The 57,866-nt window shown below is 42.3% G+C and overlaps 1 protein-coding gene across 4 annotated transcripts; it reads left to right on the top strand.

Annotated features, from left to right (window-relative positions):
* The first annotated feature begins 11,326 nt into the window (after positions 1–11,326).
* On the top strand, positions 11,327–46,465 carry mrpl2 (mitochondrial ribosomal protein L2). 4 transcript variants are annotated; one of them, XM_055913402.1, is made up of 9 exons: positions 12,317–13,611; positions 13,766–13,794; positions 15,760–15,854; positions 20,563–20,728; positions 21,083–21,224; positions 26,041–26,156; positions 35,385–35,495; positions 41,438–41,511; positions 45,955–46,465. In XM_055913402.1, exons 3-9 carry the CDS (start codon positions 15,783–15,785, stop codon positions 46,162–46,164), a joined length of 891 nt encoding a protein of 296 aa, XP_055769377.1. In that variant the 5' UTR covers positions 12,317–13,611; positions 13,766–13,794; positions 15,760–15,782; the 3' UTR covers positions 46,165–46,465. The 4 variants fall into 4 exon arrangements, with proteins under 4 accessions (XP_055769376.1, XP_055769377.1, XP_055769375.1 ...); XM_055913401.1 differs by lacking the exons at positions 12,317–13,611; positions 13,766–13,794 and adding an exon at positions 11,327–11,434; XM_055913400.1 differs by lacking the exon at positions 12,317–13,611 and having other exon boundaries at positions 13,725–13,794.
* Positions 46,466–57,866: the final 11,401 nt, after the last annotated feature.

Genomic DNA, 57,866 nt, shown 5'->3' with positions numbered 1-57,866 from the left:
CTATGTAGTACTGTGGAATAGAGTTCCATGTAGTCACGGCTCTATGTAGTACTGTGGAATAGAGTTCCATGTAGTCATGGCTCTATGTAGTACTGTGGAATAGAGTTCCATGTAGTCATGGCTCTATGTAGTACTGTGGAATAGAGTTCCATGTAGTCATGGCTCTATGTAGTACTGTGGAATAGAGTTCCACGTAGTCATGGCTCTATGTAGTACTGTGCTCCTCCCATAGTTTGTTCTGAACTTGGGGACTGTGAAGAGACCTCTGGTGACATGTCTTGTGGGGTATGCATGGGTGTCTGAGCTGTAGAAAGTGTGTGCCCTATCTTCAATCTACCCTACTAGAAAGTGTGTGCCCTCAGGCCTGGAGGGAAGCAAAAGTCATTCCACTACCCAAGAATGGTAAGGCCCACTGTGCTGGCTCCAATAGCCTACCAATCAGCCTGTTACTAACACAGGAAATGTGTTCACCAGATACAATGCTATTTTACAGTTTATTTTATTTAAAAAATATATATTTCACCTTTATTTATCCAGGTAGGCTAGTTGAGAACAAGTTCTCATTTACAACTGTGACCTGGCCAAGATAAAGCAAAGCAATGCGACACAGACAACAACACAGAGTTACACATGGGATAAACAAACATACAGTCAATAATACAGTAGAAAATGTCTATATACAGTGTGTGCAAATGAGGTGAGATAAGGGAGGTAAGGCAATAACTAGGCCATAGTGGCAAAATAATTACAATATAGCATTAACACTGGAGTGATAGATGTGCAGAAGATGAATGTGCAAGTAGAGATACTGGGGTGCAAAAGAGCAAAATAAATAAACTAAATAACAGTATGGGGATGAGGTAGTTGGATGGGCTATTTACAGATGGGCTATGTACAGGTGCAGTGATCTGTGAGCTGCTCTGACAGTGGTGCTTAAAGCTAGTGAGGGAGATATTGGTCTCCAGCTTCAGTGATTTTTGCAGTTCGTTCCAGTCATTGGAAACAGAGAACTGGAAGGAAAGGCGGCCGAAGGAGGAATTGGCTTTGGGGATGACCAGTGAAATATACCTGCTGGAGTGCGTGCTACGGGTGGGTGTTGCTATGGTGACCAGTGAGCTGAGATAAGGCAGGGCTTTACCTAGCAAAGACTTATAGATGACCCGGAGCCAGTGGGTTTGGAGACAAATATGAAGCGAGGGCCAGCCAACAAGAGCGTAAAGGTCGCAGTGGTGGGTAGCATATGGGGCTTTGGTGACAAAACGGATGACACTGTGATGGCATCCAATTTCCTGAGTAGAGTGTTGGAGGCTATTTTGTAAATGACCTCGCCGAAGTCAAGGATCGGTAGGATACTCAGTTTTACGAAGGTATGTTTGGCAGCATGAGTGAAGGAGGCTTTGATGCGAATAGGAAGCCGATCCTGGATTTCATTTTGGATTGGAAATGCTTAATGTGAGTCTGGAAGGAGAGTTTACAGTCTAACCAGACACCTAGGTATTTGTAGTTGTCCACATATTCTATAGTTGGGGGAAAAAGTATTTAGTCAGCCACCAATTGTGCAAGTTCTCCCACTTAAAAATATGAGAGGCCTGTAATTTTCATCATAGGTACACTTCAACTATGACAGAAAAAATGAGAAAAAGAAATCCAGAAAATCACATTGTAGGATTTTTAATGAATTTATTTGCAAATTATGGTGGAAAATAAGTATTTGGTCACCTACAAACAAGCAAGATCTCTGGCTCTCACAGACCTGTAACTTCTTCTTTAAGAGGCTCCTCTGTCCTCCACTCGTTACCTGTATTAATGGCACCTGTTTGAACTTGTTATCAGTATAAAAGACACCTGTCCACAACCTCAAACAGTCACAATCCAAACTCCACTATGGCCAAGACCAAAGAGCTGTCAAAGGACACCAGAAACAAAATTGTAGTCCTGCACCAGGCTGGGAAGACTGGATCTGCAATAGGTAAGCAGCTTGGTTTGAAGAAATCAACTGTGGGAGCAATTATTAGGAAATGGAAGACATACAAGACCACTGATAATCTCCCTCGATCTGGGGCTCCACGCAAGATCTCACCCCATGGGGTCAAAATGATCACAAGAACGGTGAGCAAAAATCCCAGAACCACACGGGGGGACCTAGTGAATGACCTGCAGAGACCTGGGACCAAAGTAACAAAGCCTACCATCAGTAACACACTACGCCGCCAGGGACTCAAATCCTGCAGTGCCAGATGTGTCCCCCTGCTTAAGCCAGTACATGTCCAGGCCCGTCTGAAGTTTGCTAGAGAGCATTTGGATGATCCAGAAGAAGATTGGGAGAATGTCATATGGTCAGATGAAAACTCAACTCGTCGTGTTTGGAGGACAAAGAATGGTGAGTTGCATCCAAAGAACACCATACCTACTGTGAAGCATGGGGGTGGAAACATCATGCTTTGGGGCTGTTTTTCTGCAAAGGGACCAGGACGACTGATCCGTGTAAAGGAAAGAATGAATGGGGCCATGTATCGTGAGATTTTGAGTGAAAACCTCCTTCCATCAGCAAGGGCATTGAAGATGAAACGTGGCTGGGTCTTTCAGCATGACAATGATCCCAAACACACCGCCCGGGCAACAAAGGAGTGGCTTCTTAAGAAGCATTTCAAGGTCCTGGAGTGGCCTAGCCAGTCTCCAGATCTCAACCCCATAGAAAATCTTTGGAGGGAGTTGAAAGTCCGTGTTGCCCAGCAACAGCCCCAAAACATCACTGCTCTAGAGGAGATCTGCATGGAGGAATGGGCCAAAATACCAGCAACAGTGTGTGAAAACCTTGTGAAGACTTACAGAAAACGTTTGACCTCTGTCATTGCCAACAAAGGGTATATAACAAAGTATTGAGAAACTTTTGGTTATTGACCAAATACTTATTTTCCACCATAATTTGCAAATAAATTCATAAAAAATCCTACAATGTGATTTTCTGGATTTTGTGATTTTTTTTTCTCATTTTGTCTGTCATCGTTGAAGTGTACCTATGATGAAAATTACAGGCCTCTCTCATCTTTTTAAGTGGGAGAACTTGCACAATTGGTGGCTGACTAAATACTTTTTTGCCCCACTGTAAGTCAGAACCGTCCAGAGTAGTGATGCTGGATGGGCGGGCAGGTGCGAGCAGCAAAGAATTTCACTATGAGGCCAATGGACTTTAAAACAGTTGCAGAGTTTAATAGCTGTGGTAGGAGAATACTGAGGATGGTTCAACAACATTGTAGTTACTCCACAATACCAACCCAATGACAGAGTGAAAAGAAGGCAGCCTCTACAGAATAAAAAAAATATTCCAAAACATGCATCCTGTTTGCAACAAGGCACTTAGGTAATACTGCAAAAAAATGTGGCAAAGAAATGTACTTTTTGTCCTGAATACAAAGCATTAAGTTTTGGGCAAATCCAACACATCACTGAGTCCACTATTAATATTTTCAAGCATGGTGGTGGTTGCATCATGTTTTGTTTTTTTACCCGCTTTTCTCCCCAATTTCATGTCCCATCGCTGCAACTCCCCTACGGACTCGGGAGAGGCGAAGGTGAAGAGCCATGCGTCCTCCGAAACATGACCCTGCCAAGCCCCACCGATTCTTGACATACTGCTCGCTTAACCTGGAAGCCAGCCGCACCAATGTGTTGGAGGAAACACTGTCCAGCTGGCAACCGGAGTCAGTTCTGACTGTTGCCTGGCACGCTACAAGGACTCGCTAGAGCGAGATGGGACAAGGAAATCCTGGCTGGCCAAACCCTGCCCTAACTCGGGTTGACCTGGGCCAACTGTGCGCCGCCTCACGGGTCTCCCGGTCATGGCCGGCTGTGACACAGTCTGGAATTGAACCCGGGGCTGTAGTGATGCCTCAAGCACTGCACTGCAGTGCCTTAGACCGATGCGCCACTCGGGAGGCCTGGCTGCATCATGTTATGGGTATGCTTGTCATCGGGCAAGGACTAAGGAGTTAAAAATAAATAAATAGATGAAATAAAGCAAAAGCAAAATCCAAGAGATAAACCTAGTTCAGTGTGCTTTTTGGGAGACTAATTACCCTTTCAGCAGGACAATAACCTAAAATACAAGGCCAAATCCACACTGGATGACGTTGAATGTTTCTGAATGGCCTAGTTACGTAAATCGTCTTGAAAATCTATGGCAATGCTTGAAAATGGCTGTCTAGCAATGATCAACAATCAACTTGACAGAGGTTGAAGAATTTAAAAATTATAATGGACAAATCATGTACAACCCAAAACTTTTAGCGACTTACCCCAAAAAACTCAGAGCTGCAATCACCTCCAAAGGTGCTTCTTCAAAGTATTGACTCAGAGGTGTGAATAGTTCTGCAAATTAGATATTTCTGTATTTCATTTTCAATAAATCAGTAAAAAATTCTAAAATCAGGCTTTAACTTTTTCAGTATAAATTATTTTGTGTAGATGGATACTTTTTTTTAAAAATCAGACTGTAACCCAACAAAAAGTGGAATAAGTAAAGTAGTAATACTTTCTGAAGGCACTGTATATCTGTTCTGACTGGTCGTGACGCTGGCCCGGGGGTAGGTTATCTGTTCTGACTGTTGTCGTGACGCTGGCCTGGGGGTAGGTTATCTGTTCTGACTGTTGTCGTGACGCTGGCCTGGGGGTAGGTTATCTGTTCTGACTGTTGTCGTGACGCTGGCCTGGGGGTAGGTTATCTGTTCTGACTGTTGTCGTGACGCTGGCCTGGGGGTAGGTTATCTGTTCTGACTGTTGTCATGATGCTGGCCTGGGGGTAGGTTATCTGTTCTGACTGGTCGTGACGCTGGCCCGGGGGTAGGTTATCTGTTCTGACTGTTGTCATGACGCTGGCCTGGGGGTAGGTTATCTGTTCTGACTGTTGTCGTGACGCTGGCCTGGGGGTAGGTTATCAGTTCTGACTGTTGTCATGACGCTGGCCTGGGGGTAGGTTATCTGTTCTGACTGTTGTCGTGACGCTGGCCTGGGGGTAGGTTATCTGTTCTGACTGTTGTCATGACGCTGGCCCGGGGGTAGGTTATCTGTTCTGACTGTTGTCGTGACGCTGGCCTGGGGGTAGGTTATCTGTTCTGACTGTTGTCGTGACGCTGGCCCGGGGGTAGATTATCTGTTCTGACTGTTGTCATGACGCTGGCCCAGGGGTAGGTTATCTGTTCTGACTGTTGTCGTGACGCTGGCCTGAGGGTAGGTTATCTGTTCTGACTGTTGTCATGACGCTGGCCTGGGGGTAGGTTATCTGTTCTGACTGTTGTCGTGACGCTGGCCTGGGGGTAGGTTATCTGTTCTGACTGTTGTCATGACGCTGGCCTGGGGGTAGGTTATCTGTTCTGACTGTTGTCGTGACGCTGGCCTGGGGGTAGGTTATCTGTTCTGACTGTTGTCATGACGCTGGCCTGGGGGTAGGTTATCTGTTCTGACTGTTGTCATGACGCTGGCCTCGGGGTAGGTTATCTGTTCTGATTGTTGTCGTGACGCTGGCCCGGGGGTAGGTTATCTGTTCTGACTGTTGTCATGACGCTGGCCTGAGGGTAGGTTATCTGTTCTGACTGTTGTCGTGACGCTGGCCTGGGGGTAGGTTATCTGTTCTGACTGTTGTCGTGACGCTGGCCCGGGGGTAGGTTATCTGTTCTGACTGTTGTCATGACGCTGGCCTGAGGGTAGGTTATCTGTTCTGACTGTTGTCATGACGCTGGCCTGGGGGTAGGTTATCTGTTCTGACTGTTGTCATGACGCTGGCCTGGGGGTAGGTTATCTTGTTCTGACTGTTGTCGTGACGCTGGCCTGGGGGTAGGTTATCTGTTCTGACTGTTGTCGTGACGCTGGCCTGAGGGTAGGTTATCTGTTCTGACTGTTGTCATGACGCTGGCCTGGGGGTAGGTTATCTGTTCTGACTGTTGTCATGACGCTGGCCCGGGGGTAGGTTATCTGTTCTGACTGTTGTCATGACGCTGGCCTGGGGGTAGGTTATCAGTTCTGACTGTTGTCATGACGCTGGCCTGGGGGTAGGTTATCTGTTCTGACTGTTGTCGTGACGCTGGCCTCGGGGTAGGTTATCTGTTCTGATTGTTGTCGTGACGCTGGCCCGGGGGTAGGTTATCTGTTCTGACTGTTGTCATGACGCTGGCCTGAGGGTAGGTTATCTGTTCTGACTGTTGTCGTGACGCTGGCCTGGGGGTAGGTTATCTGTTCTGACTGTTGTCGTGACGCTGGCCCGGGGGTAGGTTATCTGTTCTGACTGTTGTCATGACGCTGGCCTGAGGGTAGGTTATCTGTTCTGACTGTTGTCATGACGCTGGCCTGGGGGTAGGTTATCTGTTCTGACTGTTGTCATGACGCTGGCCTGGGGGTAGGTTATCTTGTTCTGACTGTTGTCGTGACGCTGGCCTGGGGGTAGGTTATCTGTTCTGACTGTTGTCGTGACGCTGGCCTGAGGGTAGGTTATCTGTTCTGACTGTTGTCATGACGCTGGCCTGGGGGTAGGTTATCTGTTCTGACTGTTGTCATGACGCTGGCCCGGGGGTAGGTTATCTGTTCTGACTGTTGTCATGACGCTGGCCTGGGGGTAGGTTATCAGTTCTGACTGTTGTCATGACGCTGGCCTGGGGGTAGGTTATCTGTTCTGACTGTTGTCGTGACGCTGGCCTCGGGGTAGGTTATCTGTTCTGATTGTTGTCGTGACGCTGGCCCGGGGGTAGGTTATCTGTTCTGACTGTTGTCATGACGCTGGCCTGAGGGTAGGTTATCTGTTCTGACTGTTGTCGTGACGCTGGCCTGGGGGTAGGTTATCTGTTCTGACTGTTGTCGTGACGCTGGCCCGGGGGTAGGTTATCTGTTCTGACTGTTGTCATGACGCTGGCCTGAGGGTAGGTTATCTGTTCTGACTGTTGTCATGACGCTGGCCTGGGGGTAGGTTATCTGTTCTGACTGTTGTCATGACGCTGGCCTGGGGGTAGGTTATCTTGTTCTGACTGTTGTCGTGACGCTGGCCTGGGGGTAGGTTATCTGTTCTGACTGTTGTCGTGACGCTGGCCTGAGGGTAGGTTATCTGTTCTGACTGTTGTCATGACGCTGGCCTGGGGGTAGGTTATCTGTTCTGACTGTTGTCATGACGCTGGCCTGAGGGTAGGTTATCTGTTCTGACTGTTGTCATGACGCTGGCCCGGGGGTAGGTTATCTGTTCTGACTGTTGTCATGACGCTGGCCTGGGGGTAGGTTATCAGTTCTGACTGTTGTCATGACGCTGGCCTGGGGGTAGGTTATCTGTTCTGACTGTTGTCGTGACGCTGGCCCGGGGGTAGGCTATCTGTTCTGACTGTTGTCATCAAGTTCAATCAAGTTTATTTTATATAGCCCTTCGTACATCAGTTAATATCTCAAAGTGCTGTACAGAAACCCAGCCTAAAACCCCAAACAGCTAGTAATGCAGGTGTAGAAGCACGGTGGCTGGGAAAAACTCCCTAGAAAGGCCAAAACCTAGGAAGAAACCTAGAGAGGAACCAGGCTATGAGGGGTGGCCAGTCCTCTTCTGGCTGTGCCGGGTGGAGATTATAACAGAACTATGCCAAGATGTTCAAAAATGTTCATAAGTGACAAGCATGGTCAAATAATAATCATGAATAATTTTCAGTTGGCTTTTCATAGCCGATCATTAATAGTTGAAAAACAACAGGTCTGGGACAGGTGGCGGTTCCATAACCGCAGGCAGAACAGCAGCAAGGCCAGGCGGACTGGGGACAGCAAGGAGTCACCACGCCCGGTAGTCCCGACGTATGATCCTAGGGCTCAGGTCCTCCGAGAGAAAGAAAGAGAGAAGGAGAAAATTAGAGAGAGACAAGATTTTCAAAATGTTCAAAAATGACAAGCATGGTCTAATAATAATCAAGAATAAATCTCAGTTGGCTTTTCATAGCCGATCATTAAGAGTTGAAAACAGCAGGTCTGGGACAGGTAGGGGTTCCGTAACCGCAGGCAGAACAGTTGAAACTGGAATAGCAGCAAGGCCAGGCGGACTGGGGACAGCAAAGAGTCATCATGCCCGGTAGTCCTGACGTATGGTCCTAGGGCTCAGGTTCTCAGAGAGAGAGAAAGAAAGAGAGAACGAGAGAATTAGAGAGAGCATACTTAAATTCACACAGGACACTGGATAAGACAGGAGAAGTACTCCAGGTATAACCAACTGACCCTAGCCCCCCGACACAAACTACTGCAGCATAAATACTGGAGGCTGAGACAGGAGCGGTCAGGAGACACTGTGGCCCCATCTGAAGATACCCCCGGACAGGGCCAAACAGGAAGGATATAACCCCACCCACTTTGCCAAAGCACAGCCCCCGCACCACTAGATGGATATCTTCAACCACCAACTTACAATCCTGAGACAAGGCCGAGTATAGCCAACAAAGATCTCCACCACAGCACAAACCAAGGGGGGGCGCCAACCCAGACAGGAAGATCACGTCAGTAACTCAACCCACTCAAGTGACGCACCCCTCCTAGGGACGGCATGAAAGAGCACCAGTAAGCCAGTGACTCAGCCCCTGTAATAGGGTTAGAGGCAGAGAATCCCAGTGGAGAGAGGGGAACCGGCCAGGTTGCTCCAGAGCCTTTCCGTTCACCTTCACACTCCTGGGCCAGACTACACTCAATCATATGACCTACTGAAGAGATAAGTCTTCAGTAAAGACTTAAAGGTTGAGACCGAGTCTGCGTCTCTCACATGGGTAGGCAGACTGTTCCATAAAAATGGAGATCCATAGGAGAAAGCCCTGCCTCCCGCTGTTTGCTTAGAAATTCTAGGGACAATTAGGAGGCCTGCGTCTTGTGACCGTAGCGTACGTATAGGTATGTACGGCAGGACCAACTCGGAAAGATAGGTAGGAGCAAGCCCATGTAACGCTTTATAGGTTAAAAGTAAAACCTTGAAATCAGCCCTTGCCTTAACAGGAAGCCAGTGTAGGAAAGCTAGCACTGGAGTAATATGATCAAATTTCTTGGTTCTTGTCAGGATTCTAGCAGTCGTATTTAGCACTAACTGAAGTTTATTTAGTGCTTTATCCGGGTAGCCGGAAAGTAGAGCATTGCAGTAGTCTAACCTAGAAGTAACAAATGCATGGATTAATTTTTCCGTATCATTTTTGGACAGAAAATTTCAGATTTTTGCAATGTTACGTAGAAGGTAAAAAGCTGTCCTTGAAACAGTCTTGATATGTTCGTCAAAAGAGAGATCAGGGTCAAGAGTAACGCCAAGGTCCTTCACAGTTTTATTTGAGACGACTTTACAACCATCAAGATGAATTGTCAGATTTAACAGAAGATCTCTTTGTTTCTTGGGACCTAGAACAAGCATCTCTGTTTTGTCCGAGTTTAAAAGTAGAACGTTTTCAGCCATCCACTTCCTTATGTCTGAAACACAGGCTTCTAGCGAGGGCAATTTTGGGGCTTCACCATGTTTCATTGAAATGTACAGCTGTGTGTCATCCGCATAGCAGTGAAAGTTAACATTATGGTTAGGCTGAACGGTTACTAACTACGCAGTCGTTGAGAAAGAGGCGCTGGTAGTAAAGTGGGCTCTAGAAAGCCTAAAATACTACCTGCTGGGGCGCCACTTCACCCTCATCAGTGACCATGCCCCACTCACCTGGATGCATAGGGCTAAAGAGAAGAACGCTCGGGTGATGCGGTGGTTTTTGAGTCTCCAACCGTTTCACTTTGACTTGAAACACAAAGCAGGGAAGGAAATGGGAAATGTGGATGGGTTATCCCGCATGCACGCATATTTTGCTGCGGTAGCCCGACCTAGGGGGCCGGATCTAGGGGGGGAGATGTGTGGCAAAGAAGGGGGTCGAGTGATAAATGGCAGATATGTGAGAGCAGAACTAATAAACGGGCTCTGCCCGATCACTAAAAGGGCCACCCCGATCAGAACGACAGATCACAAAATGGCTGACTGCCAAAACTACAATTCCCAGAAGCAAGGGGAACACTCAGAAGGTGGTGCCAACACACAGATAAAGGGTCAAGACAAACCAGGAAGAGAGAGAGAGGGATGGAAGGATCTGTGTACCATAGAGAAAGAGACGATATATATTGGCTGGATTTTCCGTGTATGAGCTGGACTGTTTTGGACTTACCTGTTGGCGTTTGGACCTGGACCTACCGAGAACCCGATTCGTGTACCGAACCCTGGTATCCTTGCCTGCGGCCAAGGTGGACCAGGACTGAGAAACAAACACACAGGCACTGTCCTGTTCAAAATAACTCTCATTCTCATTCTGATTTTGGTCACAGTATCTATATCCACAGTAAAACGAGTCCTATATTGACATAACCTGAAAGGCTGCTCAGCAAGGAAGAAGCCACTGCTCCAAAACCTCCATAAAAAAGCAGTTTGCAACTGCACATGGGGACAAAGATGGTACTTTTTGGAGAAATGTCCTCTGGTCTGATGAAACAAAAATAGAACTGTTTGACAATAATGCAGAGTTGCAAAGAAAAAGACATATCTCAGACTGGCCAATAAAAAGAAAATATTAAGATTGGCAAAAGAACACAGACACTGGACAGAGGAACTCTGCCTAGAAGGCCAGCATCCCGGAGTCGCCTCTTCACTGTTGACGTTGAGACTGGTGTTTTGCAGGTACTATTTAATGAAGCTGCCAGTTGAGGACTTGTGAGGCGTCTGTTTCTCAAACTAGACACTCTAATGTACTTGTCCTCTTGCTCAGTTGTGCACCGGGGCCTCCCACTCCGCTTCCTATTCTGGTTAGAGCCTGTTGGGTCTTTAAAGTGCATACTTTTATTTTATTCAGCTGCATTCACAATGATTCCAATTTTCTCCAACGTCTTCTCCGCTTGTGCTGTTGTGGTGTTCATTGTCAACCAACTTTCTCATTCATCATTATTCACAATTCATTCAGGATTATCCTTAATCGTGGTACCATCCACATTAATGTAGAAGTGTTTAGAAACATATTCTATTCTTATTTTCAATAAAAGTGACACAATACATTGGGTCTTTGTAATTTCACAGCCAAGGCTGTGCAAGAAATCCTGTCGGTGAATGTTCCGCCCTCACAAGGCCCCTGAGCCTGTGTAATGGACTGTAATTGAAGAAGTGGGATGGGTTTTATTTGTGGACATATCTATTTTGGTATTTTGAATGTTGTCGTTTTTACCCCTTTCCCGCAATATATTTTGTATTTGATCGTTCAATATGCCGTACAGCTGGTGGCGGTAATGCACCATTAACATTGAATGCCAGCCGCCGTTAAACCCCATCGATGCAGAAGACGCGACCGGAGAAGAAGAGGAATCTCCGGACGTCAGTTATGTGCGACCCGGCGTGTTAGCTGAAGGACAAGCAGAATCGAGTGGAGGCACGAAATATCTTCAGGTGGCTATGTAGCTAAAATTACTGCAACATGTAGCTCATGAAATTCACCAAGGAATGCAAAACGAGTAGTGGTATTTACATCGACGCTACGGACTATGTGGTGCTATTTCTGTCTAGTGTTGTAACGTCGTTAGCTACGAGATGCGCACACACTGAGGCAACGTTAGCTAGCTGACGTTATCACAAGCTGCCAAACCATCTGGTTCATTATTAGCTAGCTACGATAACTTATCAAATTACCTAGACATAACTTGATACATATATCGTTTAAACGTGAATAGCTTGTTTATGAGTTGAACATGTATACTGTAGGTTACTGCACAGAACGTCGTATCAGTTTGCTAGCTAGCCGTGTCTAAGCTAACTAGCCGTGTCTAAGCTAACTAGCCGTGTCTAAGCTAACTAGCCGTGTCTAAGCTAACTAGCCGTGTCTAAGCTAACTAGCCGTGTCTAAGCTAACTAGCCGTGTCTAAGCTAACTAGCCGTGTCTAAGCTAACTAGCCGTGTCTAAGCTAACTAGCCGTGTCTAAGCTAACTAGCCGTGTCTAAGCTAACTAGCCGTGTCTAAGCTAACTAGCCGTGTCTAAGCTAACTAGCCGTGTCTAAGCTAACTAGCCGTGTCTAAGCTAACTAGCCGTGTCTAAGCTAACTAGCTAGTGATTTACAGCACCGAATAAATGACTGGTATTGTTGTAGGTAGCTAACATATTAATTCAACCGAATAAACTGAGATTGTTGTAGGTAGCTAACATATTCATTCAACCGAATAAACTGAGATTGTTGTAGGTAGCTAACATATTCATTCAACCGAATAAACTGAGATTGTTGTAGGTAGCTAACATATTCATTCAACCGAATAAACTGAGATTGTTGTAGGTAGCTAACATATTCATTCAACCGAATAAACTGAGATTGTTGTAAGTAGCTAACATATTCATTCAACCGAATAAATGACTGAGATTGTTGTAGGTAGCTAACATATTCATTCAACTGAATAAATGACTGAGATTGTTGTAGGTAGCTAACATATTCATTCAACTGAATAAATGACTGAGATTGTTGTAGGTAGCTAACATATTCATTCAACTGAATAAATGACTGAGATTGTTGTAGGTAGCTAACATATTCATTCAACTGAATAAATGACTGAGATTGTTGTAGGTAGCTAACATATTCATTCAACTGAATAAATGACTGAGATTGTTGTAGGTAGCTAACATATTCATTCAACTGAATAAATGACTGAGATTGTTGTAGGTAGCTAACATATTCATTCAACTGAATAAATGACTGAGATTGTTGTAGGTAGCTAACATATTCATTCAACTGAATAAATGACTGAGATTGTTGTAGGTAGCTAACATATTCATTCAACTGAATAAATGACTGAGATTGTTGTAGGTAGCTAACATATTCATTCAACTGAATAAATGACTGAGATTGTTGTAGGTAGCTAACATATTCATTCAACTGAATAAATGACTGAGATTGTTGTAGGTAGCTAACATATTCATTCAACTGAATAAATGACTGAGATTGTTGTAGGTAGCTAACATATTCATTCAACTGAATAAATGACTGAGATTGTTGTAGGTAGCTAACATATTCATTCAACCGAATAAATGACTGAGATTGTTGTAGGTAGCTAACATATTCATTCAACCGAATAAACTGAGATTGTTGTAGTTACAGGACCGTCCATTAGGCAGGATTAGAGGGCAGTAGAGTGAGCTCGGTATTTTCTGAGCTAAACTGACCAAGACGCACCTCCAACTAGGGGTGGGCGATATATCGAATGAATTAAAACAAATGTTTTTGCGCAATATTCCAAATGGCAGTATTGCAGAATGTTTTTTTAGTATTTGTTTTTATGAGAGTTTATGTCCGCTTGTTCTCATGTCTCGTTCGCTCCTTCTGTTCTGTGCACCTTGCCATTTACATTAGATATCTGTTTATAGTCATGAGATGGTCATGTCTCCGTCGTAGCAATGGGAGTCTTTGTCTCAAATGCGGGAATGCAGCCGACAAGCTTAGATTTCAAATAGCGCATAGAATCGCATTGGGCTTATTTTGGCCAGACAAAACCCTCTCTTGCCTCTTTCTCCCAAGACCCTGCCCCTACCACTCACAATAACAAAGATGAGACATCTTCCTCTCTGACAAGCGGATTCAACTCGCTATTTTTACATTTAAGTCATTTAGCAGACGCTCTTATCCAGAGCAACTTACATGTACATACATTCATACTTTTTTTGTACTGGCCCCCTGTGGGAATCGAACCCACAACCCTGGCGTTGCATGCGCCATGCTCTACCAACTGAGCCACACGGGGCTATTTGAGGTTTGGTCCAACAGAATTGGTAATATGGATACATTATTTTGCTGTAATATAAGTTAGCCTTTTGAACCATACACTGTTTGTTTCAACTTGTGACATTTCGAGCAGACACTACTAAAACTGTTTAAATGTTTAAGTTGACATGGTGCTGGAATAGCAGAGGCAGTGCTCATGTTGTCTTTGTGCTGACTTGCGGTAACTCTGTTGTTCTAAATCAGTAGTTGTTTAGTAAACTGTTGAAAACATGAATTTGCTTGACAATGCTGCAGGTCATATAACTGTTTGTTAAATGCAATATTTGCTTTGTGGACTTCACCGGACAGATGTTGCTCTCCGGTTTTGTGATGAAAAAACATATGTGTAGTTGAATTTATTCTGCCACTGTTTGACTGTTGTCTTTTTGCTGTCAAGGCATTGTTGTATATTTGTAAGTCGCTCTGGATAAGAGCGTCTGCTAAATGACTTAAATGTAAATGTAAAACGTATGTACCAATGAACATTAATGCTCAGTTTGTCACGCGCACGTAATGTTACCATGTATCGCTAGCAGCACTTTAGTCAAATATTGTTATGCTAGCTGTTTAGTCTGATTTATAAATGTGCAATACGCATAAAGCAAGTATATAAGCAATTGGCAACTCTTGTCATTCTGAGAAATAAGGTAAGCCACTTGATTTCAACATGTGAACAAAGTGGACAGACTAGCACGCTGTTCAAACAGGTGGAGACGGACAGAAGGGTGTGTTACTGTTATGTCTTGTTCGCTGAATTCAGAGCTGGTGAAATTATACCTAGATCCAAGTTGGCTAAACTTGAAACATAAATATTAGCTGGCTACTCACTAGCACGTGGGCTTGTGCTTTAGAGATTATGAGACTGGTGTTCATTTTCTATAATGCCTGCTACATTATTAGTTCATGTGCATTATGCATGGTTCTGGTTACATTTGTTACAAAAAGGTTATATTTTGTAGATAGAGCTGAAAGCCAGATCAATGATTATTGGAGGGGGAAAAAGCAGGTACAACTATTTTGATAAAATGATGAGTGGGTCTTATGGTTGTGGAAGACTTATATTCAACCAAGCTCTGAATTCATTATATTATTACTGACTGTTTAAATGCAGTGTATTTGACCATTAATTTTACTACAACAGCTTATTTAGAGAACATTTAAGAAAAAAAAATGGAGATGTATATTGTGAATTGCCCATAAGTTTGAAAAGAATCAACATCAGTTTTAGCCCATATCGCCCATCCCTGGCTCCAACACGTCACAATTCTGCCCAAAGACAATGAAGACTTCTCTGACCTAGTGGTATTTGGGCTATTTACTTTAGCGCTGATGCCTCCCATGATAAGCAGTGCCTACTTTGTCAAAGTTGGGCACAAAATATTTATCTTATTATCTGTTATCTGTTTCCTCCCGCATGTTGTTGGACGATCAAATAAGTGAAAGTAATATAAACATTGGGACACAAGTGATACTTAATGATAATCATAAATGGTTTTAATGTGAGCATTTTCTCCAATAAACAAATGACTAGCATGAACACATTAATTTAACATTTGGAAATGTGAAATCAACCAGACCAAATGGAGAGAAAAAAATACAATATAACAGATTTTTACCTTGTCAGCTCGGGGATTTGAACTTGCAACCTTTCGGTTACTTGTCCAACGCTCTAACCACTAGGCATTGTGGGTTGACACTAGGCTACCTGCCACCCCCTCTAACCACTAGGCATTGTGGGTTGACACTAGGCTACCTGCCACCCCCTCTAACCACTAGGCATTGTGGGTTGACACTAGGCTACACTAGTTTTGTGGGGTAGTATGTTTTACTTTGACTCGCCTAGAGCGGCAGAACTGCCAGGACGAGGCCAGTGTAGCTACCTGACATTATTCATTCATTCAACCCGGTCTAGGATTCAACCTAATGATGTGACTGAGACCTTAGTGTATGTTATTTATTCATTTATCCTCCAGGGTTTCCTCTGGAGATTGTCATCATGGCGGTGGCATCTTTATCCCGAGCTCTGCGCACGCTGTCCGTCTCCTGGCCGTCTCTATTACCAACCCAGGTAGGCTCTAGTCTCCATATCTAATCAAACAGCATCATGGTAGACAGTGGGGATAGCTCTATTACCAACCCAGGTAGGCTCTAGTCTCCATATCTAATCAAACAGCATCATGGTAGACAGTGGGGATAGCTCTATTACCAACCCAGGTAGGCTCTAGTCTCCATATCTAATCAAACAGCATCATGGTAGACAGTGGGGATATCTGTAATAGCTATGTATTGTTTTGTGCTATATACACGATATGTATTGACCAGCTGACTCCTATGGATGTTTAGACATCAGGACAGAGCATGGTCAGGCAGGACTAAGGCCAGATACAGTTGAAGTCGGAAGTTTACATACACTTAGGTTGGAGTCATTAAAGCTCGTTTTTCAACCACCCCACAAAATTCTTGTTAACAAACTATAGTTTTGGCAAGTCTTGCATGACACAAGTAATTTTTCCAGACGTTGTTTATAGACAGATTATTTCACTTATAATTCACTGTTTCACAATTCCAGTGGGTTAGAAGTTTACATACACTAAGTTGACTGTGCCTTTAAACAGCTTGGAAAATTCCAGAAAATTATGTCATGGCTTTAGAAGCTTCTGATAGGCTAATTGACATCATTTGAGTCAATTGGAGGTGTACCTGTGGATGTATTTCAAGGCCTACCTTCAAACTCAGTGCCTCTTTGCTTGACATCATGGGAAAGTCAAAAGAAATCAGTCAAGACGTCAGAAATAAATTGTAGACCTCCACAAGTCTGGTTCATTCTTGGGAGCAATTTCCAATCGCCTGAATGAACCACGTTCATCTGTACAAACAATAGTACGCAAGTATAAACACCATGGGACCACGCAGCCGTCATACCGCTCAGGAAGGAGACGCATGCTGTCTCCTAGAGATGAATGTACTTTGGTGCAAAAAGTGCAAATCAAACAACAGCAAAGGACCTTGTGAAGATGCTGGAGGAAACGGGTACAAAAGTATCTATATCCACAGTAAAACGAGTCCTATATCCATAACCTGAAAGGCCGCTCAGCAAGAAAGAAGCCACTGCTATAAAACCGCAATAAAAAAGCTTTTTTGCGTTTTGCAACTGCACATGGGGACAAAGATCGTACTTATTGGAGAAATGTCCTCTGGTCTGATGAAACAAAAATAGAACTGTTTGGCCACAATGACCATTGTTATGTTTGGAGGAAAAAGAGGGATGCTTGCAAGCCGAAGAACACCATCCCAACCGTGAAGGACGGGGGTGGCAGCATCATGTTGTGGGGGTGCTTTGCTGCAGGGGGGACAGGTACACTTCACAAATTAGATGGCCTCATGAGGAGGGAAATTATGAGGATATATTGAAGCAACATCTCAAGACATCAGTCAGGAAGTTTATGCTTCAGTCAGGAAGTTAATGGTCACAAATGGGTCTTCCACTTTCAAAGTTGTGGAAAATTGGCTTAAGGACATCAAAGTCAAGGTATTGGAGTGGCCATCACAAAGACCTGACCTCATTCCTATAGAAAATTTGTGGGCAGAACGGAAAAAGCGTGTGTGAGCAAGGAGGCCTACAAACCTGACTCAGTTAAACCAGCTCTGTCAGGAGGAATGGGCCCAAATTCACCCAACTTATTGTGGGAAGATTGTGGAAGGCTAGATTGTGATAGTAGATTGTGAAACGTTTGACCCAAGTTAAACAATTTAAAGGCAACGCTACCATATGCTAATTTAGTGTATGTAAACTTCTGACGCACTGGGGATGTGATGAAAGAAATAAATCATTCTCTCATATTAGTCTGACATTTTCACATTTTAAAAGTGGTGATCCTAACTGACCTAAAACAGGGCATTTTTACTAGGATTAAATATCAGGAATTGTGAAAATAAGTTTAAATGTATTTGGCTAAGGTGTATTTAACTTCCTACTTCAACTGTAGATTTACGGTCGTGGCCAAAACTTTTGAGAATGACACGGATGGGTAGGTGTGGGCAGCGAACGGTTGAAGGGCATGCATTTAGTTTTGCTTGCATTTAAGAGCAGTTGGAGGACACAAGGAGAGTTGAATGGCATTGAAGCTGGTCTGGAGGTTAGTTAACACAGTGTCCAAAGAAGGGCCAGACGTATACAGAATGGTGTCGTCTGCGTAGAGGTGGATCAGAGAATCACCAGCAGCAAGAGCGACATCATTGATGTATACAGAGAAAAGAGTCGGCCCAAGGATTGAACCTGTGGCACCCCTAGAGACTGCCAGAGGTTCGGACAACAGGCCCTCCACCCCTAGAGACTGCCAGAGGTTCGGACAACAGGCCCTCCACCCCTAGAGACTGCCAGAGGTTCGGACAACAGGCCCTCCACCCCTAGAGACTGCCAGAGGTTCGGACAACAGGCCCTCCGATTTGACACACTGAACTCTATGATTGACAGTCAGAAACCTTGGCCAGGTCAATGAATACAGCTGCACAGTATTGTCTAGCTCGTAGCCAGTTAGCTGCTTTTGTTTGGGGTTCCGGTTCTTAAGTATAAAAAATAGTAGATCCGTACCACATTGGGTAGGGTATACACACACACACATATATATATATGTATATATATATATATATATATATATACACACACACACACATTTTAATATCACTTTCCATCTATGGACTGAATATACTCTCCTGCAACCCTTCCTCACCCAATGTGGTACAGATCTACTATTTTCAGTAGTATATATATATATATATATATATATATATATATATATATATATATATATATATATATATATATGAAAAAAAACAAGGGAAAAACTATATTTACACGGACAAGACAAAACACATGTTCGACTGCTACGCCATCTTGTTTTTTCTTCTCCAATTGGGATGAGTTGGACCGCAGAGTGAAGGTAAAGCAGCCAACAAGTGCTCAGCATATGTGGGAACTCCTTCAAGACTGTTGGTTAAGAGCTTGTAAGCGCATGTGACAAATACAATTTGATTTGAAAAGCTGAAAGTTGGTGGAGTGTACAGCTGTCATCAGGGCAAAGGTGTTTAACACTTTATTTTTGCATGATTTCATATGTGTTATTTAATAGTTTGTCTTTATTATTATTCTACAATGTAGAAAATAATAAAAATAAAGAGGAATCCTTGAATGAGTATGTCCAAACTGTTGACTGTTACTGTGTGTGAATTTGGAAAGTATTCAGACCCCTTGACCGTTTCTGTGTTTTTACGTTACAGCCTTATTCTAAAATGTGTTTCCCCCTCATCAATCTACACACAAGACCACATAATTAAAAAGCCAAAACAGGTTTAGACATTTTTGCAGATGTATTACAAATCTAAACATATCACATTACATGTTAATAAGTATTCAGACCCTTTACTCAGTAATTTGTTGAAGCACCTTTGGTTGCAATTTACAGCCTTGGGTCTTCTTGGGTATGACACTACAAGGTTGGAACACCTGTAATTGTGGAGTTTCTCCCTTTTCTGCAGATTCTCTCAGCTATTTTCAGGTCTCTCCAGATAGGTTCAATCAGGTTCAAGTCTGGTCTCTGGTTGGGCAACTCAAGGACATAGAGACTTGTCCCAAAGCCACTCCTGCGTTGTCTTGGCTGTGTGCTTAGGGTCGTTGTCTTGTTGGAAGGTGAACCGGCTCATCAGTCTGAGGTCCTGAGCGCTCTGGAGACGGTTTTCATCAAGGATCTCTTCGTACTTTGCTCCATTCATCTTTCCCTCGATCCAAACTATTCTCCCAGTCCCTGCCACTGTAAAACATCCACACAGCATGATGCTGCCACCACCATGCTTCATCATAGGGATGGTGCCAGGTTTCCTCCAGACGTGCCGCTTGGTATTCAGGCCAAGGAGTTAAATCTTGATTTCATCAGACCAGAGAATCCTGTTTCTCATGGTCTGAGAGTCCTTTAGGTGCCTTTTGACAAACTCCAAGTGGGCTGTCATTTGCCTTTAACTGAGGAGTGGCTTCTGTCTGGCCACTCTACCATAAATGCCTGATTGGTGGAGTGCTGCAGAGATAGTTGTCCTTCTGGAAGGTTCTCCCATCTCCACAGAGGAACTCTTTAGCTCTGTCGGTGACCATCGGGTTCTTGGTCACATTCCTTACGAAGGCCTTTCTCACCTCATTGGTCAGTTTGGCCGGGCGGCCAGCTCTAGGAAGAACCTTGGTGGTTCCAAACTTCCATTTTAGAATGATGGAGGCCACAGTGTTCTTGGGGACCTTCAATGCTGCAGAAATGTTTTGGTACCCTTCCTTAGATCTGTGCCTCGACACAATCCTGTCTCGGAGCTCTACGGACAATTCCTTCTACATCATGGCTTGGTTTTTGCTCTGACATGCACTGTCAAGTGTGGGATCTTGTATAAACAGGTGTGTGCCTTCCCAAATCATGTCCAATCAGTTGAAATGACCACAGGTGGACTCCAAGTTGTAGAAACATCTCAAGGTTGATCAATGGAAACAGGATGCACCTGAGCTCAATTTCCAGTCTCATAGCAAAGGATCTGAAATACTTTTATGTAAAAAGGTATTCTTTTTTTTATGCTATGTTTTTATTTTTTTTTGCAAACATTTCTAAACCAGTTTTTGTCATTATGGATTGTGTAGATTGATGAAAAACATGTTATTTTTTAAAATTAGGCTGTAACTTAACACAAAGTAGAAAAAGTCCAGGGGTCTGAATCCTTTCCAAATGCACTGTGTTTGTTGTTCATAGACCGCAGGACAGACCAGCTCCATGTTTCCCTCGCTAACCTGCTCTGGGTGGCGAGGCTTCCTGACTACAGCCTGTCTGGAGCAGAACAGAAACGCATGGAAACAGAGGGAGAAATACACCATTAGACCTATAGGCATGAAGAAGACTGGAGGCAGAGATCACTCTGGTAACCCTATCCATAGTACACCATCAGACAGACTAACCCCTACCTACATTTTACCCGTAGTACACCATCAGACAGACTAACCCCTACCTACATCCTACCCGTAGTACACCATCAGACAGACTAACCCCTACCTACATCCTACCCGTAGTACACCATCAGACAGACTAACCCCTACCTACATCCTACCCGTAGTACACCATCAGACAGACTAACCCCTACCTACATCCTACCCGTAGTACACCATCAGACAGACTAACCCCTACCTACACCCTACCCGTAGTACACCATCAGACAGTGAGACTGACTGGGACAGACATACCATTGATTGAGCTATATTTCCCTCCTAACCTACAGGGAGGGTTCGTACACATGGTATTGGAGGAGGCCATAAACAGAGATACCGTTGGATTGACTTCCAGCGTCTCCGCTATGAGCCAGGCAGAGAGGAGCAGACCTTCGAGGAGAGGGTGATGGAGGTCCGGTATGACCCCTGCAGGTATGACAATTACTCTTCACCTTACCCCTGTTGGCGGCCCCCGCCTTACCCCTGTTGGCGGCCCCCGCCTTACCCCTGTTGGCGGCCCCCGCCTTACCCCTGTTGGCGGCCCCCGCCTTACCCCTGTTGGCGGCCCCCGCCCTACCCCTGTTGGCGGCCCCCGCCCTACCCCTGTTGGCGGCCCCCGCCCTACCCCTGTTGGCGGCCCCCGCCCTACCCCTGTTGGCGGCCCCCGCCCTACCCCTGTTGGCGGCCCCCGCCCTACCCCTGTTGGCGGCCCCCGCCCTACCCCTGTTGGCGGCCCCCGCCCTACCCCTGTTGGCGGCCCCCGCCCTACCCCTGTTGGCGGCCCCCGCCCTACCCCTGTTGGCGGCCCCCGCCCTACCCCTGTTGGCGGCCCCCGCCCTACCCCTGTTGGCGGCCCCCGCCCTACCCCTGTTGGCGGCCCCCGCCCTACCCCTGTTGGCGGCCCCCGCCCTACCCCTGTTGGCGGCCCCCGCCCTACCCCTGTTGGCGGCCCCCGCCCTACCCCTGTTGGCGGCCCCCGCCCTACCCCTGTTGGCGGCCCCCGCCCTACCCCTGTTGGCGGCCCCCGCCCTACCCCTGTTGGCGGCCCCCGCCCTACCCCTGTTGGCGGCCCCCGCCCTACCCCTGTTGGCGGCCCCCGCCCTACCCCTGTTGGCGGCCCCCGCCCTACCCCTGTTGGCGGCCCCCGCCCTACCCCTGTTGGCGGCCCCCGCCCTACCCCTGTTGGCGGCCCCCGCCCTACCCCTGTTGGCGGCCCCCGCCCTACCCCTGTTGGCGGCCCCCGCCCTACCCCTGTTGGCGGCCCCCGCCTTACCCCTGTTGGCGGCCCCCGCCTTACCCCTGTTGGCGGCCCCCGACCTACCCCTGTTGGCGGCCCCCGACCTACCCCTGTAGGCGGCCCCCGACCTACCCCTGTAGGCGGCCCCCGCCCTACCCCTGTTGGCGGCCCCCGCCCTACCCCTGTTGGCGGCCCCCGCCCTACCCCTGTTGGCGGCCCCCGCCTTACCCCTGTTGGCGGCCCCCGACCTACCCCTGTTGGCGGCCCCCGCCTTACCCCTGTTGGCGGCCCCCGCCTTACCCCTGTTGGCGGCCCCCGCCCTACCCCTGTTGGCGGCCCCCGCCTTACCCCTGTTGGCGGCCCCCGCCTTACCCCTGTTGGCGGCCCCCGACCTACCCCTGTAGGCGGCCCCCGACCTACCCCTGTAGGCGGCCCCCGACCTACCCCTGTAGGCGGCCCCCGCCCTACCCCTGTTGGCGGCCCCCGCCCTACCCCTGTTGGCGGCCCCCGCCTTACCCCTGTTGGCGGCCCCCGACCTACCCCTGTTGGCGGCCCCCGCCTTACCCCTGTTGGCGGCCCCCGCCCTACCCCTGTTGGCACTATCAACAAGGCAGGTGCTACAGGTCCTACTGTTCAGTCGTGTGGTCAGGTGCCACAAATAGGGACTTAGGAAAACTGCAATTGGTTCAGAACAGGGCAACACAGCTGGCCCTTGGATGTACACAGAGAGAAAATATGAATAATATGCATGTCAATCTCTCCTGGCTCAAAGTGGAGGAGAGATTGACTTCATCACTAATTGTATATATAAACCCCAGGAAGAGCAGCTGCTGCCTTGACAGGAACTAATGGGGATCCATAATAAACCCCAGGAAGAGTAGCTGCTGCCTTGGCAGGAACTAATGGGGATCCATAATAAACCCCAGGAAGAGTAGCTGCTGCCTTGGCAGGAACTAATGGGGATCCATAATAAACCCCAGGAAGAGTAGCTGCTGCCTTGGCAGGAACTAATGGGGATCCATAATAAACCCCAGGAAGAGCAGCTGCTGCCTTGACAGGAACTAATGGGGATCCATAATAAACCCCAGGAAGAGTAGCTGCTGCCTTGGCAGGAACTAATGGGGATCCATAATAAACCCCAGGAAGAGCAGCTGCTGCCTTGACAGGAACTAATGGGGATCCATAATAAACCCCAGGAAGAGTAGCTGCTGCCTTGGCAGGAACTAATGGGGATCCATAATAAACCCCAGGAAGAGTAGCTGCTGCCTTGGCAGGAACTAATGGGGATCCATAATAAACCCCAGGAAGAGTAGCTGCTGCCTTGGCAGGAACTAAGGGGGATCCATAATAAACCCCAGGAAGAGTAGCTGCTGCCTTGGCAGGAACTAATGGGGATCCATAATAAACCCCAGGAAGAGTAGCTGCTGCCTTGGCAGGAACTAATGAGGATCCATAATAAACCCCAGGAAGAGCAGCTGCTGCCTTGGCAGGAACTAATGGGGATCCATAATAAACCCCAGGAAGAGTAGCTGCTGCCTTGGCAGGAACTAAGGGGGATCCATAATAAACCCCAGGAAGAGCAGCTGCTGCCTTGGCAGGAACTAATGAGGATCCATAATTAACCCCAGGAAGAATAGCTGCTGCCTTGGCAGGAACTAATGGGGATCCATAATAAACCCCAGGAAGAGTAGCTGCTGCCTTGGCAGGAACTAATGGGGATCCATAATAAACCCCAGGAAGAGTAGCTGCTGCCTTGGCAGGAACTAATGAGGATCCATAATAAACCCCAGGAAGAGCAGCTGCTGCCTTGGCAGGAACTAATGGGGATCCATAATAAACCCCAGGAAGAGTAGCTGCTGCCTTGGCAACAGGAACTAATGGGCATCCATAATAAACCCCAGGAAGAGTAGCTGCTGCCTTGGCAGGAACTAATGGGGATCCATAATAAACCCCAGGAAGAGTAGCTGCTGCCTTGGCAGGAACTAATGGAGATCCATAATAAACCCCAGGAAGAGTAGCTGCTGCCTTGGCAGGAACTAATGGGGATCCATAATAAACCCCAGGAAGAGTAGCTGCTGCCTTGGCAGGAACTAATGAGGATCCATAATAAACCCCAGGAAGAGCAGCTGCTGCCTTGGCAGGAACTAATGGGGATCCATAATAAACCCCAGGAAGAGTAGCTGCTGCCTTGGCAGGAACTAAGGGGGATCCATAATAAACCCCAGGAAGAGCAGCTGCTGCCTTGGCAGGAACTAATGAGGATCCATAATTAACCCCAGGAAGAATAGCTGCTGCCTTGGCAGGAACTAATGGGGATCCATAATAAACCCCAGGAAGAGTAGCTGCTGCCTTGGCAGGAACTAATGGGGATCCATAATAAACCCCAGGAAGAGTAGCTGCTGCCTTGGCAGGAACTAATGAGGATCCATAATAAACCCCAGGAAGAGCAGCTGCTGCCTTGGCAGGAACTAATGGGGATCCATAATAAACCCCAGGAAGAGTAGCTGCTGCCTTGGCAGGAACTAATGGGCATCCATAATAAACCCCAGGAAGAGTAGCTGCTGCCTTGGCAGGAACTAATGGGGATCCATAATAAACCCCAGGAAGAGTAGCTGCTGCCTTGGCAGGAACTAATGGAGATCCATAATAAACCCCAGGAAGAGTAGCTGCTGTCTTGGCAGGAACTAATGGGGATCCATAATTAACCCCAGGAAGAATAGCTGCTGCCTTGGCAGGAACTAATGGGGATCCATAATAAACCCCAGGAAGAGTAGCTGCTGCCTTGGCAGGAACTAATGGGGATCCATAATAAACCCCAGGAAGAGTAGCTGCTGCCTTGGCAGGAACTAATGGGGATCCATAATAAACCCCAGGAAGAGTAGCTGCTGCCTTGGCAGGAACTAATGGGGATCCGTAATAAACCCCAGGAAGAGTAGCTGCTGCCTTGGCAGGAACTAATGGGGATCCATAATAAACCCCAGGAAGAGTAGCTGCTGCCTTGGCAGGAACTAATGGGGATCCATAATAAACCCCAGGAAGAGTAGCTGCTGCCTTGGCAGGAACTAATGAGGATCCATAATAAACCCCAGGAAGAGTAGCTGCTGCCTTGGCAGGAACTAATGGGGATCCATAATATATACAAAAACCCTACCCTGTTTTTGCCCGTACCCTGTTTGGCCCCCACTCTACCCTTTTTTTTTTAACCTTATTTGGCCCCGCCCTACCCTGTTGTCGGCGGGGCCCCCGCCCTACCCTGTTGTCGGCGGCACCCCCGCCCTACCCTGTTGTCGGCGGCACCCCCGCCCTACCCTGTTGTCGGCGGGCCCCCCGCCCTACCCTGTTGTCGGCGGCGCCCCCGCCCTACCCTGCTGTCGGCTGGGCCCCCGCCCTACCCTGCTGTCGGCGGGGCACCCGCCCTACCGTGCTGTCGGCGGGGCCCCCGCCCTACCCTGTTGTCGGTGGGGCCCCCGCCCTACCCTGTTGTCGGCGGGGCCCCCGCCCTACCCTGCTGTCGGCGGCGCCCCCTTCTACCCTGTTGTCGGCTTCTTTAGATTTTCCTATGATGTCAAGCAAGGAGGCACTGAGTTTGAAGGTAGGCCTTGAAATACATCCACAGGTACACCTCCAATTGACAAAAATGATGTCAATTAGCCTATCAGAAGATTTTGACCCCCCCAGATCCTTTGTTCAGGGACACATGATTCCATTTCTGTTAGTCACATGTCTGTGGAACTTGTTCAGTTTGTCTCAGTTGTTGAATCTTGTTCATACAACTATGTACACATGTTAAGTTTGCTGAACAACTATGTACACATGTTAAGTTTGCTGAAAATTAACACAGTTGACAGTGAGATGTTTTGTTGAGTTTAGTAAAAATAAAGAAAAACCCTTGAATGAATAGGTGTTCTAAAACTTAAACCTTTTGCCCGGTAGTGTATCTACTGGTCTTGTTCTATGTGAATCTAGAAGACGTTCGCTGTCTAAGTGATATCTATTGGTGTTTCGTAACAGATCTGCAGAAATAGCTCTGGTGGCAGGAGGCAAGAGGAAGCGTTGGATTATTGCGACAGAGAACATGCAAGTTGGAGACCTCATTAAAACCTCTGGGACTATCGGCCGCATGGCAGGTAAGACCTCACCAACCCCTAGCTGCTGCACTGTGTGGAAGCTTCAGTCAAACCTCCTGGCTTTTTCTATTTTCATTTTATCCTTCATTTACCAGGTAAGTTGACTGAACACAATGAGAGAATAGTTACAGATTCTCTCCACAAGATAATGGAGCTGTTTCTAACCTACGTGTCCTCTCCACAAGATAATGGAGCTGTTTCTAACCTACGTGTCCTCTCCACAAGATAATGGAGCTGTTTCTAACCCACCTGTCCTCAAGATAATGGAGCTGTTTCTAACCCACCTGTCCACATAAGATAATGGAGCTGTTTCTAACCTACAGTGTCCACATAAGATAATGGAGCTGTTTCTAACCCACCTGTCCTCTCCACAAGATAATGGAGCTGTTTCTAACCCACCTCTCCACAAGATAATGGAGCTGTTTCTAACCCACCTCTCCACAAGATAATGGAGCTGTTTCTAACCCACCTGTCCACAAGATAATGGAGCTGTTTCTAACCCACCTGTCCTCTCCACAAGATAATGGAGCTGTTTCTAACCCACCTGTCCACATAAGATAATGGAGCTGTTTCTAACCCACCTGTCCTCTCCACAAGATAATGGAGCTGTTTCTAATCCACCTGTCCTCCACAAGATAATGGAGCTGTTTCTAACCCACCTGTCCTCAAGATAATGGAGCTGTTTCTAACCCACCTGTCCTCAAGATAATGGAGCTGTTTCTAACCCACGTGTCCTCTCCACAAGATAATGGAGCTCTCAAGTCTGTTATAATGTATATTGTCTCCAGTCTGTTGTAATGTATATTGTCTCCAGTCTGTTGTAATGTATATTGTCTCCAGTCTGTTGTAATGTATATTGTCTCCAGTCTGTTGTAATGTATATTGTCTCCAGTCTGTTGTAATGTATATTGTCTCCAGTCTGTTGTAATGTATATTGTCTCCAGTCTGTTGTAATGTATATTGTCTCCAGTCTGTTGTAATGTATATTGTCTCCAGTCTGTTGTAATGTATATTGTCTCCAGTCTGTTGTAATGTATATTGTCTCCAGTCTGTTGTAATGTATATTGTCTCCAGTCTGTTGTAATGTATATTGTCTCCAGTCTGTTGTAATGTATATTGTCTCCAGTCTGTTGTAATGTATATTGTCTCCAGTCTGTTGTAATGTATATTGTCTCCAGTCTGTAGTAATGTATATTGTCTCCAGTCTGTTGTAATGTATATTGTCTCCAGTCTGTTGTAATGTATATTGTCTCCAGTCTGTTGTAATGTATATTGTCTCCAGTCTGTTGTAATGTATATTGTCTCCAGTCTGTTGTAATGTATATTGTCTCCAGTCTGTTGTAATGTATATTGTCTCCAGTCTGTAGTAATGTATATTGTCTCCAGTCTGTTGTAATGTATATTGTCTCCAGTCTGTTGTAATGTATATTGTCTCCAGTCTGTTGTAATGTATATTGTCTCCAGTCTGTTGTAATGTATATTGTCTCCAGTCTGTTGTAATGTATATTGTCTCCAGTCTGTTGTAATGTATATTGTCTCCAGTCTGTTGTAATGTATATTGTCTCCAGTCTGTTGTAATGTATGTTGTCTCCAGTCTGTTGTAATGTATGTTGTCTCCAGTCTGTTGTAATGTATGTTGTCTCCAGTCTGTTGTAATGTATGTTGTCTCCAGTCTGTTGTAATGTATGTTGTCTCCAGTCTGTTGTAATGTATGTTGTCTCCAGTCTGTTGTAATGTATATTGTCTCCAGTCTGTTGTAATGTATATTGTCTCCAGTCTGTTGTAATGTATATTGTCTCCAGTCTGTTGTAATGTATATTGTCTCCAGTCTGTTGTAATGTATATTGTCTCCAGTCTGTTGTAATGTATATTGTCTCCAGTCTGTTGTAATGTATATTGTCTCCAGTCTGTTGTAATGTATATTGTCTCCAGTCTGTTGTAATGTATGTTGTCTCCAGTCTGTTGTAATGTATGTTGTCTCCAGTCTGTTGTAATGTATGTTGTCTCCAGTCTGTTGTAATGTATGTTGTCTCCAGTCTGTTGTAATGTATATTGTCTCCAGTCTGTTGTAATGTATATTGTCTCCAGTCTGTTGTAATGTATATTGTCTCCAGTCTGTTGTAATGTATATTGTCTCCAGTCTGTTGTAATGTATATTGTCTCCAGTCTGTTGTAATGTATATTGTCTCCAGTCTGTTGTAATGTATATTGTCTCCAGTCTGTTGTAATGTATATTGTCTCCAGTCTGTTGTAATGTATATTGTCTCCAGTCTGTTGTAATGTATATTGTCTCCAGTCTGTTGTAATGTATATTGTCTCCAGTCTGTTGTAATGTATATTGTCTCCAGTCTGTTGTAATGTATATTGTCTCCAGTCTGTTGTAATGTATATTGTCTCCAGTCTGTTGTAATGTATATTGTCTCCAGTCTGTTGTAATGTATATTGTCTCCAGTCTGTTGTAATGTATATTGTCTCCAGTCTGTTGTAATGTATATTGTCTCCAGTCTGTTGTAATGTATATTGTCTCCAGTCTGTTGTAATGTATATTGTCTCCAGTCTGTTGTAATGTATATTGTCTCCAGTCTGTTGTAATGTATATTGTCTCCAGTCTGTTGTAATGTATATTGTCTCCAGTCTGTTGTAATGTATATTGTCTCCAGTCTGTTGTAATGTATATTGTCTCCAGTCTGTTGTAATGTATATTGTCTCCAGTCTGTTGTAATGTATATTGTCTCCAGTCTGTTGTAATGTATATTGTCTCCAGTCTGTTGTAATGTATATTGTCTCCAGTCTGTTGTAATGTATATTGTCTCCAGTCTGTTGTAATGTATATTGTCTCCAGTCTGTTGTAATGTATATTGTCTCCAGTCTGTTGTAATGTATATTGTCTCCAGTCTGTTGTAATGTATATTGTCTCCAGTCTGTTGTAATGTATATTGTCTCCAGTCTGTTGTAATGTATATTGTCTCCAGTCTGTTGTAATGTATATTGTCTCCAGTCTGTTGTAATGTATATTGTCTCCAGTCTGTTGTAATGTATATTGTCTCCAGTCTGTTGTAATGTATATTGTCTCCAGTCTGTTGTAATGTATATTGTCTCCAGTCTGTTGTAATGTATATTGTCTCCAGTCTGTTGTAATGTATATTGTCTCCAGTCTGTTGTAATGTATATTGTCTCCAGTCTGTTGTAATGTATGTTGTCTCCAGTCTGTTGTAATGTATGTTGTCTCCAGTCTGTTGTAATGTATGTTGTCTCCAGTCTGTTGTAATGTATGTTGTCTCCAGTCTGTTGTAATGTATGTTGTCTCCAGTCTGTTGTAATGTATGTTGTCTCCAGTCTGTTGTAATGTATGTTGTCTCCAGTCTGTTGTAATGTATGTTGTCTCCAGTCTGTTGTAATGTATGTTGTCTCCAGTCTGTTGTAATGTATGTTGTCTCCAGTCTGTTGTAATGTATGTTGTCTCCAGTCTGTTGTAATGTATGTTGTCTCCAGTCTGTTGTAATGTATGTTGTCTCCAGTCTGTTGTAATGTATGTTGTCTCCAGTCTGTTGTAATGTATGTTGTCTCCAGTCTGTTGTAATGTATGTTGTCTCCAGTCTGTTGTAATGTATGTTGTCTCCAGTCTGTTGTAATGTATGTTGTCTCCAGTCTGTTGTAATGTATGTTGTCTCCAGTCTGTTGTAATGTATGTTGTCTCCAGTCTGTTGTAATGTATGTTGTCTCCAGTCTGTTGTAATGTATGTTGTCTCCAGTCTGTTGTAATGTATGTTGTCTCCAGTCTGTTGTAATGTATGTTGTCTCCAGTCTGTTGTAATGTATGTTGTCTCCAGTCTGTTGTAATGTATGTTGTCTCCAGTCTGTTGTAATGTATGTTGTCTCCAGTCTGTTGTAATGTATGTTGTCTCCAGTCTGTTGTAATGTATGTTGTCTCCAGTCTGTTGTAATGTATGTTGTCTCCAGTCTGTTGTAATGTATGTTGTCTCCAGTCTGTTGTAATGTATGTTGTCTCCAGTCTGTTGTAATGTATGTTGTCTCCAGTCTGTTGTAATGTATGTTGTCTCCAGTCTGTTGTAATGTATGTTGTCTCCAGTCTGTTGTAATGTATGTTGTCTCCAGTCTGTTGTAATGTATGTTGTCTCCAGTCTGTTGTAATGTATGTTGTCTCCAGTCTGTTGTAATGTATGTTGTCTCCAGTCTGTTGTAATGTATGTTGTCTCCAGTCTGTTGTAATGTATGTTGTCTCCAGTCTGTTGTAATGTATGTTGTCTCCAGTCTGTTGTAATGTATGTTGTCTCCAGTCTGTTGTAATGTATGTTGTCTCCAGTCTGTTGTAATGTATGTTGTCTCCAGTCTGTTGTAATGTATGTTGTCTCCAGTCTGTTGTAATGTATGTTGTCTCCAGTCTGTTGTAATGTATGTTGTCTCCAGTCTGTTGTAATGTATGTTGTCTCCAGTCTGTTGTAATGTATGTTGTCTCCAGTCTGTTGTAATGTATGTTGTCTCCAGTCTGTTGTAATGTATGTTGTCTCCAGTCTGTTGTAATGTATGTTGTCTCCAGTCTGTTGTAATGTATGTTGTCTCCAGTCTGTTGTAATGTATGTTGTCTCCAGTCTGTTGTAATGTATGTTGTCTCCAGTCTGTTGTAATGTATGTTGTCTCCAGTCTGTTGTAATGTATGTTGTCTCCAGTCTGTTGTAATGTATGTTGTCTCCAGTCTGTTGTAATGTATGTTGTCTCCAGTCTGTTGTAATGTATGTTGTCTCCAGTCTGTTGTAATGTATGTTGTCTCCAGTCTGTTGTAATGTATGTTGTCTCCAGTCTGTTGTAATGTATGTTGTCTCCAGTCTGTTGTAATGTATGTTGTCTCCAGTCTGTTGTAATGTATGTTGTCTCCAGTCTGTTGTAATGTATGTTGTCTCCAGTCTGTTGTAATGTATGTTGTCTCCAGTCTGTTGTAATGTATGTTGTCTCCAGTCTGTTGTAATGTATGTTGTCTCCAGTCTGTTGTAATGTATGTTGTCTCCAGTCTGTTGTAATGTATGTTGTCTCCAGTCTGTTGTAATGTATGTTGTCTCCAGTCTGTTGTAATGTATGTTGTCTCCAGTCTGTTGTAATGTATGTTGTCTCCAGTCTGTTGTAATGTATGTTGTCTCCAGTCTGTTGTAATGTATGTTGTCTCCAGTCTGTTGTAATGTATGTTGTCTCCAGTCTGTTGTAATGTATGTTGTCTCCAGTCTGTTGTAATGTATGTTGTCTCCAGTCTGTTGTAATGTATGTTGTCTCCAGTCTGTTGTAATGTATGTTGTCTCCAGTCTGTTGTAATGTATGTTGTCTCCAGTCTGTTGTAATGTATGTTGTCTCCAGTCTGTTGTAATGTATGTTGTCTCCAGTCTGTTGTAATGTATGTTGTCTCCAGTCTGTTGTAATGTATGTTGTCTCCAGTCTGTTGTAATGTATGTTGTCTCCAGTCTGTTGTAATGTATGTTGTCTCCAGTCTGTTGTAATGTATGTTGTCTCCAGTCTGTTGTAATGTATGTTGTCTCCAGTCTGTTGTAATGTATGTTGTCTCCAGTCTGTTGTAATGTATGTTGTCTCCAGTCTGTTGTAATGTATGTTGTCTCCAGTCTGTTGTAATGTATGTTGTCTCCAGTCTGTTGTAATGTATGTTGTCTCCAGTCTGTTGTAATGTATGTTGTCTCCAGTCTGTTGTAATGTATGTTGTCTCCAGTCTGTTGTAATGTATGTTGTCTCCAGTCTGTTGTAATGTATGTTGTCTCCAGTCTGTTGTAATGTATGTTGTCTCCAGTCTGTTGTAATGTATGTTGTCTCCAGTCTGTTGTAATGTATGTTGTCTCCAGTCTGTTGTAATGTATGTTGTCTCCAGTCTGTTGTAATGTATGTTGTCTCCAGTCTGTTGTAATGTATGTTGTCTCCAGTCTGTTGTAATGTATGTTGTCTCCAGTCTGTTGTAATGTATGTTGTCTCCAGTCTGTTGTAATGTATGTTGTCTCCAGTCTGTTGTAATGTATGTTGTCTCCAGTCTGTTGTAATGTATGTTGTCTCCAGTCTGTTGTAATGTATGTTGTCTCCAGTCTGTTGTAATGTATGTTGTCTCCAGTCTGTTGTAATGTATGTTGTCTCCAGTCTGTTGTAATGTATGTTGTCTCCAGTCTGTTGTAATGTATGTTGTCTCCAGTCTGTTGTAATGTATGTTGTCTCCAGTCTGTTGTAATGTATGTTGTCTCCAGTCTGTTGTAATGTATATTGTCTCCAGTCTGTTGTAATGTATATTGTCTCCAGTCTGTTGTAATGTATATTGTCTCCAGTCTGTTGTAATGTATATTGTCTCCAGTCTGTTGTAATGTATATTGTCTCCAGTCTGTTGTAATGTATATTGTCTCCAGTCTGTTGTAATGTATATTGTCTCCAGTCTGTTGTAATGTATATTGTCTCCAGTCTGTTGTAATGTATATTGTCTCCAGTCTGTTGTAATGTATATTGTCTCCAGTCTGTTGTAATGTATATTGTCTCCAGTCTGTTGTAATGTATATTGTCTCCAGTCTGTTGTAATGTATATTGTCTCCAGTCTGTTGTAATGTATATTGTCTCCAGTCTGTTGTAATGTATATTGTCTCCAGTCTGTTGTAATGTATATTGTCTCCAGTCTGTTGTAATGTATATTGTCTCCAGTCTGTTGTAATGTATATTGTCTCCAGTCTGTTGTAATGTATATTGTCTCCAGTCTGTTGTAATGTATATTGTCTCCAGTCTGTTGTAATGTATATTGTCTCCAGTCTGTTGTAATGTATATTGTCTCCAGTCTGTTGTAATGTATATTGTCTCCAGTCTGTTGTAATGTATATTGTCTCCAGTCTGTTGTAATGTATATTGTCTCCAGTCTGTTGTAATGTATATTGTCTCCAGTCTGTTGTAATGTATATTGTCTCCAGTCTGTTGTAATGTATATTGTCTCCAGTCTGTTGTAATGTATATTGTCTCCAGTCTGTTGTAATGTATATTGTCTCCAGTCTGTTGTAATGTATATTGTCTCCAGTCTGTTGTAATGTATATTGTCTCCAGTCTGTTGTAATGTATATTGTCTCCAGTCTGTTGTAATGTATATTGTCTCCAGTCTGTTGTAATGTATGTTGTCTCCAGTCTGTTGTAATGTATGTTGTCTCCAGTCTGTTGTAATGTATGTTGTCTCCAGTCTGTTGTAATGTATGTTGTCTCCAGTCTGTTGTAATGTATGTTGTCTCCAGTCTGTTGTAATGTATGTTGTCTCCAGTCTGTTGTAATGTATGTTGTCTCCAGTCTGTTGTAATGTATGTTGTCTCCAGTCTGTTGTAATGTATGTTGTCTCCAGTCTGTTGTAATGTATGTTGTCTCCAGTCTGTTGTAATGTATGTTGTCTCCAGTCTGTTGTAATGTATGTTGTCTCCAGTCTGTTGTAATGTATGTTGTCTCCAGTCTGTTGTAATGTATGTTGTCTCCAGTCTGTTGTAATGTATGTTGTCTCCAGTCTGTTGTAATGTATGTTGTCTCCAGTCTGTTGTAATGTATGTTGTCTCCAGTCTGTTGTAATGTATGTTGTCTCCAGTCTGTTGTAATGTATGTTGTCTCCAGTCTGTTGTAATGTATGTTGTCTCCAGTCTGTTGTAATGTATGTTGTCTCCAGTCTGTTGTAATGTATGTTGTCTCCAGTCTGTTGTAATGTATGTTGTCTCCAGTCTGTTGTAATGTATGTTGTCTCCAGTCTGTTGTAATGTATGTTGTCTCCAGTCTGTTGTAATGTATGTTGTCTCCAGTCTGTTGTAATGTATGTTGTCTCCAGTCTGTTGTAATGTATGTTGTCTCCAGTCTGTTGTAATGTATGTTGTCTCCAGTCTGTTGTAATGTATGTTGTCTCCAGTCTGTTGTAATGTATGTTGTCTCCAGTCTGTTGTAATGTATGTTGTCTCCAGTCTGTTGTAATGTATGTTGTCTCCAGTCTGTTGTAATGTATGTTGTCTCCAGTCTGTTGTAATGTATGTTGTCTCCAGTCTGTTGTAATGTATGTTGTCTCCAGTCTGTTGTAATGTATGTTGTCTCCAGTCTGTTGTAATGTATGTTGTCTCCAGTCTGTTGTAATGTATGTTGTCTCCAGTCTGTTGTAATGTATGTTGTCTCCAGTCTGTTGTAATGTATGTTGTCTCCAGTCTGTTGTAATGTATGTTGTCTCCAGTCTGTTGTAATGTATGTTGTCTCCAGTCTGTTGTAATGTATGTTGTCTCCAGTCTGTTGTAATGTATGTTGTCTCCAGTCTGTTGTAATGTATGTTGTCTCCAGTCTGTTGTAATGTATGTTGTCTCCAGTCTGTTGTAATGTATGTTGTCTCCAGTCTGTTGTAATGTATGTTGTCTCCAGTCTGTTGTAATGTATGTTGTCTCCAGTCTGTTGTAATGTATGTTGTCTCCAGTCTGTTGTAATGTATGTTGTCTCCAGTCTGTTGTAATGTATGTTGTCTCCAGTCTGTTGTAATGTATGTTGTCTCCAGTCTGTTGTAATGTATGTTGTCTCCAGTCTGTTGTAATGTATGTTGTCTCCAGTCTGTTGTAATGTATGTTGTCTCCAGTCTGTTGTAATGTATGTTGTCTCCAGTCTGTTGTAATGTATGTTGTCTCCAGTCTGTTGTAATGTATGTTGTCTCCAGTCTGTTGTAATGTATGTTGTCTCCAGTCTGTTGTAATGTATGTTGTCTCCAGTCTGTTGTAATGTATGTTGTCTCCAGTCTGTTGTAATGTATGTTGTCTCCAGTCTGTTGTAATGTATGTTGTCTCCAGTCTGTTGTAATGTATGTTGTCTCCAGTCTGTAGTAATGTATGTTGTCTCCAGTCTGTAGTAATGTATGTTGTCTCCAGTCTGTAGTAATGTATGTTGTCTCCAGTCTGTAGTAATGTATGTTGTCTCCAGTCTGTAGTAATGTATGTTGTCTCCAGTCTGTAGTAATGTATGTTGTCTCCAGTCTGTTGTAATGTATGTTGTCTCCAGTCTGTTGTAATGTATGTTGTCTCCAGTCTGTTGTAATGTATGTTGTCTCCAGTCTGTTGTAATGTATGTTGTCTCCAGTCTGTTGTAATGTATGTTGTCTCCAGTCTGTTGTAATGTATGTTGTCTCCAGTCTGTTGTAATGTATGTTGTCTCCAGTCTGTTGTAATATTCTAATGTTTCTGTCATGATATCCTCTAGTTTCGGCTAAGGAAGGAGACTCGTTCCCACTGGGAGCTCTTCCTGTTGGAACTCTGGTCAACAACCTGGAACTGTATCCTGGGAAAGGAGCCACCTACATCCGTGCTGCAGGTAACCTTTACCCATAACCACTGTCCTCTAACCCCTGATCCCTATCTGGGCTGCAGGTAACCTTTACCACTGTCCTCTAACCCCTGATCCCTATCTGGGCTGCAGGTAACCTTTACCACTGTCCTCTAACCCCTGATCCCTATCTGGGCTGCAGGTAACCTTTACCACTGTCCTCTAACCCCTGATCCCTATCTGGGCTGCAGGTAACCTTTACCACTGTCCTCTAACCCCTGATCCCTATCTGGGCTGCAGGTAACCTTTACCACTGTCCCCTAACCCTGATCCCTATCTGGGCTGCAGGTAACCTTTACCACTGTCCTCTAACCCCTGATCCCTATCTGGGCTGCAGGTAACCTTTACCACTGTCCTCTAACCCCTGATCCCTATCTGGGCTGCAGGTAACCTTTACCACTGTCCTCTAACCCCTGATCCCTATCTGGGCTGCAGGTAACCTTTACCACTGTCCTCTAACCCCTGATCCCTATCTGGGCTGCAGGTAACCTTTACCACTGTCCTCTAACCCCTGATCCCTATCTGGGCTGCAGGTAACCTTTACCTCTAACCCCTGATCCCTATCTGGGCTGCAGGTAACCTTTACCACTGTCCTCTAACCCCTGATCCCTATCTGGGCTGCAGGTAACCTTTACCACTGTCCTCTAACCCCTGATCCCTATCTGGGCTGCAGGTAACCTTTACCACTGTCCTCTAACCCCTGATCCCTATCTGGGCTGCAGGTAACCTTTACCACTGTCCCCTAACCCTGATCCCTATCTGGGCTGCAGGTAACCTTTACCACTGTCCTCTAACCCTGATCCCTATCTGGGCTGCAGGTAACCTTTACCACTGTCCTCTAACCCCTGATCCCTATCTGGGCTACAGGTAACCTTTACCACTGTCCTCTAACCCCTGATCCCTATCTGGGCTGCAGGTAACCTTTACCACTGTCCTCTAACCCCTGATCCCTATCTGGGCTGCAGGTAACCTTTACCACTGTCCTCTAACCCCTGATCCCTATCTGGGCTGCAGGTAACCTTTACCACTGTCCTCTAACCCCTGATCCCTATCTGGGCTGCAGGTAACCTTTACCACTGTCCCCTAACCCTGATCCCTATCTGGGCTGCAGGTAACCTTTACCACTGTCCTCTAACCCCTGATCCCTATCTGGGCTGCAGGTAACCTTTACCACTGTCCTCTAACCCCTGATCCCTATCTGGGCTACAGGTAACCTTTACCACTGTCCTCTAACCCCTGATCCCTATCTGGGCTGCAGGTAACCTTTACCACTGTCCTCTAACCCCTGATCCCTATCTGGGCTGCAGGTAACCTTTACCCATAACCACTGTCCTCTAACCCCTGATCCCTATCTGGGCTGCAGGTAACCTTTACCACTGTCCTCTAACCCCTGATCCCTATCTGGGCTGCAGGTAACCTTTACCACTGTCCTCTAACCCCTGATCCCTATCTGGGCTGCAGGTAACCTTTACCCATAACCACTGTCCTCTAACCCCCGATCCCTATCTGGGCTGCAGGTAACCTTTACCACTGTCCTCTAACCCCGGATCCCTATCTGGGCTGCAGGTAACCTTTACCACTGTCCTCTAACCCCTGATCCCTATCTGGGCTGCAGGTAACCTTTACCACTGTCCCCTGATCCCTATCTGGGCTGCAGGTAACCTTTACCACTGTCCTCTAACCCCTGATCCCTATCTGGGCTGCAGGTAACCTTTACCACTGTCCCCTGATCCCTATCTGGGCTGCAGGTAACCTTTACCACTGTCCTCTAACCCCTGATCCCTATCTGGGCTACAGGTAACCTTTACCACTGTCCTCTAACCCCTGATCCCTATCTGGGCTGCAGGTAACCTTTACCACTGTCCTCTAACCCCTGATCCCTATCTGGGCTACAGGTAACCTTTACCACTGTCCTCTAACCCCTGATCCCTATCTGGGCTGCAGGTAACCTTTACCACTGTCCCCTGATCCCTATCTGGGCTGCAGGTAACCTTTACCACTGTCCTCTAACCCCTGATCCCTATCTGGGCTGCAGGTAACCTTTACCACTGTCCTCTAACCCCTGATCCCTATCTGGGCTGCAGGTAACCTTTACCCATAACCACTGTGCTCTAACCCCTGATCCCTATCTGGGCTGCAGGTAACCTTTACCACTGTCCTCTAACCCCTGATCCCTATCTGGGCTGCAGGTAACCTTTACCACTGTCCTCTAACCCCTGATCCCTATCTGGGCTGCAGGTAACATTTACCACTGTCCCCTGATCCCTATCTGGGCTGCAGGTAACCTTTACCACTGTCCTCTAACCCCTGATCCCTATCTGGGCTGCAGGTAACCTTTACCACTGTCCCCTGATCCCTATCTGAGCTGCAGGTAACCTTTACCACTGTCCTCTAACCCCTGATCCCTATCTGGGCTACAGGTAACCTTTACCACTGTCCTCTAACCCCTGATCCCTATCTGGGCTGCAGGTAACCTTTACCACTGTCCCCTAACCCCTGATCCCTATCTGGGCTGCAGGTAACCTTTACCACTGTCCTCTAACCCCTGATCCCTATCTGGGCTGCAGGTAACCTTTACCACTGTCCTCTAACCCCTGAACCCTATCTGGGCTGCAGGTAACCTTTACCACTGTCCTCTAACCCTGATCCCTATCTGGGCTGCAGGTAACCTTTACCACTGTCCCCTAAACCCTGATCCCTATCTGGGCTGCAGGTAACCTTTACCACTGTCCCCTATCCCCTGATCCCTATCTGGGCTGCAGGTAACCTTTACCACTGTCCTCTAACCCCTGACCCCTATCTGGGCTGCAGGTAACCTTTACCACTGTCCCCTAACCCCTGATCCCTATCTGGGCTGCAGGTAACCTTTACCACTGTCCTCTAACCCCTGATCCCTATCTGGGCTGCAGGTAACCTTTACCACTGTCCCCTAACCCCTGATCCCTATCTGGGCTGCAGGTAACCTTTACCTCTAACCCCTGATCCCTATCTGGGCTGCAGGTAACCTTTACCACTGTCCTCTAACCCCTGATCCCTATCTGGGCTGCAGGTAACCTTTACCACTGTCCCCTAACCCCTGATCCCTATCTGGGCTGCAGGTAACCTTTACCACTGTCCTCTAACCCCTGATCCCTATCTGGGCTGCAGGTAACCTTTACCACTGTCCTCTAACCCCTGATCCCTATCTGGGCTGCAGGTAACCTTTACCACTGTCCCCTAACCCCTGATCCCTATCTGGGCTGCAGGTAACCTTTACCACTGTCCTCTAACCCCCGATCCCTATCTGGGCTGCAGGTAACCTTTACCACTGTCCCCTAACCCTGATCCCTATCTGGGCTGCAGGTAACCTTTACCACTGTCCCCTAACCCTGATCCCTATCTGGGCTGCAGGTAACCTTTACCACTGTCCTCTAACCCCTGATCCCTATCTGGGCTGCAGGTAACCTTTACCACTGTCCTCTAACCCCTGATCCCTATCTGGGCTGCAGGTAACCTTTACCACTGTCCTCTAACCCCTGATCCCTATCTGGGCTGCAGGTAACCTTTACCACTGTCCTCTAACCCCTGATCCCTATCTGGGCTACAGGTAACCTTTACCACTGTCCTCTAACCCCTGATCCCTATCTGGGCTGCAGGTAACCTTTACCACTGTCCTCTAACCCCTGATCCCTATCTGGGCTGCAGGTAACCTTTACCACTGTCCTCTAACCCCTGATCCCTATCTGGGCTGCAGGTAACCTTTACCACTGTCCTCTAACCCCTGATCCCTATCTGGGCTGCAGGTAACCTTTACCACTGTCCCCTAACCCTGATCCCTATCTGGGCTGCAGGTAACCTTTACCACTGTCCTCTAACCCCTGATCCCTATCTGGGCTGCAGGTAACCTTTACCACTGTCCTCTAACCCCTGATCCCTATCTGGGCTGCAGGTAACCTTTACCACTGTCCTCTAACCCCTGATCCCTATCTGGGCTGCAGGTAACCTTTACCACTGTCCTCTAACCCCTGATCCCTATCTGGGCTACAGGTAACCTTTACCACTGTCCTCTAACCCCTGATCCCTATCTGGGCTGCAGGTAACCTTTACCACTGTCCCCTGATCCCTATCTGGGCTGCAGGTAACCTTTACCACTGTCCTCTAACCCCTGATCCCTATCTGGGCTGCAGGTAACCTTTACCACTGTCCCCTGATCCCTATCTGAGCTGCAGGTAACCTTTACCACTGTCCTCTAACCCCTGATCCCTATCTGGGCTACAGGTAACCTTTACCACTGTCCTCTAACCCCTGATCCCTATCTGGGCTGCAGGTAACCTTTACCACTGTCCCCTAACCCCTGATCCCTATCTGGGCTGCAGGTAACCTTTACCACTGTCCTCTAACCCCTGATCCCTATCTGGGCTGCAGGTAACCTTTACCACTGTCCTCTAACCCCTGATCCCTATCTGGGCTGCAGGTAACCTTTACCACTGTCCTCTAACCCCTGATCCCTATCTGGGCTGCAGGTAACCTTTACCACTGTCCTCTAACCCCTGATCCCTATCTGGGCTGCAGGTAACCTTTACCACTGTCCTCTAACCCCTGATCCCTATCTGGGCTGCAGGTAACCTTTACCACTGTCCTCTAACCCCTGATCCCTATCTGGGCTGCAGGTAACCTTTACCACTGTCCTCTAACCCCTGATCCCTATCTGGGCTGCAGGTAACCTTTACCTCTAACCCCTGATCCCTATCTGGGCTGCAGGTAACCTTTACCACTGTCCTCTAACCCCTGATCCCTATCTGGGCTGCAGGTAACCTTTACCACTGTCCTCTAACCCCTGATCCCTATCTGGGCTGCAGGTAACCTTTACCACTGTCCTCTAACCCCTGATCCCTATCTGGGCTGCAGGTAACCTTTACCACTGTCCCCTAACCCTGATCCCTATCTGGGCTGCAGGTAACCTTTACCACTGTCCTCTAACCCTGATCCCTATCTGGGCTGCAGGTAACCTTTACCACTGTCCTCTAACCCCTGATCCCTATCTGGGCTACAGGTAACCTTTACCACTGTCCTCTAACCCCTGATCCCTATCTGGGCTGCAGGTAACCTTTACCACTGTCCTCTAACCCCTGATCCCTATCTGGGCTGCAGGTAACCTTTACCACTGTCCTCTAACCCCTGATCCCTATCTGGGCTGCAGGTAACCTTTACCACTGTCCTCTAACCCCTGATCCCTATCTGGGCTGCAGGTAACCTTTACCACTGTCCCCTAACCCTGATCCCTATCTGGGCTGCAGGTAACCTTTACCACTGTCCTCTAACCCCTGATCCCTATCTGGGCTGCAGGTAACCTTTACCACTGTCCTCTAACCCCTGATCCCTATCTGGGCTGCAGGTAACCTTTACCACTGTCCTCTAACCCCTGATCCCTATCTGGGCTGCAGGTAACCTTTACCACTGTCCTCTAACCCCTGATCCCTATCTGGGCTGCAGGTAACCTTTACCACTGTCCTCTAACCCCTGATCCCTATCTGGGCTGCAGGTAACCTTTACCACTGTCCTCTAACCCCTATCTGGGCTGCAGGTAACCTTTACCACTGTCCTCTAACCCCTGATCCCTATCTGGGCTGCAGGTAACCTTTACCACTGTCCTCTAACCCTGATCCCTATCTGGGCTGCAGGTAACCTTTACCACTGTCCTCTAACCCCTGATCCCTATCTGGGCTGCAGGTAACCTTTACCTCTAACCCCTGATCCCTATCTGGGCTGCAGGTAACCTTTACCACTGTCCTCTAACCCCTGATCCCTATCTGGGCTGCAGGTAACCTTTACCACTGTCCCCTAACCCTGATCCCTATCTGGGCTGCAGGTGAACAATCTCCATCTCATACATTAGAAGTGGAGTAATAATGAGTCTGATCACTATTGAATCAGTTTTATTGTGGTTGTAGGTACGAGTGGAGTGTTACTTCGTAAAGTCAGCGGAACAGCGATTGTACAGCTGCCATCTAAACAGCAGATTCAGGTGAGATTACTGTCCGTCTAAACAGCAGATTCAGGTGAGATTACTGTCCGTCTAAACAGCAGATTCAGGTGAGATTACTGTCCGTCTAAACAGCAGATTCAGGTGAGATTACTGTCCGTCTAAACAGCAGATTCAGGTGAGATTACTGTCCGTCTAAACAGCAGATTCAGGTGAGATTACTGTCCGTCTAAACGGCAGATTCAGGTGAGATTACTGTCCGTCTAAACAGCACATTCAGGTGAGATTACTGTCCGTCTAAACAGCAGATTCAGGTGAGATTACTGTCTGTCTAAACACCAGATTCAGGTGAGATTACTGTCCGTCTAAACGGCAGATTCAGGTGAGATTACTGTCCGTCTAAACGGCAGATTCAGGTGAGATTACTGTCCGTCTAAACAGCACATTCAGGTGAGATTACTGTCCGTCTAAACAGCACATTCAGGTGAGATTACTGTCCGTCTAAACGGCACATTCAGGTGAGATTACTGTCCGTCTAAACAGCACATTCAGGTGAGATTACTGTCCGTCTAAACAGCAGATTCAGGTGAGATTACTGTCTGTCTAAACAGCACATTCAGGTGAGATTACTGTCTGTCTAAACAGCACATTCAGGTGAGATTACTGTCCGTCTAAACAGCACATTCAGGTGAGATTACTGTCCGTCTAAACAGCAGATTCAGGTGAGAATACTGTCCGTCTAAACAGCAGATTCAGGTGAGATTACTGTCCGTCTAAACAGCAGATTCAGGTGAGATTACTGTCCGTCTAAACAGCAGATTCAGGTGAGATTACTGTCCGTCTAAACGGCAGATTCAGGTGAGATTACTGTCCGTCTAAACAGCACATTCAGGTGAGATTACTGTCCGTCTAAACGGCACATTCAGGTGAGATTACTGTCCGTCTAAACGGCAGATTCAGGTGAGATTACTGTCCGTCTAAACGGCACATTCAGGTGAGATTACTGTCCGTCTAAACGGCAGATTCAGGTGAGATTACTGTCTGTCTAAACGGCACATTCAGGTGAGATTACTGTCCGTCTAAACGGCACATTCAGGTGAGATTACTGTCCGTCTAAACGGCACATTCAGGTGAGATTACTGTCCGTCTAAACGGCACATTCAGGTGAGATTACTGTCCGTCTAAACGGCAGATTCAGGTGAGATTACTGTCCGTCTAAACGGCAGATTCAGGTGAGATTACTGTCCGTCTAAACGGCAGATTCAGGTGAGATTACTGTCCGTCTAAACAGCACATTCAGGTGAGATTACTGTCCGTCTAAACAGCACATTCAGGTGAGATTACTGTCCGTCTAAACAGCAGATTCAGGTGAGATTACTGTCCGTCTAAACAGCAGATTCAGGTGAGATTACTGTCCGTCTAAACAGCAGATTCAGGTGAGATTACTGTCCGTCTAAACAGCAGATTCAGGTGAGATTACTGTCCGTCTAAACAGCAGATTCAGGTGAGATTACTGTCCGTCTAAACAGCAGATTCAGGTGAGATTACTGTCCGTCTAAACAGCAGATTCAGGTGAGATTACTGTCCGTCTAAACAGCAGATTCAGGTGAGATTACTGTCCGTCTAAACAGCAGATTCAGGTGAGATTACTGTCCGTCTAAACAGCAGATTCAGGTGAGATTACTGTCCGTCTAAACAGCAGATTCAGGTGAGATTACTGTCCGTCTAAACAGCAGATTCAGGTGAGATTACTGTCCGTCTAAACAGCAGATTCAGGTGAGATTACTGTCCGTCTAAACAGCAGATTCAGGTGAGATTACTGTCCGTCTAAACAGCAGATTCAGGTGAGATTACTGTCCGTCTAAACAGCAGATTCAGGTGAGATTACTGTCCGTCTAAACAGCACATTCAGGTGAGATTACTGTCTGTCTAAACAGCAGATTCAGGTGAGATTACTGTCCGTCTAAACAGCACATTCAGGTGAGATTACTGTCCGTCTAAACGGCACATTCAGGTGAGATTACTGTCCGTCTAAACAGCAGATTCAGGTGAGATTACTGTCCGTCTAAACAGCAGATTCAGGTGAGATTACTGTCCGTCTAAACGGCAGATTCAGGTGAGATTACTGTCCGTCTAAACGGCAGATTCAAGTGAGATTACTGTCCGTCTAAACGGCAGATTCAGGTGAGATTACTGTCCGTCTAAACGGCAGATTCAGGTGAGATTACTGTCCGTCTAAACGGCACATTCAGGTGAGATTACTGTCCGTCTAAACGGCACATTCAGGTGAGATTACTGTCCGTCTAAACGGCAGATTCAGGTGAGATTACTGTCCGTCTAAACGGCACATTCAGGTGAGATTACTGTCCGTCTAAACGGCAGATTCAGGTGAGATTACTGTCCGTCTAAACGGCAGATTCAGGTGAGATTACTGTCCGTCTAAACGGCAGATTCAGGTGAGATTACTGTCCGTCTAAACGGCAGATTCAGGTGAGATTACTGTCCGTCTAAACGGCAGATTCAGGTGAGATTACTGTCCGTCTAAACGGCAGATTCAGGTGAGATTACTGTCCGTCTAAACGGCAGATTCAGGTGAGATTACTGTCCGTCTAAACGGCACATTCAGGTGAGATTACTGTCCGTCTAAACGGCAGATTCAGGTGAGATTACTGTCCGTCTAAACGGCAGATTCAGGTGAGATTACTGTCCGTCTAAACGGCACATTCAGGTGAGATTACTGTCCGTCTAAACAGCACATTCAGGTGAGATTACTGTCCGTCTAAACAGCAGATTCAGGTGAGATTACTGTCTGTCTAAACAGCACATTCAGGTGAGATTACTGTCCGTCTAAACAGCAGATTCAGGTGAGATTACTGTCCGTCTAAACAGCAGATTCAGGTGAGATTACTGTCCGTCTAAACAACACATTCAGGTGAGATTACTGTCCGTCTAAACAGCAGATTCAGGTGAGATTACTGTCCGTCTAAACAGCAGATTCAGGTGAGATTACTGTCCGTCTAAACAGCAGATTCAGGTGAGATTACTGTCCGTCTAAACAGCAGATTCAGGTGAGATTACTGTCCGTCTAAACAGCAGATTCAGGTGAGATTACTGTCCGTCTAAACAGCAGATTCAGGTGAGATTACTGTCCGTCTAAACAGCAGATTCAGGTGAGATTACTGTCCGTCTAAACAGCAGATTCAGGTGAGATTACTGTCCGTCTAAACAGCAGATTCAGGTGAGATTACTGTCCGTCTAAACAGCAGATTCAGGTGAGATTACTGTCCGTCTAAACAGCAGATTCAGGTGAGATTACTGTCTGTCTAAACACCAGATTCAGGTGAGATTACTGTCCGTCTAAACACCAGATTCAGGTGAGATTACTGTCCGTCTAAACAGCAGATTCAGGTGAGATTACTGTCCGTCTAAACGGCAGATTCAGGTGAGATTACTGTCCGTCTAAACGGCAGATTCAGGTGAGATTACTGTCCGTCTAAACAGCAGATTCAGGTAATATACCCACTGTTGTCTTCTGGTTTGGCTGTACGTAGCCTCGTTTACACTACGTTACCGTGAGTCTCGTCATCTGATCATTAAGATCCAATCACTATCTGATCAATGTTTGTTGCATCTAAACATTGTATTTTATCCTTCCACTGTGTCTGCATTTGGACCAGATTATCTGTTGCCTCCCTTTATTTAAAATATATTATTTCAAAATAATATCAATTTATTTATTTTAAGACAATTACTGATGTCATAATCAATGATTTTAGAGGTCTTTACGATGATTTTAAATGGTTTGACCATCTGTTTACACATTCTAGAAGCTGATGCTCTGACTGCACCACACCAGATCTAGATTCTAGAAGCTGAATCTCTGACTGCACCTCACCAGATCTAGATTCTAGAAGCTGATGCTCTGACTGCACCACACCAGATCTAGATTCTAGAAGCTGATGCTCTGACTGCACCTCACCAGATCTAGATTCTAGAAGCTGATGCTCTGACTGCACCTCACCAGATCTAGGTTCTAGAAGCTGATGCTCTGACTGCACCTCACCAGATCTAGATTCTAGAAGCTGATGCTCTGACTGCACCTCTCCAGATCTAGAAGCTGATGCTCTGACTGCCCCTCACCAGATCTAGAAGCTGATGCTCTGACTGCACCTCGCCAGATCTAGATTCTAGAAGCTGATGCTCTGACTGCACCTCACCAGATCTAGAAGCTGATGCTCTGACTGCACCTCACCAGATCTAGATTCTAGAAGCTGATGCTCTGACTGCACCTCACCAGATCTAGATTCTAGAAGCTGAATCTCTGACTGCACCTCACCAGATCTAGATTCTAGAAGCTGAATCTCTGACTGCACCTCACCAGATCTAGATTCTAGAAGCTGAATCTCTGACTGCACCTCACCAGATCTAGATTCTAGAAGCTGATGCTCTGACTGCACCTCACCAGCTCTTGTCTTCTGTTTCCAGGTGTTTGAGACATGCATGGTCACAGTGGGACGGGTGTCCAACATCGATCACAACAAACGGATCATTGGTAAAGCTGGCAGGAACCGTTGGCTCGGCATCCGGCCTTCCAGCGGCTTGTGGAAGAGGAAAGGTGGCTGGGCCGGACGCAAGATCAAACCACTACCCCCCATGAAGAGTTATATTAACCTGCCTTCAGTGTCTGCCAACTAAACATGTGCTGAACTCTATGCAGCAGGACTAGCATTGCAGGAGTCGCCACCTCTTCTCTCTCTCTCTTTAGATGGATCAGAGGCAATGATGTTAATGGACAGAGCTGTCTCTGTCAGTGATTACTCTGTAACATTCTCAGTGATGTAGTTTTGTGACAATGTTTTGGTCTGTTATGACATGGATTTTGTGAAATGAAATGATTTAACTGAAGTGTTGGTAGAGAATGAGGCTTTATTAAACACAGCTGCTCCTAGGAAACCAAACAATAAAACACATTTACATCCATAGTGAAACATTCAAAGGTTAACCCATGTTTTCTTAAATGGTATTTCAAATTGTCATATCTGTTAAAACAAAGTTTGTGCAAAGACACCTGGGAGGCGGTTTCAAAAGCGGGATGAGTGAGTTGCTAGAATATTTAGGAAAGTTGGCTAAGACCAGCTAGAGTTCGGTTAAGGGGCCTTATAGATAGTGGTCTATTAAAGTTATTCCATACATAGATAGTGGTCTATTATAGTTATTCCACACATAGATAGTGGTCTATTATAGTTATTCCACACATAGATAGTGGTCTATTAGTTATTCCACACATAGATAGTGGTCTATTATAGTTATTCCATACATAGACAACTATCTATTATAGTTATTCCACACATAGATAGTGGTCTATTATAGTTAATCCACACATAGATAGTGGTCTATTATAGTTATTCCACACATAGATAGTGGTCTATTATAGTTATTCCACACATAGATAGTGGTCTATTATAGTTATTCCATACATAGACAACTATCTATTATAGTTATTCCACACATAGATAGTGGTCTATTATAGTTATTCCACACATAGATAGTGGTCTATTATAGTTATTCCACACATAGATAGTGGTCTATTATAGTTATTCCATACATAGATAGTGGTCTATTATAGTTATTCCATACATAGATAGTGGTCTATTATAGTTATTCCATACATAGATAGTGGTCTATTATAGTTATTCCATACATAGATAGTGGTCTATTATAGTTATTCCATACATAGTGGTCTATTATAGTTATTCCATACATAGATAGTGGTCTATTATAGTTATTCCATACATAGATAGTGGTCTATTATAGTTATTCCACACATAGATAGTGGTCTATTATAGTTATTCCATACATAGATAGTGGTCTATTATAGTTATTCCATACATAGATAGTGGTCTATTATAGTTATTCCATACATAGTGGTCTATTATAGTTATTCCATACATAGAGAGTGGTCTATTATAGTTATTCCATACATAGATAGTGGTCTATTATAGTTATTCCACACGTAGATAGTGGTCTATTATAGTTATTCCATACACAGATAGTGGTCTATTATAGTTATTCCATACATAGACAACTATCTATTATAGTTATTCCATAAATAGATAATGGTCTATTATAGTTATTCCATACATAGATAGTGGTCTATTATAGTTATTCCATACATAGTGGTCTATTATAGTTATTCCATACATAGATAGTGGTCTATTATAGTTATGCCACACGTAGATAGTGGTCTATTATAGTTATTCCACACATAGATAGTGGTCTATTATAGTTATTCCATACATAGATAGTGGTCTATTATAGTTATGCCACACGTAGATAGTGGTCTATTATAGTTATTCCATACATAGATAGTGGTCTATTATAGTTATTCCATACATAGATAGTGGTCTATTATAGTTATTCCATACATAGATAGTGGTCTATTATAGTTATTCCATACATAGATAATGGTCTATTATAGTTATTCCATACATAGATAGTGGTCTATTATAGTTATTCCATACATAGATAGTGGTCTATTATAGTTATTCCACACATAGATAGTGATCTATTATAGTTATTCCATACATAGATAGTGGTCTATTATAGTTATTCCATACATAGATAGTGGTCTATTATAGTTATTCCATACATAGATAGTGGTCTATTATAGTTATTCCATACATAGATAATGGTCTATTATAGTTATTCCACACGTAGATAGTGGTCTATTATAGTTATTCCATACATAGATAGTGGTCTATTATAGTTATTCCATACATAGATAATGGTCTTTTATAGTTATTCCACACATAGTGGTCTATTATAGTTATTCCACACATAGACAACTATCTATTATAGTTATTCCACACATAGATAGTGGTCTATTATAGTTATTCCATACATAGACAACTATCTATTATAGTTATTCCATACATAGATAGTGGTCTATTATAGTTATTCCATACATAGATAGTGGTCGATTATAGTTATTCCACACATAGATAATGGTCTATTATAGTTATTCCGTACATAGACAACTATCTATTATAGTTATTCCACACATAGATAGTGGTCTATTATAGTTATTCCATACATAGACAACTATCTATTATAGTTATTCCACACATAGATAATGGTCTATTATAGTTATTCCACACATAGATAATGGTCTATTATAGTTATTCCACACATAGATAGTGGTCTATTATAGTTAATCCACACATAGATAGTGGTCTATTATAGTTATTCCACACATAGATAGTGGTCTATTATAGTTATTCCACACATAGATAGTGGTCTATTATAGTTATTCCATACATAGACAACTATCTATTATAGTTATTCCACACATAGATAGTGGTCTATTATAGTTATTCCACACATAGATAGTGGTCTATTATAGTTATTCCACACATAGATAGTGGTCTATTATAGTTATTCCATACATAGATAGTGGTCTATTATAGTTATTCCATACATAGATAGTGGTCTATTATAGTTATTCCATACATAGATAGTGGTCTATTATAGTTATTCCATACATAGATAGTGGTCTATTATAGTTATTCCATACATAGATAGTGGTCTATTACAGTTATTCCATACATAGATAGTGGTCTATTATAGTTATTCCATACATAGATAGTGGTCTATTATAGTTATTCCATACATAGTGGTCTATTATAGTTATTCCATACATAGAGAGTGGTCTATTATAGTTATTCCATACATAGATAGTGGTCTATTATAGTTATTCCACACGTAGATAGTGGTCTATTATAGTTATTCCATACACAGATAGTGGTCTATTATAGTTATTCCATACATAGACAACTATCTATTATAGTTATTCCATAAATAGATAATGGTCTATTATAGTTATTCCATACATAGATAGTGGTCTATTATAGTTATTCCATACATAGTGGTCTATTATAGTTATTCCATACATAGATAGTGGTCTATTATAGTTATGCCACACGTAGATAGTGGTCTATTATAGTTATTCCACACATAGATAGTGGTCTATTATAGTTATTCCATACATAGATAGTGGTCTATTATAGTTATGCCACACGTAGATAGTGGTCTATTATAGTTATTCCATACATAGATAGTGGTCTATTATAGTTATTCCATACATAGATAGTGGTCTATTATAGTTATTCCATACATAGATAGTGGTCTATTATAGTTATTCCATACATAGATAATGGTCTATTATAGTTATTCCATACATAGATAGTGGTCTATTATAGTTATTCCATACATAGATAGTGGTCTATTATAGTTATTCCACACATAGATAGTGATCTATTATAGTTATTCCATACATAGATAGTGGTCTATTATAGTTATTCCATACATAGATAGTGGTCTATTATAGTTATTCCATACATAGATAGTGGTCTATTATAGTTATTCCATACATAGATAATGGTCTATTATAGTTATTCCACACGTAGATAGTGGTCTATTATAGTTATTCCATACATAGATAGTGGTCTATTATAGTTATTCCATACATAGATAATGGTCTTTTATAGTTATTCCACACATAGATAGTGGTCTATTATAGTTATTCCACACATAGACAACTATCTATTATAGTTATTCCACACATAGATAGTGGTCTATTATAGTTATTCCATACATAGACAACTATCTATTATAGTTATTCCATACATAGATAGTGGTCTATTATAGTTATTCCATACATAGATAGTGGTCTATTATAGTTATTCCACACATAGATAATGGTCTATTATAGTTATTCCGTACATAGACAACTATCTATTATAGTTATTCCACACATAGATAGTGGTCTATTATAGTTATTCCATACATAGACAACTATCTATTATAGTTATTCCACACATAGATAATGGTCTATTATAGTTATTCCACACATAGATAATGGTCTATTATAGTTATTCCACACATAGATAGTGGTCTATTATAGTTAATCCACACATAGATAGTGGTCTATTATAGTTATTCCACACATAGATAGTGGTCTATTATAGTTATTCCACACATAGATAGTGGTCTATTATAGTTATTCCATACATAGACAACTATCTATTATAGTTATTCCACACATAGATAGTGGTCTATTATAGTTATTCCACACATAGATAGTGGTCTATTATAGTTATTCCACACATAGATAGTGGTCTATTATAGTTATTCCACACATAGATAGTGGTCTATTATAGTTATTCCATACATAGATAGTGGTCTATTGTAGTTATTCCATACATAGTGGTCTATTATAGTAATTCCATACATAGATAGTGGTCTATTATAGTTATTCCATACATAGATAGTGGTCTATTATAGTTATTCCACACATAGATAGTGGTCTATTATAGTTATTCCATACATAGACAACTATCTATTATAGTTATTCCACACATAGATAGTGGTCTATTATAGTTATTCCACACATAGATAGTGGTCTATTATAGTTATTCCACACATAGATAGTGGTCTATTATAGTTATTCCATACATAGATAGTGGTCTATTATAGTTATTCCATACATAGATAGTGGTCTATTATAGTTATTCCATACATAGATAGTGGTCTATTATAGTTATTCCATACATAGATAGTGGTCTATTATAGTTATTCCATACATAGATAGTGGTCTATTATAGTTATTCCATACATAGTGGTCTATTATAGTTATTCCATACATAGATAGTGGTCTATTATAGTTATTCCATACATAGATAGTGGTCTATTATAGTTATTCCATACATAGATAGTGGTCTATTATAGTTATTCCATACATAGTGGTCTATTATAGTAATTCCATACATAGATAGTGGTCTATTATAGTTATTCCATACATAGATAGTGGTCTATTATAGTTATTCCACACGCAGATAGTGGTCTATTATAGTTATTCCATACATAGATAGTGGTCTATTATAGTTATTCCACACATAGATAGTGGTCTATTATAGTTATTCCATACATAGATAGTGGTCTATTATAGTTATTCCATACATAGATAGTGGTCTATTATAGTTATTCCATACATAGATAGTGGTCTATTATAGTTATTCCATACATAGTGGTCTATTATAGTTATTCCATACATAGAGAGTGGTCTATTATAGTTATTCCATACATAGATAGTGGTCTATTATAGTTATTCCACACGTAGATAGTGGTCTATTATAGTTATTCCATACACAGATAGTGGTCTATTATAGTTATTCCATACATAGACAACTATCTATTATAGTTATTCCATAAATAGATAATGGTCTATTATAGTTATTCCATACATAGATAGTGGTCTATTATAGTTATTCCATACATAGTGGTCTATTATAGTTATTCCATACATAGATAGTGGTCTATTATAGTTATGCCACACGTAGATAGTGGTCTATTATAGTTATTCCACACATAGATAGTGGTCTATTATAGTTATTCCATACATAGATAGTGGTCTATTATAGTTATTCCATACATAGATAGTGGTCTATTATAGTTATTCCATACATAGATAGTGGTCTATTATAGTTATTCCATACATAGATAATGGTCTATTATAGTTATTCCATACATAGATAGTGGTCTATTATAGTTATTCCATACATAGATAGTGGTCTATTATAGTTATTCCACACATAGATAGTGATCTATTATAGTTATTCCATACATAGATAGTGGTCTATTATAGTTATTCCATACATAGATAGTGGTCTATTATAGTTATTCCATACATAGATAGTGGTCTATTATAGTTATTCCATACATAGATAATGGTCTATTATAGTTATTCCACACGTAGATAGTGGTCTATTATAGTTATTCCATACATAGATAGTGGTCTATTATAGTTATTCCATACATAGATAATGGTCTATTATAGTTATTCCACACATAGATAGTGGTCTATTATAGTTATTCCACACATAGACAACTATCTATTATAGTTATTCCACACATAGATAGTGGTCTATTATAGTTATTCCATACATAGACAACTATCTATTATAGTTATTCCATACATAGATAGTGGTCTATTATAGTTATACCATACATAGATAGTGGTCTATTATAGTTATTCCACACATAGATAATGGTCTATTATAGTTATTCCACACATAGATAGTGGTCTATTATAGTTATTCCACACATAGATAGTGGTCTATTATAGTTATTCCACACATAGATAGTGGTCTATTATAGTTATTCCACACATAGATAGTGGTCTATTATAGTTATTCCATACATAGATAGTGGTCTATCATAGTTATTCCATACATAGATAGTGGTCTATTATAGTTATTCCATACATAGATAGTGGTCTATTATAGTTATTCCATACATAGATAGTGGTCTATTATAGTTATTCCACACATAGATAGTGGTCTATTATAGTTATTCCATACATAGACAACTATCTATTATAGTTATTCCACACATAGATAGTGGTCTATTATAGTTATTCCACACATAGATAGTGGTCTATTATAGTTATTCCACACATAGATAGTGGTCTATTATAGTCATTCCATACATAGATAGTGGTCTTTTATAGTTATTCCATACATAGATAGTGGTCTATTATAGTTATTCCATACATAGATAGTGGTCTATTATAGTTATTCCATACATAGTGGTCTATTATAGTTATTCCATACCTAGATAGTGGTCTATTATAGTTATTCCATACATAGATAGTGGTCTATTATAGTTATTCCATACATAGATAGTGGTCTATTATAGTTATTCCATACATAGTGGTCTATTATAGTTATTCCATACATAGATAGTGGTCTATTATAGTTATTCCATACATAGATAGTGGTCTATTATAGTTATTCCACACGTAGATAGTGTTCTATTATAGTTATTCCATACATAGATAGTGGTCTATTATAGTTATTCCACACATAGATAGTGGTCTATTATAGTTATTCCACACATAGACAACTATCTATTATAGTTATTCCACACATAGATAGTGGTCTATTATAGTTATTCCATACATAGACAACTATCTATTATAGTTATTCCATACATAGATAGTGGTCTATTATAGTTATTCCATACATAGATAGTGGTCTATTATAGTTATTCCACACATAGATAATGGTCTATTATAGTTATTCCACACATAGATAGTGGTCTATTATAGTTATTCCACACATAGATAGTGGTCTATTATAGTTATTCCACACATAGATAGTGGTCTATTATAGTTATTCCACACATAGATAGTGGTCTATTATAGTTATTCCATACATAGATAGTGGTCTATCATAGTTATTCCATACATAGATAGTGGTCTATTATAGTTATTCCATACATAGATAGTGGTCTATTATAGTTATTCCATACATAGATAGTGGTCTATTATAGTTATTCCACACATAGATAGTGGTCTATTATAGTTATTCCATACATAGACAACTATCTATTATAGTTATTCCACACATAGATAGTGGTCTATTATAGTTATTCCACACATAGATAGTGGTCTATTATAGTTATTCCACACATAGATAGTGGTCTATTATAGTCATTCCATACATAGATAGTGGTCTATTATAGTTATTCCATACATAGATAGTGGTCTATTATAGTTATTCCATACATAGATAGTGGTCTATTATAGTTATTCCATACATAGTGGTCTATTATAGTTATTCCATACATAGATAGTGGTCTATTATAGTTATTCCATACATAGATAGTGGTCTATTATAGTTATTCCATACATAGTGGTCTATTATAGTTATTCCATACATAGATAGTGGTCTATTATAGTTATTCCATACATAGATAGTGGTCTATTATAGTTATTCCATACATAGATAGTGGTCTATTATAGTTATTCCATACATAGTGGTCTATTATAGTTATTCCATACATAGATAGTGGTCTATTATAGTTATTCCATACATAGATAGTGGTCTATTATAGTTATTCCACACGTAGATAGTGTTCTATTATAGTTATTCCATACATAGATAGTGGTCTATTATAGTTATTCCACACATAGATAGTGGTCTATTATAGTTATTCCATACATAGATAGTGGTCTATTATAGTTATTCCATACATAGATAGTGGTCTATTATAGTTATTCCATACATAGATAGTGGTCTATTATAGTTATTCCATACATAGTGGTCTATTATAGTTATTCCATACATAGAGAGTGGTCTATTATAGTTATTCCATACATAGATAGTGGTCTATTATAGTTATTCCACACGTAGATAGTGGTCTATTATAGTTATTCCATACACAGATAGTGGTCTATTATAGTTATTCCATACATAGACAACTATCTATTATAGTTATTCCATAAATAGATAATGGTCTATTATAGTTATTCCATACATAGATAGTGGTCTATTATAGTTATTCCATACATAGTGGTCTATTATAGTTATTCCATACATAGATAGTGGTCTATTATAGTTATGCCACACGTAGATAGTGGTCTATTATAGTTATTCCACACATAGATAGTGGTCTATTATAGTTATTCCATACATAGATAGTGGTCTATTATAGTTATGCCACACGTAGATAGTGGTCTATTATAGTTATTCCATACATAGATAGTGGTCTATTATAGTTATTCCATACATAGATAGTGGTCTATTATAGTTATTCCATACATAGATAGTGGTCTATTATAGTTATTCCATACATAGATAATGGTCTATTATAGTTATTCCATACATAGATAGTGGTCTATTATAGTTATTCCATACATAGATAGTGGTCTATTATAGTTATTCCATACATAGATAGTGGTCTATTATAGTTATGCCACACGTAGATAGTGGTCTATTATAGTTATTCCACACATAGATAGTGGTCTATTATAGTTATTCCATACATAGATCGTGGTCTATTATAGTTATGCCACACGTAGATAGTGGTCTATTATAGTTATTCCATACATAGATAGTGGTCTATTATAGTTATTCCATACATAGATAGTGGTCTATTATAGTTATTCCATACATAGATAATGGTCTATTATAGTTATTCCATACATAGATAGTGGTCTATTATAGTTATTCCATACATAGATAGTGGTCTATTATAGTTATTCCATACATAGTGGTCTATTATAGTTATTCCATACATAGATAGTGGTCTATTATAGTTATTCCATACATAGATAGTGGTCTATTATAGTTATTCCATACATAGATAGTGGTCTATTATAGTTATTCCATACATAGTGGTCTATTATAGTTATTCCATACATAGATAGTGGTCTATTATAGTTATTCCATACATAGATAGTGGTCTATTATAGTTATTCCACACGTAGATAGTGTTCTATTATAGTTATTCCATACATAGATAGTGGTCTATTATAGTTATTCCACACATAGATAGTGGTCTATTATAGTTATTCCATACATAGATAGTGGTCTATTATAGTTATTCCATACATAGATAGTGGTCTATTATAGTTATTCCATACATAGATAGTGGTCTATTATAGTTATTCCATACATAGTGGTCTATTATAGTTATTCCATACATAGAGAGTGGTCTATTATAGTTATTCCATACATAGATAGTGGTCTATTATAGTTATTCCACACGTAGATAGTGGTCTATTATAGTTATTCCATACACAGATAGTGGTCTATTATAGTTATTCCATACATAGACAACTATCTATTATAGTTATTCCATAAATAGATAATGGTCTATTATAGTTATTCCATACATAGATAGTGGTCTATTATAGTTATTCCATACATAGTGGTCTATTATAGTTATTCCATACATAGTGGTCTATTATAGTTATGCCACACGTAGATAGTGGTCTATTATAGTTATTCCACACATAGATAGTGGTCTATTATAGTTATTCCATACATAGATAGTGGTCTATTATAGTTATGCTACACGTAGATAGTGGTCTATTATAGTTATTCCATACATAGATAGTGGTCTATTATAGTTATTCCATACATAGATAGTGGTCTATTACAGTTATTCCATACATAGATAGTGGTCTATTATAGTTATTCCATACATAGATAATGGTCTATTATAGTTATTCCATACATAGATAGTGGTCTATTATAGTTATTCCATACATAGATAGTGGTCTATTATAGTTATTCCATACATAGATAGTGGTCTATTATAGTTATGCCACACGTAGATAGTGGTCTATTATAGTTATTCCACACATAGATAGTGGTCTATTATAGTTATTCCATACATAGATAGTGGTCTATTATAGTTATGCCACACGTAGATAGTGGTCTATTATAGTTATTCCATACATAGATAGTGGTCTATTATAGTTATTCCATACATAGATAGTGGTCTATTATAGTTATTCCATACATAGATAGTGGTCTATTATAGTTATTCCATACATAGATAATGGTCTATTATAGTTATTCCATACATAGATAGTGGTCTATTATAGTTATTCCATACATAGATAGTGGTCTATTATAGTTATTCCACACATAGATAGTGATCTATTATAGTTATTCCATACATAGATAGTGGTCTATTATAGTTATTCCATACATAGATAGTGGTCTATTATAGTTATTCCATACATAGATAGTGGTCTATTATAGTTATTCCATACATAGATAATGGTCTATTATAGTTATTCCACACGTAGATAGTGGTCTATTATAGTTATTCCATACATAGATAGTGGTCTATTATAGTTATTCCATACATAGATAATGGTCTATTATAGTTATTCCACACATAGATAGTGGTCTATTATAGTTATTCCACACATAGACAACTATCTATTATAGTTATTCCACACATAGATAGTGGTCTATTATAGTTATTCCATACATAGACAACTATCTATTATAGTTATTCCATACATAGATAGTGGTCTATTATAGTTATTCCATACATAGATAGTGGTCTATTATAGTTATTCCACACATAGATAATGGTCTATTATAGTTATTCCACACATAGATAGTGGTCTATTATAGTTATTCCACACATAGATAGTGGTCTATTATAGTTATTCCACACATAGATAGTGGTCTATTATAGTTATTCCACACATAGATAGTGGTCTATTATAGTTATTCCATACATAGATAGTGGTCTATCATAGTTATTCCATACATAGATAGTGGTCTATTATAGTTATTCCATACATAGATAGTGGTCTATTATAGTTATTCCATACATAGATAGTGGTCTATTATAGTTATTCCACACATAGATAGTGGTCTATTATAGTTATTCCATACATAGACAACTATCTATTATAGTTATTCCACACATAGATAGTGGTCTATTATAGTTATTCCACACATAGATAGTGGTCTATTATAGTTATTCCACACATAGATAGTGGTCTATTATAGTTATTCCATACATAG

Source organism: Salvelinus fontinalis, unplaced genomic scaffold (genome assembly GCF_029448725.1).
Source record: "Salvelinus fontinalis isolate EN_2023a unplaced genomic scaffold, ASM2944872v1 scaffold_0311, whole genome shotgun sequence".
NCBI lineage: Eukaryota > Metazoa > Chordata > Actinopteri > Salmoniformes > Salmonidae > Salvelinus > Salvelinus fontinalis.
The sequence above is the reverse complement of the archived record's forward strand: the minus strand, read 5'-3'. Positions and strand labels throughout refer to the sequence as shown.

Coding starts and splice junctions, on each gene's coding strand:
- mrpl2 (XM_055913400.1), top strand. CDS start 13,740: ATGCTCTACCAACTGAGCCACACGGGGCTATTTGAGGTTTGGTCCAAC. Junction 13,795..15,759: donor GGTTTGGTCCAACAGAATTG/GTAATATGGATA, acceptor TTTATCCTCCAG/GGTTTCCTCTGGAGATTGTC. Junction 35,496..41,437: donor CACCTACATCCGTGCTGCAG/GTAACCTTTACC, acceptor TTGTGGTTGTAG/GTACGAGTGGAGTGTTACTT.